Raw genomic sequence first — 62831 nt, 5'->3', positions numbered from 1 at the left:
GGAGTTCACCCACTTTTTTTAGAACAAGTCCATTTATTGGAGAACTAATCTAGTTTCTGAGAGAGACATCAATGCTATTCAAGTTCCACTCCTAACCTCACTACATTAGCAATCAAATTTCAACATGAATTTATTTTCTCCACCATACGAATACTTTCCATTGTAGTGCTGAGAACGGTAGAAGAAAAGCTTTTCTGTGGTGGCCATAAATGCCACATCGAATGATCCATCAAAACATGTTATGATACAAGTGTACAAATCACTGAGGCATACCACATGATCACCTCCAGTTGTTCTTTTCTGTATTATAGATGGAAAATAACAGACTTGATGGCTGATCATCCCTCTGACCTCTACCCACAGATGCTCTATCAGGTGCCTCGGATAAGGGAATAAACTACTTGTTAGGTGAGGAGAGCTGCATTCCAATAGTCAGTGTTCCTCTTTACAACTGGCCTGGCCTTTCTGAAGCACATGCCAGAGGGCTTGATCCCACGGCAATTGTATTTCAAGTGCTGGATGTCGGGAGCCTCCCCCCTAGGGATTTTGTAAATTGCCATAAAAGATTTTTGTGAATTGCCATTACAAGATAGTGAGGGTCACGATTCAGCTCCAACAAAGACTGGCTTTCATTGTTAGCAAATTGAAACACAGGGAATGTCACCATCAAACCTAAGGACAGATTTTCCCCTTTATTCTAGCACCTGTAGATGTTAATTTCCTTGAGTAAATTAGGAATCCTTGGTCATGGGCGGTAGCAATGACAGAGAGAATTGTGTTGAACCCTTTGGGTTCTGGTAAGGAAATCCAATAAGAGGACACTCTGATGGCAGTCTGAAAATTGATTAGCCCTCACTCTGTGTAAAGGAGCAGGGCTCTTCATACTAATTTCATCATTCTGCTGCTTCTTGATGAACACGAGGTTAATGAAGTATTATATCAGGGCAATTATTGTTGGAAAAGGACCAGCCTGACAGGGATGGGGGCGGGGGGATAGGGAGATGATGCCAACTTAAAACCAAAGGTTTGTTTGTGCACTATTTAAACTGTGCTGTCTAATTAAAGACTGCTTTTCTCAATTTGTAGGTAGACCCAGGAGTAGATTCTCCTCTGCTTTACTTCAAGGTCAAGCTCACAGTACAAGGGGGTATGTGGTGCACAAACAATCTTGATGCTAGCAAGGAAAGGATGAGGGGGTTTAGGTCTCACCAGCCCGAGGGACATACTGAGCATGCAAGGAGGTGGTAGGCATGACCTCAAAGCTTATGGACCCACCTAGAAGCAAGAAGCCTTGGTACCTCAAGTCTAGACAATGCCTTTCTTCAGAAACTTCAACTGAGAGTTCTCCTACTGAGAGAGCCATCAAGTTCTCCATATTTCTAGAATCACCTGTCTTTGAGAATGTCCTGGCACAAGACCCAACAAAACATAGGCTACATTTTCTCTCATTTGTAATAACTAGATTATGTCTATAAATCTACAAAGTTAACCCAATGGATGTTAAAAGACAAATAATTACACTTGAACATGATTAATTAAACAGCACTCTAAGCATCACACAGTGAGAACACAGGAGGATATTCTTAGGAGAGGATCACAATGGCTCAATAACTATGTGCATATGACCATATGAAATGATGCTTATTGAAATGAACTCCAAGAAATGGAAACAAGAGGGTTTTTTTTTAATTATACTATTTGCAGTTATTTCTTTTTTTCTTTCTTTTCTCCCCCTTTGGTTTATTCCCTATCATCACTGTTTTTGATTTCTGTACTTTTTGTCATATATAAGTTTATCTGATTTGGGGAATGGGAGGGGAATCACAGAAACAGTGGGACAAAAACTGAACTAATACAACAGTGATACTCACTAGACACTATGTTGCAAATGAACTTTACAACTTCAGGGAAAGGGGAGTCAGGAGTGAAGTGGGAGAAAAAGATGGGGGGTGGTAACACTGTTCAAAAAGAAATATATTCATTACCTTAAGTATGTAATTGTAACCCCTCTATACATAACCTTTACAATAAAATTTAAATTAAAAGAAGGAAAGAAATAAAGGGAAGAGAGAGAGAGGAGAAAGAGAGAGAAAATGTCTGGGCAAAAGCAATTCACCCATTTTTCAAAATACATTGTTACCTATTTAAAAGGCTCTTTAAGGTGGCAACTAGTGACTCATGCCTATAATCCAAGCTACTTCAGAGGCTGAGATCTGAAGATGGTAACGCAAAGCCAGACTGAGCAGAAAAGTCTGTGAGACTCTTATCTCCAATAAACTACACAGAAAAAGCTGAAAGTGGCACTGTGGTTTAAGTGGTAAAGCACTAGCTTTGAGCAAAAGAAGTTCTGAATCTAAGTCCCAGGAATCACACACACACACACACACACAAAACTCTTCAGGTTTAATGATGTATGTGCTCCTAAACTCAAAGCACTGTTCTAAATTAAATAGGATGGGCAAGCATTCCACTCTACGTCCCCTAGTGTCAGAGCTCAGAAGCATGTCTTATTACATGGTAAAATTATTGGAGAAAAATTTGCAGGATTTTTCTGCCAAAATATAACTGATATCCAAAGGTTCAGAATGAGTGTTAAGAATTATCCTGGAAAACTGGGAAGTTTCACATTCCATGAAGAGACCACATGAAGGCACACTTTTTCCCTAGCTTGTTTATTCTGTTTTACATTTTAGCTTTGTTTTAGTGCATCAAGGGCCTGGGGGCCTCAAGTTCTGGGGCAGGCACTCTTGAGTCACATCTCTGGGTCTTTTTCCTTTAGCTATTTTTTAAATAGTGTCTCACTTTTTCTTGCCTGGGCCTGGCATCAGACTGCCTTTCTCCCACTTTTGCCTCCAGCATAGCTAGAAATACAGATTAGCAATTTAGGGATTGAGATGAAATGTCTCTAACTTTTTGTTCCCATTTCAGCCATCCAAGTAGCTGGGATTATAGGAGTATAGCGCCTCAACTGTTGGTTCTTGAGTTCAATCTGTAAATGACCTGATGTATCTAAGCCTGAGCTACTTTAACTTAACAGCATATGGTCACCACTACCTGCTTAACCTATATTAATGTAGAGCCTTGCGCACTGTGGCATATGTCCATAGTGGATTGTTTTCTTGCGGAAACTGAAGGAGACAGCTAAAAACCCCGGGGACCATACATTCTTCTGCTGGCTTTAGATTTGTGTGATCTCAGGCAAGCTCCTTTAACTGTCTGGCCTGACTTTCCAGGCTGCTCAGTGGAAAGTGACAACTGGGTATTTTGAGACCCACCTCAGATGGGGGAGTAAGATGGAAGGGGTGACACTGATCGAGATGTATTTTACTAAAAAACTGTCATGTTGAATTAAAACCCCTTTGTACAACTACTTAAAGATAATTAAAAAATATTTTAAAAAGTAAAATATAAGCAAAAAAAAGAAGGAAGGAAGGAAGGAGGAAGAAAAGAGGGATGGAGGGAGGGAGGGAAGGAAGGAAGGAAGGAAGTGAGGGAGAGAGGGAGGGAAGGAGGGAGGGAGGGAAGGGAGGAAGGAAAAAATCCAACTCAGTTCTAAAACTGAGTTCAGTATTTCATTTTCAAATCCTATGTCTGGAAATAGACTTTCTGGAGACCTCTTCAAAAAGTTCAATCTGTATTTGTCTAGAACTTCTACAGTCACATTGTAGAGGGACACATACTCCAGATGTGCAGCTACAGCTGGTATGTGTCACAATACAAGCTGTCTCTTCTTCACTTGACTCCTAAACTGAAAAATACTATTAGTAATCATGCCAGGTCCAGTTTGGCTGCATGTGAAAGGATTAATGTCACCCTCCACCACAGTTGCTTTTACTATTTCTTATTACAACATTGGGATTTTACAACAAGATGGTAAGACATGAATTAGTAGTATAATGGAAAGTCAAAATGTATGCATGCACATACACATCACTACCCATAGCCACTGTGCTGATACATGTATGCATATAAAAGCTGTGCTCATTTCCATCCGAAGTTAAAGCAAGGGCAGGCAGGGGAGATGTGAGCTTAGCTCCAGTAATAGATTTGCCTAGCAAGTATGAAGTCCTGAGTTCAATCCCCAGCACTGCCTTCAGTAATTAATTAAATAGACGTTAAAGCAAATTGTCACACTGTATCTGAACAGTGCTCTAAAGCACAGTGGTAGACATTTCTACGAAGGAAACTTTGGTAGGAGAAAAGTTGAAAACAGAATGTTCAAGCCAAAACTGAACACGCTTTTTCCTAAATCTCTACTAGCTATTGTCAGATGCCACTAAAACCATCCTTCCTTGCAGGGCTTATAACCTTAAAGAAAAAGACGAAAAAGAAGATTTTCACTTCAGTGTCTGGGAGATTCTGTCCTGAGGAGCCCTGCCAGAGGCTCAAACGTTTTGTGACAATGCATGCTGCTCTACTCAAGTCTAGATGTGGAGAACTATGGTGTTCCTTCCCAAGCCAACCTCACACAAGTCCAGACAGCTTTCAGGTGTGTGTGTGGGGGGGGTAAGGGAGTTCCTTCCCCCCTTCTCATTTTTAGTTAAGCAAACAAAAGCAGCAATGCCAACAATTTATTTACAGTTTCAACAGAAACTAAATATGGTACCATAAAAATATTTTAACCTGTTTTATCACAATAGCTGTCATACTAGTCTTCAAGTCATATTCAGCATCTGCCATAGTCACATTTGTTCTAAACCGAAGTCAAATTTGAATACTCAAGGCCTACAATACAAAGCTACTATAATATTTTTGCAGTATCACTGATCCACTGTACAACTATTTAGATAGCTCCTTGTATGCTCTAGATACTATGCTGAAACCTGAGTATTTAAAAGCAAAAAAAAAGAAAAAGAAAAGGAAAAGAATGAAAAAAATCATAAAGATATTACACTAAACACTGTCACAATGCCTCTGATGGGTATTACCCCACCTAGATAAGTAGTTGATTTTTAATTCAGTGCCTCACATTTGCTTATTAGACTGTCACTGTACCAATTGAGGTAAGCTTCTAGCTAGGCTTTTGCTGGTTATTTTGAAGATAAGAGTCATACAGATTTGTGTGTGTGTACAGACTGGCTTTAAGCCATGATCCTCTGGATCTTAGCCTCCTGAGAAACTGTGATTACAGGCCTGAGTTGCTGGTGCTTGCAAGATACTGTTTTGTTCCCACTTTCTTCAGTAATAGATACTAAAATGAATAGAATCCATGCAACATGAAAGATTCTAGCCACATCTTCTTTCCTGATTGGCTGCTTAAAAAGATGCAAGCTGGCCTGGCACCAGTGGCTCACATCTGTAATCCTAGCTATTCAGGTGGCAGAGATCTGAAGATTTCCATTAGAAATCAAACCAGGCAATGAAGTCCATGAGACTCTTGTCTACATTAAACTACAAAAAAAGCTGGAAGTGGAGCTGTTGCTCAAGTTGTATAGCACTAACCTTGAGCAAAAAAGCTCAGGGACAGTGTGCTCAGACTCTGAGTTCAAGCTCCAGTGTGCCCAACCCTGGCCCTGAGTTCAAGCTCCAGGACTGACACAATGTGTGTGTGTGTGTGTGTGTGTGTGTGTGTGTGTGTGTGTGTGTGTGTGTTTATGTGTGTATATATGTGCATATGTGTCTATATGTATATAAATATATGTGTGTATGTGTATATGTATGTATATATGCACATATGCACACATATATATGTATTTATATGTGTGTATGTACAAACCGGGTTTATGTGTATAAGGTCAAAATTTAAAATGATAATTCAAATATGAAAAAAAAGGAAATCATGTCTTTAATTGATCTCATCTTGCTCATACATTCGAAAATGATTTATTTTTTGTCAGCTGAAAAGTGACAAATTCTTTTAACACTTCATGCAGACATGAGTTCACATGGCAGGGCCGAGACTGCTATCTTTAGAGAGCAGTTTGTTTCAAGGTTGGCCCATGGCCAGAGCATGGGGATTTGGAAGTGGGAAAGGTCTCCGGCATTCCTAGAGATGACTGACATAAAGGTCTCACTGGGCTTACATTGTTTATGAGAATCATAGGTCTTCTGTGGAGCACCCACTTTCCTCCTGGGGAGTGTGGGGTTTAGGAAGTGCCTGCAGCCATCCCTGGAAGATGAGCTTTTGGGCCCCAAGTCTGTGTCTGGTCTTCCTGGTCCTAGCTGCAGATATCCTGTGAATCTTGCTAGTGTAGCACAGATCTCAGAAGTCCTAGACCTGTGCGGAGTTACTCAGCATCTCCTGTGGGCCAAACACATTCTAAGATCTTTGGATATAGTAGTGAGCATAATTTCTATCACATGAATCTCACAATCTGTGGGGAAGAGTAAAGAGACAGGCAATACAACAAGCAGATTACATAACAGAGCCCAATGGAAAGAGGTGCATACAGGGAAAAGCCAAATAGAAAAGAGGGTATGGAATGTTGCATTTGGGGCTTGCAATATTAAATAGATAGAGCAACTGTTCAGGACTGTGCAAGCAGCTGAGGCCTTTGTGCAGACAACATTAGAGCCTTCTTTTTTTTTTTTTTTTTGCCGGTTGTAGGGCCTGAACTCTGGGCCTGGGCGCTGTCCCTGAGCTCTTTAGCTCAAGGCTAGCCTTCTACCACTTGAACCACAGCGCTACTTCTGGCTTTTTCTGCTTATGTGGTGCTGAGGAATTGAACCCAGGGCCTCATGCATGCAAGGCAAGCACTCTACCACTGAGCCATCTTCTCAGCCCCTTTCTTTCTTTCTTTTTTTTTTTAGAGCCTTTTTTCCCCTTCTTTAACCCAATCCTACTTACTTCCCTTGCATTTCACAGGAGTGTATCTTTAGTTGTTTTAATTATCCTTGATTGCTAATACCTGCATTGAAATGAGATACTAAAGGAACCCTGTTGCAAACATTTATATATGTATGTACATACACATACATGTGTGTATATATATGTATACGTGTGTATACACAAACACAGATGTCCACACTCTGCCTGTTGAAAAGGTCTAGAAGCAATGACAATCTATTAGCAATGAGTGCTTCTAGTCCCCAAATATTAATTTCCAAACATTAATTTCCACTAAAAGAAATAAGTCTCCTTGAAATGATTGATTCTAGAGTCCCAAACAAGAAAAGAATAGACAGGCTTGAAACATCTTCAACCAGTAAAATAAAGAAGTGTCTAAAGAAGGAAAAGGTGAAGTCATGTCAAAAATACATGGGAGATAACTTGAATGGCTCCCACTGGCCAGATCTGCTACCATTTGAGCATCAGAATAAATAAGGAAAGTAATAATGAAAACTCAGTAAATAAACCAATGGGTCTATATCTTTTAATAAGCGAATATAAAACTGAAAGCATGAGTGAGTAAAAAAGAGCAGAATACCAGGAAATACATGTAGTAGGAGCCAGGAAACTGGGCATTGGACTGACATCATAGTCATAAAGGACAAAGGCAAGGAAAAAAAAAAAAAACTACTGGGTGAGAGTTTGGTGAGAAAGAGGATAGCCATATATTCTCAAATTATCTCTCCACAAAGGGTTTATAATTTACAAAGGGGAAAACTAGTAGGTTTCTAGCAGGAAGGACAGGTAAATGCCACCTAAACAAATGACCAAAGTTACTATCATCTGTAGTGGAAGAAGTTGCCATCTTCTCTCTTGATACAATGTCCTGAGGATACAATGTGTTCCTGCCAAAAACGCATGCCCTCCATCTAAGATGAATGAACCATAGGCACACATTGAAAGACTACAAAATAGCTGTCCTATACTTGTCAAAAATATTAAGGTCACATAAGACAAGGGAATTGTTCCAAAAAAAGGAGACAAGCCATTTGGCCATATGTGACCCTGGAGTTGACCCTGGATCAGATTTATTTGTTCCTCCTTTTTATCTTATTTTTGGCAGAAAAGACATTATTGGGACAACTGGCAAAGCTTAAAAAGATCTGTAGATTAGATAATAGTATTTATCGGTGTCCATTTCCTGTTTTAATAAATTATATTGTGGTTATTTTTGAATGCCCTTGTTGCTAAAAAGAAAACAAAACTGAAACATTAAGAGATGAGAGTGAATCATATCTGCAAGTTACTCTTAAATGGTAAAGAAAAACCATACATACACACATAAAGTAGATACAAAGTAGATATAATAAAGTCTTAATTATTAGAGGATTGGAATGAAGAGCATACAAAATGACTTGCATGTAAAGAGTTGCATGGGCAACTTTCTGCATGTTGGAAATAACTAAGATATTAACCTACAAGAGCAACTTGTTTTATTGAGGTAAAAACTTAAATTTTTCCTTGCTATCTATTTTGTACTTCAGATGAGCATTGTTATGTATATTCATATTGTTGGGCAACAGGCTTTCAGAACTTTTTCATCTTGAAAAACTGAGACTCTGTACCTATAAAATGACTCCCCAAACATCCACAAGTCCCAGCTCCTGCAACCAGAGTTCTACTGAGTCTGAACATCAGATATTTCATATATGTGGAATTGTACTGTATTTCTCTTCTTGTCACTAGCTGATTTCATTAGCATAATGTCTCTAAGGTTTATCTGCATTGTACCATGTAACCAGATCCCCACCCCCTTTATTTGTGCTAGTACTGGGGACTCGAATTCAAGGCCTCAGGCTCTCACTTGGCTCTTTCATTCAAGGCTGATGCTCCACCATTTGAGCCACAGCTCCACTTCTGCTATTTTGTAAGTTAATTGGAGATGCAAATCTAATGGGCTTTTCTGCTTGAGCTAGCTTTGAACCTATCAAGATTCAAATCAGTCTCAGCCTCCTGAGTCTCTAAGATTAGAGATGGGAGCTGCCACAGGTTTTAGAGTTATCAATCCAGGGTTCCTAGGTTCTGTTACCTTTGGGCTAGTATAAGATAGTACCTTGTGGTAGAAGCAAGGGATGGAAGAAATTGCAAAGGAGAAAGCAGGAAGAAGGAGCCACAGTCCTAACTCTCCCTCAAGGACATGCCATGGAGACAAAAGATCTACTATTCCCCAATCATTAAAGGTTCTGCCAAATCTAGAAATTTCACAGGTGGGGCAGGCCTCCAGCACATTTGGAGGGAACTTACCCAAATCACAACAAAAGCTAAGCGTACTGTGGTGCTGTGAGGGATCCTTGAAGAGGAAAACTCTTGAACCCTGAACAATAGTGTATTTAGGGAATGAACACTACAGAGGTAAAATGACTTTCTCATTGGCAATTTCCACAAAATATCTATAGTTTCCTTAACAGTAACATTCCAGTGTCAGTTTTTCGGTTTTGACAGTGTTATGGATGTTAACAGAATAAAAATGGGCGGAAGGGTATATGTACACTGAACTAAATTTGTGAATGATTTTAAATAAGTTTAACAATGATTCCATTAATATAAATGTGTTCATAAAGTTACTAAAATATTAGTTACTTAAAAGTTGAACACTTATCAAAAATTATTTAGCATAAGCCAGATGTCAGTGACTCATGCCTATAATCCTAGCTACTCAGGAGGCTGAGATCTGAGGACTGTGGCTCAAAGCCAACCTGAGCAGAAAAGACAATCTCTCATCTCCAATTAACTATTGAAATAGGGATACTGGGTCTAACTGATGCCATCTTGGCATCCTGGTGGATGATGGGGACTTTAGAAAACTATTAAAGGTGATAATCACTTCCCCACCACCACTGTTAGGTGATATGTGTCTGAACTCCTAAAAGTAGGTGGGGTGGGGACTTGGACAATAGGTTACTAGACCTGCCAGACCTGTACTATGAACTCTCAAGATTCTGAATTCTCCAACTCCTATGACCCCACCCCCTAATCAGGACCCTATTTAGGTCCCATCACCTCTGCCACCATTGTACCATGCCTCGTGTTTCCTGATTCTCCTCAGATCACCATTGTGCCCCTCTTCAACTCTCCGTTAGAGTTGATCTGGTCTATTGAGATTGTGTTCTGCTCTTTCTTCACTCTACTATCCTCATGGCTCAGTTTCCTAACAGTATTAAGTGCACTAGAAGGTACACGTTTTTTGTGGATATGTGTCTGCTCACAATCACTGGCTTTCTAATAAAAACTCCTGATTCCACATCTTAGAATGTGGCTTCTCTGTATCTCATGATCAAATTCCCATATAACACTATCAAAAAGCCACTGGCTCAAGTGGTAGAATGCCAGTCTTGAGCAAAAAAGATAAGGCACGGCACTCAGGCCCTGAGTTCAAGCCCAAGTACCAGATATATATATATATATATATATATATACATATACACACACACACACACACACACACATACATATATATATATATATATATATATATTCTTTTATTTATTTACTTATTCAACAGGCTCCCACTAGCTGTCAGGATGACTCAGTGTGCATAATAGATTACTAAACAATGAAAACTCAGTCCAGATAGTCTATTTGCTCCTATTTGTACGTTCAAGATCAGAGGAGAAATTTCTGAAAGCTGTGGTTGAAAGTAGAAGGAACTGATAATGAAACTACAGACATAAAATAACAATCAGTGACTATTCTATTCAAATATGAATTTTGAAGAATATCAACTATTAATTAATTAAATTGATGATCTGAAAAACAAACTGATAAAGGTAAAAGGCCATGTGATTAGATTCTTTCTCATAACGATGGGGGGAAAGTTGGGTGGGTTTTTTTTTTGAACCACACAAAGATGAAATCTGTATGACTAGATCCCATGTCAATGTACCCCTTTCCAAGGCCAAATAGTGTGTAATTTTATCCACATCAGAAAAAGACTAAAATAGGAATTGATATCCTTTTGATATAATAAAAGAAAAATTACAGGATTGGCATAATTGTGGAATAGTATATAATTTAAAACTGTATTTAGTATTAAAATCAGAATTGCTAGGTCAAAGAAGTCATTTGGTAAAAGCCTGCCTTGCTAATACCTGAGGGTTCTTTGCAACTTTTTAAAGATAAAAGTCTAGTTAATCCAACAATAATGAAATAGCCAACACAGCAGTTCAGTGACATTTTAGTAGTTACATAGTAAAACCAAATATAATATGGAGAAAACTCTAATTTAGAGCAGTAGCCTACACTTGATTGACCATCCTCAGAACTCTAAAATTATTCATATTCTCTGTTCATGGTTTGGATGTGTTCTGCTGAGGTTCAGTTCCTATTGTAGTCTAACTATGAAATGTCCACAAAAGATCCTGTGTTGCATACTCGGTCCCTGGGGATACTATTTTTGGAGGTGATGGATGCTTCAGGAGCCCAGGGGGGTGAAGTGTGTCACTATCAGTGTGCCTGTGAGGTTATGCCTGATCTGCAGTCTCTTTCCTTTCCTCTGCTTCCTGTCTATCATGAGGTGAATAGATTCTTCTGCCACACATTCCTACCGCCATGCTGTTCTGTCAAATTGATGGGGCCCACGGCCTATAAATTGAAGTTTTTGAAACTAGTGAGTCCAAAACTCCTTTAAGTTGCCTCAATCAGGAATTATGTGACAGCTACAGAAGGTCCGACACACCCTCCATACCTCCTGCTTGGCTTAAATTAATAGCAATGACTGCTAAAAATGTGGCCACATAATGGCTAGTTCTGGCTGGCTATGGTCAAGGGCCCAGAGCTTATGTAGGACAGATGCATCATCTGATACAAAAGTAAATCAAGTTTGGCAACCTCAAAAATATGGCCCCGGCCCAAGATTTTTTTTTACATATTCAATACGAAATTGTGAGTTGGAAAAATACACATTGGAAACCAATAGAATTGAAATGAAAATGAGATTTAGTTAATAATTGTAGTCTTGATAAGAGTCTCAGAATATATATACTTGCCATAAATGATTTTGGTTATTTAGTAAGCACCACTCGAAATTCTCCTCTCTTCTCTCCTCTCCTCCCATCCCCTCTCCTCTCCTTCCTTCCCCTCCTCCAGGTTGGTCTTAAATCTATAACACTTCTGTCTCAGCTCCCCACATACTGGAATTAGAGATGTGCACGACAACGTGGGTGTGGCAGATTCTTTCTTAAATGAGTAAGAAATCTTGATATGATTTTGTAGACAATCTAACTTTTTACTATTTATAATCGAGGAAACTGAAGTCTGTGGAATTATAATCATAGTAGTATTTACTATAGGCTTTCTAGGTATCAAGGATTATGCCTAATTTCATTTCATCATCAATCACCAAACTCAAACAAGGAATTAGATGCCTCAAAGATTAGGAAACCCAGATTGAACTGAAAAAGTAATTTCCACTCATTCTCACAGCAGGTGTCAGGTTCAGAATTCAGGTTCTTTAAATCAGGGAACATGCTAATTTTTTGGTGGGGGGGTCCAGTTGTGGGGCCTGAACTCTGGGCCTGGGCGCTGTCCCTCAGCTCTTCAGCTCAAGGCTAGTGCTCTACTACTTGAGCCACAGTGCCACTTCCGGCTTTTTTCTTTTTTCTTTTTTTTTTTTTGGGGGGGGGGTCCAGTCGTGGGGCCTGAACTCTGGGCCTGGGCACTGTCCCTCAGCTCTGCAGCTCAAGGCTAGTGCTCTACCACTTAAGCCACAGCACCACTTCCGGCTTTTTTCTTTTTGCTTATGTGGTGCTGAGGAATCGAACCCAGGGCCTCAGGCATGCAAGGCAAGCGCTCTACCACTGAGCCACATTCCTAGCCCCAGGAACATGCTAATTTTTTTTTTAAACTATGCATCTGACCCGAGTTTACTTAAAAGTCTTATTTAGGCCTCGTCTCACATGTGTAAGATCCTGAGTTTGATCCTCAACACCTCTACTTCCACCAAAAGGAAAATTCTTCCTTTATTCCATTTAACTGGAATCGGGTTATAATCTAAAATCCTATTAATTCAAACTTAGGATTTCTCTAAACTCCAATTTGGAATTCAAGGAAGGGGACTTAAGGGTATGAAGAAAAATCTATGGCTTACCTACCCTCTATTAGGAAAAAGAGGAGCATCTACAGATCTGTAGTATGCTGGGGCAGCCATTTTGGAATGTTCTGGAAAGGAAATTGGTAGAGATACAGCCAGAGGCTGCTGTGGTAAACTGGTGAGACTTGGGATTTGAGCCTTGATTAGGAAAGAAATCAGTGTTCCACTGGGAGGAAACATTAACTCCAATCCCATACAAACTCTTCCAAAAGCCACCACTCCAAATCATTCCCTGAGATTAGTACTACCAACACCAAAGACATTGTGAAAAACGCTTACATAATGCTGGAAAATCAGTATAGCTACATAGACAAGGAAAGTGAGTTTTTAATTGTTCTACATTTTTTGTTCTAATTTTTTTTATTTTTAATGTCTATCATTTTGATAATCTTTGGAGGGCATCTAAACAAGTCTTTTCATGTCTTGTATAATGTACAAAATTCTCTCTTAATTTGTGCTTGCCAATAAGAAAGATGGCCACTCTTCCTTTAGTGGCCATTTACAAGTCCCTGGTAGTCACGTAGAGAGAAATGCCAGAGGAGCTCTCCATTTTCCGATGTGATTCTTAAAAGGACACACCTGGGATTTGTATATTGCACACTGAATTATTTTTACAACGTGATATTCATTTACTTCTGTTATGTTATATACTTTAATCCTCTGAACTTTAAGAACAAGGAAGTTTGCCAGTCACCAGTGGCTCATACGTTAAAACCTAGGGACTCAGGAGGCTGAGATCTGAGGATCATGATTCAAAACCAGTCTGGGCAGGAAAGTCCATAAGACTCTTACCTCCAATTAATCACAAAAGGCTGAAAGTAGAGCTGTGGTTCAAGTGGCACAAAATCCCAGGGACAGCACACAGGCCTGAATTTCAAGCCCTAGGACGGACCAAAAAAAAAAGAAAGAAAATAAAAAGAAAGAGAGAGAGAGAGAGAAAGAAAGAAAGAAAAGAAAGAAAGAAAGAAAGAAAGAAAGAGAAAGAAAGAAAGAAAAGAAAAGAAAGAAAGAAAGAAAGAAAGAAAGAAAGAAAGAAAGAAAGAAAGAAAGAAAGAAAGAAAGAAAGAAAGAAAGAACAAATGAACTGGGAAGTTAAACATGTCCTCCATTGTGCATTATAATGCATAGATGCATGTTAGTTCTATCTTTTGACTACCCAGTGTGTACAAGGGACAGCTATTCCTTCCTTTGCCAGTCGAGAAAACTGAGCCTTGTTTAGGACTTATCTAACAAGGTCAGCATTAAAATCGACCCACGCCCTTTTCTAATCTGTTGAGCTGAAGACTGGCAAATTTGGCTAAGCAAGTTTTTACTGGCCTTCTGGTAGAGGAGTGCGGATGCGTGGAGTCTGTCAGCAAATGACCTACTGTTGAATTTAGCTCATGTGCTTTTAGAGAACGCACTGTTTTATTTCTCTCTTGAAATATTTCAAACCCTGTCACAGTTAAAAATATACTTGATTTGTGTATATAGAACGACACATCCTTCTGGACGAACACATCTTTGGCATGATACAGCTTGTTCTAGTTAAATTTGTTCCTGCTGGGGTATCTGAAACAATGTGCCATGTTATGGTAAGAAGCTTATGGAAGGTTCTATCTTGATACTACCTGGGGCACTGAGATGGTATTATTATTATAATTAACAAAGTTCAAAGGCTTTTCAAGTAATTAGAACATATAGTGTCTTGAAAAATAAGAAACCTAAATTTAGTGGAACTTTAAAAGACAACCAGAATTTCTTGCCACGTTTCCAGTAATCTACTTGTCTAAATGAAAATACCTGCAAAACATTACTTGGGGAAATAAAGCCTGAATAGTTAATTAGCACCTTAAATTGATAAACTGGGTAGAATAATATTAATATTTAGCCTTTGAAGTGCAACTAATGGAATTTCAACCTTTTCATACTGGAATTCCATGTTGATGTTTAATTTCTTTGGTTAGTTTAAAATACCTCATTAGTATTTCAAGTTAATCTAAGGAACTGAAATACTTGAATTTTTTAACATTACTTTTAGGTAATAAAAGCAATGGTTACTCGTTAGAATAATTCCAAAATAAAATCAAGTGTTTTCTTTTTGGTTTGTCTTTATAGATGCTGAGAATTGAAGCCAGGGCTTCATGCTTGCTAGGCAATTGTTCCACTATTAAACTATATCTCCAGTCTGGTTATAATTTGCTTTTATAAATGCCTACCAATAAAACCAATCACAGTGGCTTGTATTTTGGTGTTATTTCTTCTGAGGTTATTTTCATATATAGATTTGGTGTGTCTATTATAGTCTTTTAATAATACTCTCCTAGTTGTTGAAATTTGAATCAGCTGGAGATGAGGAGATAAAGTATGATCTTAAAGGTGTAGCTGCCTGCCTCAATTCCTTGGGTAGCTTCTGTCAGGACTCTGTTCTCTCCTATTTGGATGAACATGAGGGATGTGAAGCTCCCTGCTGCTACTCTCCCTAGTGGTGGTCTACAGGAGCAGCTGGCTCTTTGGTAAAATAGGGTAGCAAAGGCTGAGTACTTTGAGTAAGAACCTACAAGCTAGACTGAGCTGAAGCGTTCAAAAACATCCAGACAGGCCTTGCCTACTTGATGCATACCTATTTTTCCTGTCATTTAGACAATATGACACTTCATTTCCCATGGTCACAGGTTGGAACAGGGGCTTCAAATTGGCCAACAACAGGTAGGCAGTGAGACATGGTCATTCACTGAGAAGATTCTTGTCATTAGAGAAGGCAGGGAGGTTATTCAAAGTAGGAAGAAGGCCAGAGGAATTGAAAACTCCCAGTGGAAGAGGTAGGTAGTGGAGAACAGGGGCTCCTTTCCTGGAGGATTTTTGTAGCTTTGAAAAATCTGCAAGGTGAAGATTAGGCCAGGAAGGAGTGGCCAACCTCTAACAAACCTACTTTCCACCATCAGATTGGAATTTAATGGGAAAGACAGCCAGAGCAATTCAATGCCTAAATCTCTAGCTCTTCCCCTTCTAACCTCTAAGCCTCTTATACGACCATTGATTTCAACTTTGTTAGAAAAGTGCAAAAGTGTTAAAGAGGTCTGAAAAAGAAGGTCCTGGCTTTTAATAAACCTTCTACTCTTCTTGTGAATGCATGTGATAATACATTGTGCTTAAGGGTGATTATTCTTTTCATTGAGAAAAATTTTTACAAGATCTGCCCTCTTCAAAATGCCAAGGTCATGAATGACAAGACTGATGTTCTGTTCCAGATTAAGGGAGTATAAAAAGACCTGAACACTGAAGGTGACATACAATCTATTTTTTTCTTTAAAATAAAAGATATTAATGGAATACTTGGTAAAATATGATTTAGTGGAGAGACGTTTTACATAAATTTTAATTTCCTGATTATAAGAATTACATATGATTCTGTAATGCTTATTTTTTACTATTTGGATTAATGTTAATCTTTGCACTATTTAGGGTGAAAGGTACCACATGTCTGTAATTTACTCTCACATAGATTAGAGAAACAATATACATAGAAAAAAAGGTAAAGTTTGTATGATGAAATTTGCACATGTGAAGACTCTGGTATGGAACTACATAAAAATTCCTGGCACTATTCTTTTTCTAAAATCTAAAAATCTATCATATAGAAAAATGTTAGGTAATTGAAAATAGCTTTTAAATTTAAATTATGACTAAAGGTTTTTGTTAACATCACAAGAGTATTATACACTTAGTTATTATGTGCTGAGTTATCCCTTAGTGATTTGCCTCATTTCTGCATAGAATAAAGTAAGAAAGGATTCAGAACCTTCAGAGTCTGAGTCTTAAGTAGAAATTCCCTGAAACCAGTTCCTAGGCAATAATAATCCTAAATATTTTGGATACTTTTAAGTATTGAGAATATATATTTTCCTTTTAGTGATATATCCTAAATTCGTATAGCAAAATAAAATTTTACATTTACAAGGAATGGTCTGACTAATCATACAATATGTATATCACATATAGCAACAAATTCTATCAGTCATCTTCCCATAAAAAATTTTCACAAAAAGTCAGGTGCTGGCGGCTCATGCCTATAATCCTAGCTATTCAGGAGGCTAAAATCTGAGGATCCTGATTTGGAGCCAGCCTGGGTAGAAAAGTCCATGAGACTCTTAACCAGCAAAAATGTACCAACAAAACGCCAGAAGTGGGGGTGTGGCTCAAGTAGTTGAGCCTTGAGTAGAAAAGGCCAAGTGAGAGCTTGAGACCTTGAGCTCAAGCTGTTGTACCAGCACACAGACAGACAGACAGACACACACACACACACACATACACACACACACACAGACACACACACACACACACGATTTTGAATGGTTCTCTCCTCAAGAGAGAATATCATTGGCCATTAAGAAAAGTGATTTAGCTGGGCGCCGGTGGCTCACGCCTGTAATCCTAGCTACCCAGGAGGCTGAGATCTGAGGATCGCGGTTCAAAGCCAGCCCGGGCAGGAGAGACCGTGAGACTCCTATCTCCAATAAACCACCAGAAAACCGGAAGTGGCGCTGTAGCTCAAGTGGTAGAGCGCTCACCTTGAGCTGAAGAGCTGAGGGACAGCGCCCAAGCCCAGAGTTCAAGCCCCATGACCGACAAAAAAAAAAAAAAAAAGAAAAGTGATTTACCCATCAAGACATCAAGACAGGTAAGCAACTTAAAGATCTAGAATTTTATTTTAAATAATTTGGTTATATTATCTTTCTAAAATACATGTAGTATTTTAAACTTTGGGGTTTTAAAGAAAGCATTGCACAGCTTGATAAGATTTTTTTAAACTATATTTGAAGCTTATGAAACAACAACTAGAATCTGAAAAAAATGCCTCTTATTCACTGAAGTAGAGCTAAAAAAAGGAGAGGAGGACTTTATTTTTCTCCAAGTATCTAGAACACACTGCTTATACTTCATCTTTACTCTTGAAACCTAAGGACTGCCTGATCAATATGTCTAAAAATCTTTTTGCCATAGCAAGAACAATATCAATCCAACTGCAATCTTCCCTTTCTTAATATGAGTTTGTCCTGCTGTATTATCATATAGCTCATTATAACTTTCTATCACAAATCCTTCCATCTAAATGGGTCCCCAAGATAAAGAGATTTGGTATTTGTTTTCCTTGCATGCGCCTGAGTCAGTAGATGAGCAATTAATCATCATTTGCTTGGGTCAACGTGAATAGGTATCTACTTGAACTTGTCCACTTTATATAAAATGGTAAGTTATGGAGTATATTTGAGAGCACACAAAATGACTGCCCTCTTCAAGGAGATTGACAACCAGATCTTCCCAGGTAGGAAAGGAAAGGAAATATTTCTGAGTTTGGGGAACTAGACTTCTCTCCTTTCTCTAGAATTACTCTCCTGGGATTGTTGTTGTTGCCTTAACACTGGCTTCAGACATTTCCCTATATTCTGGCCCAAATGAGGTCCTGGGGCTATTCTTAACCTAACTTACTCTATGCAAAGATAAGACAGGTCTGGGCTATTTGGCCAAGTTTTTGCCAGGAGATAGAAAGAGTGACACAAAAACTAGGTAGTTCAGAGCATGAACTAATTCCCTCTCTGGGTTCCCAGGTGCCCATCTGTTCTAACTCTTGGTGGATGCCAATTCCACACCAACCACCAAGGAACAATGCTTGAAGTCCTCCTGTTCCTCTGGAAGTATGAATCCAAGTAAGGGCAGAGTCTGCTGTTTTTGCCAGTATGGGAATTGCTCGCAACCCCCACCTAGTCAATGCTGTGCTCTTGGGCTTTAGCAACAGAATTTCTAGTTTGGAACAAAACATGGAAGAGAGGTCCAAACCTATCACTCAAGTGGAGATGGCCAGGATACTTTGCCTTCCTTTGGGATGCTGATGGCCCATGCAATCCCAACCAGGAATTCTGAAGCAGGTGAGAGAATAGGGGAGACTCAGAGAAGAAAGCCATTCATAAGAAGAGCTACTGAGAGGCTGCCAGGAGAAAGTAGACCATCATTTCCATCAAAGAGCTGCAATTTCAGCAATCACAGCAAGGACACCCTGAATAACAGTAGCCCTGTCTCCCTTGCATACCAAGTGATCCACACTATGCAAATGTCAGCAACAATAAGCAAGCTGGACAGAAATGGTACAATTGAAGTGTAATGCGAAGTTGCCTCTTTCCAAAGTCCTTGTGGTTTCTGTCTTCTTGGTTCCCCATCTTGCTGATTTAAAGCAGGGTATTTTTACAAGCATATACAGCTCAGCTGATGCCACATACTTAGGTATTTCTATGGCATTTCCAATAGTTTTAAGGTTCACCCCCTTCCCCGCCTCCCCCCCCCCCCCAGTAAGTTTGTTGTCCTTGATCTGCCAGGGATATGCTAACAGGCAATAAGCTGTATGTCGGTAGGTCCCTCTATTCTTTCACAAAAGACACGCTGAGGCATGAGGGGAAAGGGAGTGGTGTCACTACAGATCAGCTAGTCAAATCGCCTACCAGTTAGAATGCTTGTGAGCTTGAGCCTTGGGCAGAGTAGGTGTCTGTGCTCTATTCTATGAGTGTTCCCCTGCATTCCCAGCAACATCCATCAGTCCAATTTCATTCAAAACTAGAATAATTGGTTATATCTGCCGTGGTTGATCAATACCTACATAGTCTCAAACTCAAGGAACTGAAAAGAAAATACATATGCCCAAATATTTGATTATTTCCACAAGTAAAAAATAGGCTTCTGCTGTGATTTGGCCTCCAAAAGTTTCCTATATTGGAAATTTGGTCTCTGGAGTAGTGGTATTGAACTTCTGGAATCTTTTAAGTGTTAAGGCTTACTGGAAGGTGGTGAGGTCACCTTCTGAAGGGATTAATGTAGGTCTTGAGGGTCTGGATTCGTTTCCAGAAGAACAGGTTATTATAAAGCAAGTTCAGCTGTTTTTGCTTACTCACTTGCACAAGTAATTCCTTCAATATCCACAGGCTTTCCCTTTCATTTATCTGCCATGTTGTGCAACCAGGAAGCCATTACTAGGGCCCAGCTACCAGGCTGTTTGAACACTCCAACCGTCTTGCTCACAAGCCAAATAAATCTCTTTAAGTTATACAGTCTCAAATAGACAGTTACAACATAAACTAAGTATTAAAATATTGCTGGCCAACAAAATGTGCCAAGTTGGAAGTTATCTCCCTATTCTGAGCATCTCTCAACTAAATGATACATGCCAAATGAATGAGCGTGTCACAAACTGTGTCTCTGCAGAGCATCTCAGTAATGAGAAGGAAAATGAATGGAAGAAAAGTTAGTATTCCAAAAAAGAAAAGAATTGAGAAACAGTAATAACTAGCTAGAACTTCTTATGGTGGTTTTTCTATTTGGTTTTGTTTGGTTTTGTTGTTTGGTTTCATTTTAGCAGTACTGGAGCTTTTACTCAGGGTCTTAAACTTGCTAGGCAGGTGATCTGCCACTTGAGCCACATCCTGAGCCCATTTTTTTCTTTTCTGCTATTTTTCAGACAAGGTCCTGATTTTTTTCTCCCCAAGGGCCATCCTTGGACCACAATCCCTCTATTCATAACTCCCAGTGTAGCTAAGATTATAGACAAATACCGTGAAGCCAAACTTTTTAAAATTGAGATTGAGGTCTCCCTTACTTTTCGTCTGGGCTAGCCTTCAAGCGCAACCCTCTTGATCTCTTCCCCTCAAGTAGCCGGAATTACAGGTATGAGCCACCATGCTTGGCACTCATCTTTTTTTCTAGTTACAATTGTCCTAATATTTCAAATCCTAGATCCAAAACCCTGAAAAAAAAAGAAAATTCTGCAACTCAGTCTCTCTCACTATTACCATACGTTTCCAGAAATTAATGTGCAGTATTGTATTATGTTACAATCAATATTTAGAGCACAGTGCATGTAAACTAGAGCAGAAAGTCAATACTAAATAAAAAGGCCTGGATAACATGACAAGTAGTTCATGTTCTGTCCTTTCCTTTTACAAATAGTTTGACTATGAACAGTAGCTATTCTCATAGCTAGAGAAAGAAATCATTTAGACAGCCAGCCAATTAAAACAATGCCATCTTTGATATCCTAGTGTTTTTAATATGAGCATTGCCTTTTCTCTCTCTTTTCCCCCCTTAAACAGCCAGCTCTGGAATGAGACATTCTGCTTTGACGATAGACCAGGATCAAATTAAACAAGTCCTGAATTTCACGAGACTAATATTTCAAATTAGAAATTGCAGTTCCCTCAACACATTCTAATATGCTTGTGCTTGATGATGCGTTACTTATGTGAATAATTAGCTCGAATAACGTGTGAAAGCCAAAGGACAGTTTTTGCAGACAGTCATTAATTGCTCTTCCCTCCCATGCTGACGCTCTTCCAAATGAGCTTTGAGAGGTGAAGAAGAGGGCGTGGCAGGTGGTGGACACTCTTCCTTGAAGAGCTCGAAGGGGCACTGCATTTCTGCCCCAAGGCAACAGCATCAAGACTAGGATGAGCAAAAATAGGTACCCAGCCATCCAAAGCAGACTACGTGCTCAACCAGAAGAGTGTGCAGCTGGATGGTCACTGAATCACATCCTACAAATGTCATCCAGTGCTCAGCTGTGCCACCTAGGATATAAGAAGGAGGCGGTGCTTGGGTATATTTGAACAGCCAGGATTCCACTGAGCTAACCAATTCCACCACTTAATAATCATTTCTATTTCAAAATTCTCTGTTCAGCCAGGCATCACTGACGCATGCCTATAAATGCTAGCTACTCAGGAGGCTGAGAGCTGAGGTTTACAGTTTAATGACAACCCAGGCACGAAAGTCCATGGGACTCTCAGCTCCAATCAACCAGAAAAGAAAAGGAAAAAGAAAAAAGAAAAGCCAAAAGTGGGGCTATGACTCAAATGGTAGCCTTGAGTGAAAAGCTAAGGGACAGTGCCCAGCCCCTGGGTTCAAGCCTCGATTTAGCACACACATATACAAAAAAATCTATTCATACCACAACCTTTATCCTAGGCTAGTTAATTGTAGCTCTCTCTTTCAAAGGAGAGCATTCATTGAGTGGAAAACAGGCCCATAATATAGTTCACCTCTTGTGGCTTAAATCACAGCTCAAACCAATACACTTCCTACCTCCAGCCCCGGATGTTCAGAATCTCTTATTTTGGAGCTAGACCCAGCTGGGACTCGAAACTGGCTCCAGACATTCTGTAGCATTAGCAGATGGTGGCATCTTCTAGGAAGTAATTCTACTGTGGGTTTTCTATTCCCTAACTAAGTCTTTTAACATAATGTGCTATCTCACTATTTCCCTGTTCCTTAACTAACCAGTATCTCCCTTTCTTCTTGCAAGGAAGAAATTACAAGAGGGATATCAGAGACAGAGGAGAAAGGATCATATTACCTCTTATAACCTGGTCTCATATATCCAGTATTTCCCCCCCAAACACTGGGAATTATCTTTCCTTGCTAAATGTCCTTTACTTGTTTCTAGTTTTGTGTTGTCTTAAGAAATCCTCTTTCCTGTAGTTTTATCTGGAGATTCTCAATTTCAAAACAATTAGAATCTTTAGCAACCATTCCCTAACAGTAACAGGCTGGGTTCCGATTAGAAATATCTGTCAATCTTAACCCTCCAACTGTTTTGCAAGTGATGATTGTTAAAAATAAAAAGGTTTTGAAATACATTTTAAAAAATCTGCTAGACATTTCCTGTGCTTCTGTAAACTATTTTAGCTTCTTAAGAATTTTTAAAATAATAATAAATATAGAATTGGTCTTGCAAAAATTAAAAAAGTAAAAATCCCTGCCAAAACCAAAAATATGTTTATTTTAAGAAGTTGGTTCACAAAAATGGGAGTTTGGTTTGTGTTTTTGCTTGTTGTTTGCTTGTTTATTTTTGTTCCTTACCAAACAGCATTTCTATACCTGGTCCCACTGATTCTATGAGCTCCCAAAATATGTTCCCTAAATTCCCTTTTGCAGAAGATAGGTTTGGTTTCTGTCTTTCAAAGCAAATAGACAAACAAAACCACATATATTAACCAATATGACTGGCCTCCATATTGGTTATTCTCCTTGTTCTCAAAGTGCTAGAGATTAAGCACAGATTAGATAACAATGATACAAATATTATCTCCCAGATAAAAATTTCTAGATTAATAAACTGCAACTGGGGGAAAGAGGAATACACAGCAACTCTGATATGTATTCATAAGACACAAAACTATCAACAACAGTGAGAGTCAGAAGTTGGACAAAACAATTTTACCCTGAAGGCTGTGGTAGGATCCCTCCTTTGAGCTTTCTGCTCTGAAATCTTTCCAATTCAGTCAGAAATAAAGAGCATGCAACAACAGAACATGATGATCAGTATGCCTATAATTCCAGCACTTAGAAGGGCTACACAGCAAGATGCTCTCTCAAAAATAAATGTGTGTGTGTGCGCGCGCACACGCGGTTTTTGTGTTTTTTTTCAAGTAAAACAATGGGCTAGGAACCAGTGGCTCACACCTATAATCCTAGTTTCTCAGGAGGCTGAGATCTGAGGATCACAGTTTGAAGTCAGTCTAGGCAGCAAAGTCTGTGAGATGCTTAGCTGGAAGTTTCCACTCTCAGAAGGCTGAGACTTGAGGATTGCTGTTCGAAGCCAGCCCAGACAGGAAAGTCTATGAGACTCTTATCTTTAATTAACTACTAAAGAGCCAGAACTGGAGCTGTGGCTCAAGTGGTAGAGCACCAGCCTTCAGGGAAAAAGTTCAGGGACAGTGCCCAGGCTCAGAGTTCAAGCCCCAGTATCAACACACACACACACACACACACACACACACACACACACACACACACACACACACACACACACACACACACACACACACACACACACTTCAAAGAGGCACTGAAAAACAGATAAGTAGTGAGTGATGAGATTTAGGCCTTTACTTATCGATAGTTCCTATGCAGGCCCTCCCACTTGTTAGGTTCTGAGATGTGAGAAGGGACAGAGAGAGTACCAGGTGCTCAGTGAATACTGAGTGGATGAAGTAAGACATGAACTAGATGGGTCAACCTGAGACAGGACCTAGGGCCTTGGAAGGGGTTTTGATCCAGCAGATTCATGGCTAGAAATCCTTGGGCAGGGTTAAGGAAAATAGCAAAAACAAAAACAAACAAAAAGACTAGTCCAAGTCACTGCAAACACTCAAGAGGTGGTGTCAAGGGTGAAGCCGAAGAAAACAGGCAACACATCTTGCCTTGCAGCAACTAACCCACGGTGCCAAAATAGTTTTCCTTAGGTTCGGGGTTGCGCCTTCCCCTCTTTGCTTTCACCACCCAAACGCATTATTGAAGCCACCCGAGGCTGCAGGGGGACTGTGACAGCTCGGCAGCGCTTAATCACCGTCAGTTCTAGCCGGGACAGAAAGGCGTCCTGGCCCCAGCCCCGGGTGATCTTTGATCATTTGCTGAGAGCAGCGTCGCCCAGCGGGCAGAGGCGGCCGGGCGCGTTCCCGGCCTCTCTCCTTCCGCAGCTCGCGGCGCCCACAAGCTGCCACCTCCCCGGGCGGCCTGGGTAACTCAGCCGGCACTGGAAGGCCGGCCCGCGGTCCAGCGGACCCTCTTATTGGCTGACTGGACGAAGGAGGAGGGGCATGGAGGCCGTGATTGGCTGGGGCTCCAGTCGGAGAAGGCGGGGCCTCTATATCAGAAGAGCGCCGGCCGCGGCGCAGGCAGTTGAGCTGCGGGAGTGCGGCCCCGCGACGGAGCCCCGGGGAACCGAGCGGGCAGGAGGGCGGGTGGCCGGGGACAACCGAGCAGGAGCGGGGATCTTGCAAGGGCTTGCACCTTCCGAGGGCTGGGGCTGGGTTCGAGCAGCGGCCAGGCGACTGCCCCGCGTACGCCAAAGAGGAGGTGGCGGTGGCGCCAGCGGCCGCGGCGGCCCCAGCCATGCTGTGCTATGTGACGAGGCCGGACGCGGTGCTGATGGAGGTGGAGGTGGAGGCGAAAGCCAACGGCGAGGACTGTCTCAACCAGGTGAGGGCGACAGCCCGAAGTGGGGATGGGGGTGGGGGGCTCCCGGCCGGGCCTCGGGAGGCCGAGCCACGCCGCGGCGGCGGCGGCCCGGGAAGCGCGCTCCGGAGGCGCCGGGCTTGCACCCCCTCCTCCCCGCGGGCGGGCGGGGCGCACGCGGCGGCCCCCTCCCTCCCGGCGCGCCGGGCGGGCGTGCGCGGGGGGTCCCCCGGCGCGGGGAGGGGGTGCGGCTGGGGAGGGGCCGCAGGTACACTCAAGAAGTCACCGCGTTGTGTCCCCCCTCGTCTGGCACTTTCCCCGGGAAGGCTGCGCAGCACACCTGCCGCAGGTGTGTGTGTGCGGCACCTTGGCGGGGGGGGGGTCCCCACGAGTCCTGGCAGCGTCACCCCTGTCCCAAGATGGGGTGGCACGAGGCAGTGTCGGGTGGCGAAGCTCGTTGGCACAGCCGCTGGGCCCCTGATGGCCAACTGCTTCTCTGGGCTGATTTCTTCGGGGGGCCGACGAGGGTCTCGTCGTCGTCAGTCTGGGCCCGTCTGATGCCGTTTGGGGGCTTTTAAGCATGCGTTTTCTTAGGTGGGTTGGGGTTGGGGGTGAAGAAGGGCTGCAAAGAGGTCGTGGCTAGTTGATGTGGCGTGGCTGATGATGGCAGGAGGCTGCAGATCTGATGGATGGCAGTGAAACGCGGTGCCATCAGGTCCCCCCCCCCCCCACCTGAGAGGCTGGGAGAGAAAGAAGAGCCTGCTTCGCAGAGCTGAGCCCACACTTGTGGCGTGTACCCTCTCTCTCTGCGCGCCGGCGTTGGGAATGCAGGTGGTTAAAAAAAAAAAGTCCAGATAAACAAGCTGCCAGATCAGCTGTGCAGATGGTGCTGGTACACAGGGAATCCCAGAGATTGCACGGAGGAGGAGAATGCCCTGTTAGATTTACCCATCCTTAGCGTGTGCGTGTGCGTGTGCGTGCGTGTGTGTGTGTGTGTGTGTGTGTGTGTGTGTGTGTGTGTGTGTGTGTGTTTCTTTGTCCTGGATATTCAAGGAAAACCAGCCCCTTGGACTAGAGCGAGGTTTTAGCATCCCTAGAGCCTTAGAACTTTCTTTTCCCACTTTCCAGCGGGAATTTTTAACACCCATGGAACTTTATGAAAAGTAGGCTCAGCTGGAGCCCTTGGTTTGTTTGCTGTGACTGCCTAGACTATTTGCTCACCCCCCTGGGCCTTCTTTTTTGTTTTAGGTGTGCCGGAGATTGGGAATCATAGAAGTCGATTATTTTGGACTGCAGTTTACGGGTAGCAAGGGTGAAAGTTTATGGCTGAATCTGAGAAACCGGATCTCCCAGCAGATGGATGGGTTGGCACCTTACCGGCTTAAACTGAGAGTCAAGTTCTTTGTGGAGCCTCATCTCATCTTACAGGAGCAGACGAGGTAAAGTGAGGCCAAAAACAAAATCAATGTCAAATACACCTTTGATTCCATGTACTAGGGACATGGCACACTCGGAAAGATGTCCTCAAGTCAGTGCGCGCTCATGCATAGGAAGTTCCCTCAAAACTCAGATCTGCTTTTCATAGCACAAATCATTTGTTGAAGGAGCTACATAATTGGCCTGGGTGTGTTTTCCCACTGTACTTTTGGTTTTTCTTGTCTTTACAAACTTAGTGGGAGAGCAGGGTTGGAATTTTTTTACAAAAAAAAAAAGAAAGAAAGAAAACCAGAAACTGCTTTCTGATGGTAGCATCCAATGCCCGATAGTAACCTCGCCTGAGCAGTGTTACTACAGGTCACTGGAGACTGTTTTAACCGAATGCAGGAAACAGTTCCTCTTGGGTTACTTAAACTTGGTCAACTTCTTCTGCCTAGTGTCAGATTACAATATGTAGTCCAGAGCTCTGTCTGGCTTCCTGCAGAATTTTAAAATGTTTTTAAGTTTGGTGAAAACTTAATAAAAGGATTCTTTAAAGGCCACTGCAACTCAACTTCACCCCACAGACATATTATTACACATGATACTTGACTTTTAGATCTTTTTCTTTCCATTGTTAAAACAAAACAGAACACCAGGAGTGGTAGACACCTGAAGCATTTGGTTGCCTTTTACAAACAAACAAAAAAATGTGTTCCCCTCCTCCTAGACAGCTTATAATACATTTCTTAAGGACAAACACAATTTAGCAGTGTTTATTGCTGAAATGCTAAGACTTAAATCTCACAGTGGCATGTCAAAGATGAAAAAAAAAGAAAATGATTACTTTTTACAAACAGAGCAAACTTTGGATCTAAGCACTGATGTTTCTCATAATCCTTTGGCTTGGAAGTGTGCCATATATATAAAAATGTGACTCTGAAAGTTTTGGATAATGACCAGTGAGCAGTATTCTGTAAGAGCTTTTAACATGTCTGTTTACCAAGGAACAGATAGAAATGTATTTTTAGATGTACATTTGCCTTGCTGTGGACTTTAAAGGTTGAGGAAAATGTTTACTTTATGAAGGAAATTGACATCTTGGAAATATGCAAAATAATTCAAGTAAATCATACTTAGGGATGTTTCAGCTTTCTTTATTAATCGTAGTAAGCTTTTTTAATTTTTTTCCCCTTACAGCTGATTTGTAATAACTTCTTTGCACTCCACTGTCATAACTTGAATTCAAGTAAAAGGAAAAAAGAGTCACACAATATTGGGCTTTTCACTGTGTAGTCATATTATAATTTTATAGTTCAGAATTTCTAGATGCAGCCCAATTTGGATGACATAGTTCATTTGTTAAATCTGCAGAAACTTGGAAGGACAAGTACTTAATCTTAATGATGGAAGTGGTAATAGCATCATACATTCGTATCACCAGTGCATTCATACTTTATAATCAACTACAGCATGGAGTTTACCTGTGCTCTTCTGTAATTAGGACAATAATTATCAGTTCCATTTTATTCATGTAAGGAAGTGGCATTTTATGAATTAAAACTTTAATCATATTTCCCATTTTGGTTTTTTGTTTATTGATTCAATTGACTTTCACTCTTGAGATTCATAGCATTCAAAATTGTACCTGCCTAGTTTCAACTAAGTGTTTTTAATTCCATTTTGAAATCTTATTGAAAAGTTAGTGTGGCCTAAACCTTTGGAATACTTTTATCCTGTTGGTGAATTTTACTTGTGAGGTTGGTCGTAAAACACAATTTTAAGAAAATGCCATCTAAGATCAATACAGCATTTCTGCTGGATGTATTTTTATTGTTTGTGCTATTGGTGGTACTGAGGTTTGAACTCAGGGATTGGTGCTTTCTAAGTAAGTGCTCTACCATTTGAGCCATCTATCCAGTCCTTTTTGCTTTATTTTTCAGATAGGGTCTTACACTTTTTGTCCTGTGCCTGTCTTATCCCTCAATCCTCCAACCCACATTTCCCTATAACTGGGATTACAGGTCTGAACTACCATCCCAAGCCAACTTGCTTGTAGAGATGCAAGTTTCACTGTACCTGGGTTGGTCTTGAACTATAGTCCTCTTTGTCTCCAGGTGTGAGCTACCTTGTATTGCCATAATATCTTGATAGTGCAAATTGTAATTAAAGTCTGTACCTTTTAATTAAGATAACATAAGTTGTGTTTGGTACAGTTTACACTTAACATTGTTTTTATATGCATGATATCATGGCACAAAAACACTTTTTTTGCTTTAATGTGTTAATACAATAAAGCTTGTTCAGTAAACTTTTTGATGTTCCATTACTATAAAATGTTTATGTAACATGCTATGAATAGACAATAAATCTGTTTATATGTAGCAAGTCAGTGCATCTTTGATAATCTAGTTAGAGGAGGTGCTTTTTTGTTTTTTGCTTAGTCTAATCATGAGGGTGCATTTAGTGCATGTACCTGGACAGCTATTAAACAAGACTGAAGGGCTGGGAAGGTGGCTCAGTGGTAGAGTGCTTGCCTTGCATGCATGAGGCCCTGGGTTCGATTCCTCAGCACCACATTAGCAGAAAAAACTGGAAGTGGTGTTGTGGCTCAAGTGGTAGAGGGACAGTGCTAAGGCCCAGAATTCAGTCCCCACGATTGACAAAAAAATATACTGAAATGTCTGGGCAGACTTGTCTTCTGTGTACCATTAAGGATCCTGCTTACAGTAGAGCTAGGATAATGAGGGATCAGTTAACATCCTAGTCACATTAGATTAGGGAAGTCACTGAGAATGGCCAGAAGGAAGGCCTACTTACTTTTGGAGAGCCCTGAAATCCAGGCAGGAGCCCTGTATTCTAGGCATAGCTGTGCCACCAACTCCCAACCATCCCTGCTTTTTAGCCTGTGCCTAGCCCTGCATACTGACAGTTCAAGGTCTAGCACTAGCTTTCCTTACTTCTTTGTTTCTGCTTTGTCTCCATATGATTTTTCCTATGTATATTTCTCTGCAGACAGTGAAAATATATTGAACATCAGCTTACATTGTTAAGTGGGGTTCATCTGGTCTCTGATTTGGTCTGATTTTTAGATTTGCTTGCCCTAAACCCCAATTGTTAGTTTTGCTCTTGAGTGGAGACTTCCAGAAGGTACTTCTGGAGGATGTTTGCCACGCTGATATGTAAAGTGAAGCAAATCCATGCATTCCAGAAGTAGAGGTGAAATATCACCATCTTAGGAGTCCAGTTATTCACAGCCATCCCTGAGTCTTGCTAACATTTTCAAAAGCAGGCCTGAGAGAAGTGGATATATGGTTCATCTTCAGTGGTAATTATACCATCCGCTGCTAGGTAGGTCTATGTTTCTCTTGACTTGGCAACATTTTGCTAGAGCTCTGTGGTCTATGCTAAGGAGTCTGTTTATTTAAGATTCACCTATATTTTGAACTTTTTTTCCTATTTTTAATTTACTCTTTTTATCTATGAATGGTTGTGTGTATTCTTTTTAATCTACAAATAATTTTTATGTGTACAATGCATATTGATCAGTGTCAACCTTTCCATCATCCCCCTCTCCCCGCTTCCACCTACCCTTTCTTCAGGCCCATCTATTTCTTCTTTCCCCAGTCCCATCAAGTTTTCTTCTTCCCAGGAAACAACTCTTATACAAAGAGTCCATGAGTCCTGAACTGTGTTCAGAGAATGCTATAATCTTAGCATTAAATTTCATCCTTTCAGCCTTGCTGACAGCTCAGACACCACCCTTTCAAAAATCTTCCCTAGTCCCACCCAGGAGACTAAGCTCTTCCAAGACATTCAGTGCCTCTTTTCTCCTTTACAACATTAAAGAGCTTCTAACCGCACACTTCTGTGATGTCACCGTTGAATCTAAATTCCATTCAAATTGGTCGGCATGATATCTCCGGTCTAGCAATGGCCGATTGATTGCATAAAAAGTTACTGAGTCAATGAATTTAACAACTTAGAAATAAAAATGGGTTCATAGACACTGATATACATGTTCCTATAGAAACTGAAATCGTTTTTTTTCCAGTTTGCATCTGTAAACTGAAAAGAAAAAATTAAAGAATCTCTGTAGTAATTCTTTTCTGATTAAAATTTGTACAGGCTGGGTACTGGAGGCTCACACCTATAATCCTAGCTACTCAGGAAGCTGAGAGCTGAGGATCGTGGTTCAAAGCCAGCCCAGGCAGGAAAAGCCATGAAACCCTCCCCAATAAACCACCAGAAAACCGGAAGTGGCGCTGTGGCTCAAGTGGTAGAGCGCTAGCCTTGAGCTGAAGAGCTGAGGGATAGTGCTCAGACCCAGAGTTTAAGGCCCATGACCAACCGAAAATAAATAAATAAATAATAAAAATAAAACTTGTTCAGTCCTTGGCATTCTTTTAATCATTTCTTTGCCTTCCTCCATGCCTCCCACACCCTGTATTTATTATGACTGTTAGGTCTTACCTAAAATGAACTGCCATTCCCTGGAACTACTTACGATGTTCCCACAGTTTTTCAATGATAGTATCATTTTATCTAACTTTAACTAGATTATAGTTCTGAGTACTGATTAACTCAGTTTTTTTCCCCTGTCTTCCAATAAAAATCACATAGGCATGTAGAAATCTAGGAAAGATTTCATTGTTTACAACTCACAGAGCAAATGCCACCTGCAAACTCTAGCTAGGTATGATATGGTCATTTCAAGCTAATTCAAAGTTGAATTATAGGGGTGCTAGCCAGGCCCTGTAAGTCATATCTGAAATGTCTTAACTTGGTCAGTGTTGGTAATATACCCTTACATAATATACCCTTAAAGACTCTAGGTGATTAAGTTTTATAAGGTGCTTTTGTAGCAATATGTCAGTCATGAAGTTATCTTTTATGGTCTTCAGACCAACTGCAGGCCCATGCGTGAAATGACACTGTGTTGTTGTTTAGTTTGTGTGTTTGCACATACATACGTGTGCCAGTACTAGGGGTTGATTTTGTTTTTTGTTTTTTTCTTTGCATGCTCAAATGCAAAATAGACTCTGGGACAGTAAAAAGATAAATGTAAAGTAAAAAGGTAGATGTGTTGTTATTTCTAAATAAATTATTCATTGGATTTTTGAGTTCCAGTTTACTACATGTTCTTTTTTGCTAAGACTGTACAGTGTGTTACTACATGTGTGTCTGTTGTAGCCAGGGAACTCTCATCTGGACATCTTCAGTGTCTTTGAATTTCTACCATTTCTATATTTATCTGAAGTATTCAAACATTTTTTTAATGGCATGTTACATAAAATCTACTTGATGGGCAATGGTGGTTCACCTCTGTAATCTCATCTACTTAGGAGGTGGAGGCTGAGATCCGAACAATCTCAGTTTGAAGCCAGCCCAAAGAGAAAAGTCTTCAAGACTTTAATCAACGAAAAGCTGAACTTCTGGAAGGGTTACTCAAGTGGTAATGCAAACCTTGGTACCAACATAAATAAACAGAATGAGTGGATGGATGAGTGAATCTAATTGTTTAGCAAGTACTTAAAGTCAGATTCAGCAACTGTGGAGGAAATACACTAGATATATTTTTCCTTCTTGTACCTGCCCACAGCCTGGTCTTAGTCCTCCTCCATACCAGCAGCCAGACTTAGCACATAACTCTTGAGTTGAAGGCAACTAAAGAAATGAATCAGAAAGTGGATATGTTAAATTGGGACCTCTTTGTAAAACTACTTTAAGATAATTTTTTTAATGAAAATTGCTGAGTCAGCCCTGTGTTGTAGAAGAAATGCATCAGTAGCACTGCTGACTGCTATAGATTGTGGGGAAAGAGATAATGCATATAATCCCAGCACTGTCTGCCTTGTCAGATGCCTTGGCTGTAGATAACCACACTTTTTAGAAGAGCACGTTAGGCTTTCAAGTGATAGTGTTGCTCTTCTAGTATTGCTTATAATGACTTTGTTGAAGTTGGGGAGTTTCCCCTTTGGGCACCCTTCATATCTTCTGACTGCTCTAGGGCCCAAGAAGGAACACATTTTAACAGCAATTCCAATTTTGTATTCGGGGCTTTGAGAAGAATCTCCAAGAACCTGAATATAAGAACTGACTTGGTAGTTATTTGGCTATGATGGGTTTCTCAGTTGCACACTTATCCATTTAGTGTCCCTTTACCCAGTCATCATTCTCTATCGTGTTTATGCAGTTAAATGTCATGTGTCAGTATATTTCCTACTAAATAACTTCCCTGTGTCTATCACTAACTAGAACTCAGTGTTTGCACTGAGTTTTTTTCTTTGTTGTCACATTTACATGTAATGAAATGTATAAGGGGGCTGGGAAGGTGGCTCAGTGGTAGAGCACTTGCCTTGCATGCTGCAGGCCCTGGGTTCAATTCCTCAGCACCACATAAGAAAAAAAGCAAAAAGCTGGAAGTGGCGCTGTGGCTTAAGTGGTAGAGGGCTAGCCTTGAGCTGAAGAGCCCTGGAACAGTGCCCAGGCCCAGAGTTCAGGCCCTACGACCAGATCCCCCCTGCAAAAAATATATATATATAAGTGCTAATCATACCATTTAATGAGCTTTGACACATGAACGTGCTTGTTTAAACAAAATCTCAATCAATATTTAGGACAGTATACTATTATTCCAGAAAGTTCCCTTGTGTCCTTCTGTATCAGTCCCCACCCTTCTTGCCAACCTCTGCCTACCCAATCCAAGACTACCAGGTTCTGTTTTGTTACCATAGATTACTTATGTCTGCTCAACTTTATATGGATGACATCATGCAGTGGTAGGTATTCTTGGGTCAGTCTATCTTTTGTTCATTAGAGATTTGTTTCCCATCTCTCTCTCCTATATATATATATATATATATATATATATATATATATATATATATATATATATATATATACACACACATATTAATGGATTGTCCTTTTAGAGGAGAAGAAGAGTGAAGGTTGAACTCAGGGCCTTGCACATGCTAGGTAAACAAGCAATCTGGCTGAGCTGACATCACTAGTTAGATAGTGTTTCTCTGTGTGAATATACTACTGTTTGTTGATCCATAGGCCTATTGATGAACACCTGTTTCCCATGAATAAAGCTGCTATGAACATTCTAGTATAAGTTGTTGTGGGGTTTTTTTAGACATGTGTTTTCATTTCTCTTAGGGAAAAAAACATGCCCAAGAATAGAATTGCTGGGTCTTAAAGAGTAGGTAATTGTTTAGTTTTATAAGTAACTGCTAGAACTTTTCCCAAAGCAATTGTACTGTTGTATATTTGCACAGAACATAGGGAAATCCAGGCCTCCACATCCCGGCCAGGCTTCTGGGAAATAATACAGCGGTAGGGTGCTGTGGTTTTAATTTATGTTTCTCTGATGATTAATAATGATAATCACTTTTCATGTTCTTACTGGCCTTGCATAGGCCTTTTTGTGAGGTATTTTTTTCAAGTCATTTTCCCATTTTCATTGTTTGCCTTGTTCAAAAATACTAAGCTGCACACATTCTTTATGTCTCCTAGATACCAGTCCTTTGTGAGACATAAGTTTTATAAATATATATCCTTCCATGTTTCCTTGTTTTCCTGGTTCCTTTTGGTGAGGAGGAGGGGTTTTGTGTGTGTGTGTGTGTGTGTGTGTGTGTGTGTGTGTGTGTGTGTGTGTGAAGTCTAATTTTTCTATCTTGGTGGGTTTTGCTGTGTCCTGAGAAACCTTTGTTGGCACACTCTTCCCCTCCCCCCAGTGAAGAAGACAGCCTCATGTTTTGTTCCTAAGCCCTATGGTTTCAGCTGTAGCGTGCAGGCCTGAGCTCCATCTTGAACGGATTTTCTGATTTATTGGAATGTTAAGGTATAAAGCTAAACCTCTCATGGCAATTCTGTTTTGATTTGATCGTTTTAAAATATAACTTGGCAGTCTATGTTTGGATTAAAATAAACTGATGTGGTGAAGTGACTCACTGAATGGAGGCGTGTGAGGCTCCATCAAAGTGGGACCTGACTGAGTGAAGAGACAGGCCAGGCATTACTCCCCTGGGCTGAGGCTGTGGCTCTAGCAGGGGTCAGTCTTGCCTTTCAGGGAGAAAGGCACTTTAGCTATTAGCAATTGAGAGCTTTTGAGAATAACTACTTAACCATTTTAGAGATGTTAGCTTAGTCACTTAAGTTTTGAGTGTAATGGTGAATCTGGCTACAGTCACTGTACTGTGTCGTGAGAAGCTCTTCGCTCATAAGCCAAGTGGAGGGAGCTAACCTAGAGTCACCTCCATAGAGCACATGAGCAGTTCCCAGGGTTTGTGGGAAGTTCTGCTGTGGGTTTGAATGCCTACTTTCTGAGAGAAGCCAGTGTTGAAAAGTGAGATTTCCCATCACAACTCTTTTAACAGTAAATAATTGAACATCGTGTCTTAACACTATAAAAAGTGATTCATTTGATTTAAAAAGAAGTTTGAAGTCCTTTGAAACGAAAAACATGTTTTAAACATGTGATTCTTCTGTTAGTTAAAGGCCAAGTGCCAGTGGCTCATGCCTACAATCCTCACTACTCAGGAGGCTGAGATCTGAGGATCGCAGTTCAAAGCCAGGAAAGTCTGTGAGTCTCTTATCTCCAGTTAACCATCCGAAAACCAGAAGTGGAGCTGTGGCTCATGTGGTAGAGCTCTAGCCTTGAGCCGAAGAGCTCAGGGACAGTGCCCAAGCCCAGAGTTCAAGCTCCATGACTGACCAAAACAAAACAAAACAAAACCCAAAGCCTATATTCACCTCATGTTTTCAGTCTTCCATATAGCTATGGTAAATATGAGTTCATGTATACTCATGATAACAGGCCATGAGTTAGCTAAAAGATTCTACCTTGAGCCTCAAAGTATGTTCTATATATTGAAAATACTCATTTCCTTAATAACTGGATAAAATACAACCTCATAAATGTCTAGAAGATAGTTTGAGCTGATATCCGTAAGACATACTCAGAGACATTTGCTTAAGACAAAGAAAACAGTTGTTTTCAAAGCTTTTCTTTCTGTTGGTGATTTCAGGATGTATTATATACTGAACTAGACAGGTCATCCACCTCTGATCTCTAGTTAAAAATTCACTCCAGGCACCATTTTGACCACATCTGCTTGTTTTAATATTACTAGTAACCTTTTGCCCATTTCACAAAAGTGAAAAAGGTAAGGGCAACAGGAAGAGAGATGGTTACAGGCCAGACGGTTAGAAGAGAAAACAACAGCAGCAAACTGCAAACTCCTTCCAAATCGGAGCCCTCATTGGAGTCTTTCTGGGGCATACTTCTCCCAGTTCTGCTATGTCCCTACTGGGAATGAAGTCCACTGATAACTTCCTGGCTGGTGACCTTGGCTGTCACTGTTCCCCTGTGCCCCCCCCCACTCCCTCCCCCTCTCTTTCACCTTCTCCTTCTCCCTCAGGAGTAGAGTACTCCTGACACCTAGGAGCCAATTAGTGGCTGGAGTTATTTTGACAGGATATGTTCCTTAAAGTGTTGACGTGAAATGAAAAGGTGACATTATAGACTTGAAACTGCAAGCCACAGGAAGGGCCATCGGAAAGTTTATGTCAACAGTAAGAAGGAAAGCTCACATGTATATCCAGCTCTGTTTGCTGTGTGTAGAGGGGACCACTCACCAGCAGCCCCAGCACCACCACCATTCTTCCAGTTCTGACCCACACACATTGCTGCAGCCGCCTGACACCTGCTTGTATTCCATTACTGCTTCTTTGCTTTTGACTGTGGCAGCTGTGTCTCCACAAGTAGGCATGGAGAGTTTGGAGAAAGGAATGGAATTGATTTTGAAACTTTGGCAGGCTGTACTTAGTATTTAGTAAAGCAGGAAATTGTTTCTAGCTTTATACTAGGGAGAAAAAGTCAAAAGAGACCTTTACATGTTAACAGTAATTAAATTGAGAAGACTTGGTTTATGGCAGTAATCCTAAACTCTTTTGGCACATAATTTCTTATTGAACAGAAGCATAGATTCAGAATTTAGTTTCCTGAAAACATACCACTTCACCCATCCTACCCTATCCTGATTACATAAGCAGAGACACAGTACCAAGATATAAAGTTAACTGAATACACCCTTTAGGCCTAAAGGCATGTTTTTTTTGTTTTTTTGTTTTTTGGGTCCGGTCATGGGGCCTGAACTCTGGGCCTGGGCGCTGTCCCTCAGCTCTTCAGCTCAAGGCTAGCACTCTACCACTTGAGCCACAGCGCCACTTCCGGCTTTTTTCTTTTTGCTTATGTGGTGCTGAGGAATTGAACCCAGGGCCTTGAGCATGCAAGACGAGTGCTCTACCACTGAGCCACCTTCCCAGCCCTAAAGGCATGTTTTTTGAAGAGAATGTTAGACCTGTATCCTAAGTTAGCTGTTTTAAACACTCATTATTTTTGTGGCAATTTCTTTGCCCACTCCCTCCCCCCCCCCCACACACACACCCAGACTCCTTTCTCAGTTTAGCAATGTGACAGAAATACTTCACAGAGTAGCAAATGCTTGGATTAATAAAAAACAAAAACACATAGCTATCCTCTTTATGCTATTCTGTGATTTCTATAGAGGGTTTGAATAAGGAAAAAACTGCAGTATTTGGGAGAATTGAATAATTTTATTATGATTTGAAATATTCCTCATTATTGAAGGCACAAAAGATGGCATTTGAATGTGTCTTAGCTAAGGAAGAAGAAATGAATGTCTGTTAGCCTCACATTTTGCAGCACTCAGGGGAGCTTTCCTTGTGTTTATAAACTCATTTTCTCTGCATTTCTTCTTACACTTCCTTTACCTGACATGTCACCAGGTATAGTGTGTAAGTGAAGGCAGTGCTGAGGGCTGGAGTTACAGCACCACTCTTGGTCTGAGCAGGGCGCTTAGCATTATCTAACAATAGGAGCATTAACATTTATTAATAGGAGGAAGATTGTGGCATTTAAGCACATGTCATAAGCTATTCCAGATCATCAATAGAAGGCTGAAGCTTCACATTTTCCAGAAACAAATTTTATTTTCATTTTTTGGGAAGCATTATTTTTTTCTCTTTCTTGAGGATTTTTTTACATTTTAGTATCAGTTAATTGTACAAGGGTATTTTAACATGTTCATATATGCATATACTTTCATTAGATTCACTCACTAACACTCTGCTTCATTTCCCTGCCAATAAATCTTATAACCCAGACAACCTTTCTATTGAGGTATGTAGGTACAGTCTTCACAATTTTGAGCAATTTTGGACAATGTCTGAATTTCCCCAGGTGTTTCTAAGTATGCTACTCTTTCTTAGTAAATACAGAATGTAACTTTGTACATAATTAGGACAGGCTGAAACTAAGGTTGGAATCTAGAAAACTCCAGCTACCTGGACTTTGATGCACATTTTTGGGAGTTCTCAGATATTAGAAGCAGCTACAGGTCAGCTCATGTGCAATAACTAAACAGAACCAGCAGAGGAAATAATGCATCAGATACTGTAATACAGGAACAGAGGGTTTATATGTAACATAGGCTCAAAGGAGAAGACGGGAGGAAAGGCCACCAGGACAGAGGGAGTAGCAAGGCCAGATTTTCTAAGGAGAAGACTGTCCTTTTCTGGGGCATTGGCTAGATGGCTTGCAGGAGGTGTAGCTGAAGAGCTGGATGGAGCCAGCGGGTGGAGGGCTTCACACTGCCATCCCCCCCTCCTCAGCAGGCACTGGGGATCCTTTGAAGAGTTTAAGACGAGCAGAACAAAAATAGAACATGCATATATATACATATATATATATATATATATATGTAGAGAGAGACACTTAAAATTCATTTCTTAAAGGATAGTATTCAATTGTGAAATTGCTATGCAAATTTGTTTTGTTAATATGTTTGTTGCAGTGGACCCCAGATTACACACTAGGCAAGCTCTCTACCGCTGAGCCATTCCCAGCCCAGCAGGCTGAGTTTGATACCCAGTTCCCTGACTAACCTCATTCTCACCTTGCTTTGCAGGCATATCTTTTTCTTGCACATCAAGGAGTCCCTTTTGGCAGGCCACCTCCAATGTTCTCCAGAGCAGGCAGTGGAGCTCAGTGCCCTCCTGGCCCAGACCAAATTTGGAGACTACAATCAGAACACAGCCAAGTACAACTATGAGGAGCTGTGTGCAAAGGAGCTCTCCAATGCTGCCTTGAACAGGTGAGGCTGCTTAAGGCTTCTCAGTGTGTGTGTGTGTGTGTGTGTGTGTGTGTGTGTGTGTGTGTGTGTGTGTGTGTGTGTGTGTGTGTGTGTAGAACTATCAACTTGATAAGAATCTTTGGAACAGGGCTGGGAAGGTGGCTCAGTGGTAGAGTGCTTGCCTTGCATGCATGAGGCCCTGGGTTCGATTCCTCAGCACCACATAAGCAAAAAGAAAAAAGCCGGAAGTGGCGCTGTGGCTCAAGTGGTATAGCACTAGCCTTGAGCTGAAGAGCTGAGGGACAGCGCCTAGGCCCAGAGTTCAAGCCCCACGACCAGACCCAAAAAAAAAAAAAAAAAAAGAATCTTTGGAACAAAATGAACCTTTGGTACATACAGATAATTTATAAATTATAATTTATAATTACCCAATTTAACCAGTTGTTTTCAAAAGTCCTGTTATCTTTTGAGAAACTCACAGTCCATACAAATATTTGTCCTTATATGAAATGCTATATATGACGAGAACATTTTTAAATCTCTGACATTTAAAAATGCAAATCTCCTTCATCTTTTTCTTCATTTCAGCAAGAGTTAGATCAAGAGACCTAACACAGGCCTCTTACTGATTCTAGCATAACAAGTGACCTCCCCCCCCCCAAAAAAAAAAACTCTGCAGCTTCAAACAACAGGAATTACCTCTGTGGCTGAGATTATGTGGGTTGAGAGTATCAGGGCTTTGCTAGTCTACCTATTCAAGACCTCTCAGGAGGCTGCAGTCAAACTGCTGAAATTAAGTCTCTTCTGGAAGCCTGACTGAGGGAGGATCCTACTTCTAAGAAGACTCCTATGGTTTGTCAGCTGGCCTTCTCCCTTGCCACTAGTCTTAGGGCTATTCCATGATGTGGTAGCATGAGTGATCCAGCTGAGCAAGAGACAACAGCCAGGAGGGAAACCAGAGTCTTTGGGAATTTAACCTCAACAGTGAGTCATTTCTCATGACTTGTACTGTGTTTTCTTCATTAGAAGCGAACTAGATGCTCACACTTAAGGAATAGAACATACACAAGGATGTAATTACCAGGAGGTACGACTGTCAAGGATCACACCAGAGATGCTCTACCACAGTAGAGGAAGTCCTTCCTTTATTTTCTTTACTTGGAAATGATCTGATCAATCCTTTCCATGCTGGACGATGAAGCATAAGATAGATGAATGTGTTTGGAATTCCAACATTTTTGTTGTGATTATATTTAAATTTTTTCCCATAATTATTTCATCACCAAGTATCTAGCATCCCCCCAAGGGTTCTCTGCTGAATCTTTGAGAGTCAAGATCTTGAACAGTGTCTTATAAATATTTTATAGTAAGTTTGCTAAGTAAAAGAAACAGCAAAACTATGTTTTATGATTCATGTGACAGTTTCACTGTAATTGACTAGTGATTATTCTTTCAAGAGTGTATGAATTGATCTCTCTATCACTTCCTACTCTTTGGGTGTCCCGCAGCATTATTGCAAAGCATAAGGAGTTGGAGGGGACCAGCCAGGCTTCGGCAGAATACCAGGTCCTGCAGATTGTGTCAGCAATGGAAAACTATGGCATCGAGTGGCACGCCGTGAGGGACAGCGAAGGGCAGAGGCTCCTCATTGGAGTTGGACCTGAAGGAATCTCAATTTGTAAAGACGACTTTAGCCCAATTAATAGGTAACCCAAACCTTAAGTATTCTTTTTTTTTTTTAGTATATATTTTTTGTTGTACAGATACTATAGAGAGGGGTTACAGTTACATGAGTAAAGTAAAAAGTACATTTCCTATCAAGCATTGTTACCCCCTCCTTTGTTTTTCCCCTACCATCCCTTCCCTCCCCACCTCCTCAACTCATCCCTCCCCCCTACCACCAAGTTGTAAAGTTCATTTTCAACTTAGTGTCTTGTACATATCATTGTTACAATGGGTCAGCCTGTATCCTTGTTACAGAATACCTTAAGTATTCTTAAACCTGAGCATATGTGTACATGTATAACTCTCGTCATGAAAATAGGAAATGGGCCATGCCTATAATCTTAGCTACTTAGGAGGCTGAGATCTGAGGATTGTAGTTCAAAGCCAGCCCAGGCAGGAAAGTATACAAGACTCTTATTCCCAATTAACCACTAGAAAATTGGAAGTGGTGCTATGTCTCAAGGTGGAAAAGTGCTAGCTTTGTGGGAAAAAGCTCAGGGACAGTATCCAGGCCCTAAGTTCAAGCCCACAATCAACCAAAGCAAAAAAAAGAAAAGAAAAGAAGGAAAGAAAAAGGTACAGGAATTTACTAAACAGACATTTCTTGGGAATGAAATGTTCCATTTTGGTAGTCACATTAACTTCAATTAGACCTTAATCACCATTCAATTATTTTAAAATTAAAATTATTCTTTTATTTGCCACTAATTCTATGGAAGAATTAGTATTTTTCAAATAAATGTTCACTTCATAAAAATCTCATTTTTAGTGAGCTGGTGGCTCAGACCTATAAAACACTTCTCTTACTTGTGGAGGAGATGGGGAAAAACCAGTTGTTTAAGGATACAGGTGGACCTGTTGCAACAATGAGAAGTACAAGTTGTCATGTCCAAAACGAGCTTTACAACGTCGGTGCAGGGGAGGGGGGGGGAAGGGGGGAAGGAGAAGGATTGGGGTTGGGGGGGAGGGGGGAGGCTGGGAAGGGATGTGAAGGGTAAACAGGAGGAGGCTGCAATGCTTGGTAAGAAATGTACGCATTATCCTGCCCATGTAATTGTAACTCCTCTGTACAGTATGTTCACAAATAAAATTAAATTAAATTAAAAAAAAAAAAAGATGTACAAAAAAAAAAAAAACCACTTAAATTGGGCGGAGCACTGGTGGCTCATGCCTGTAATCCTAACTACTCAGGAGGCTGAGATCTGAGGATCACAGTTCAAAGCCAGCCAGAACAGGAAAGTCAGTGAAACTTTTATCTCCAATTAACCACCAGAAAACCAGAAGTGGCGCTGTGGCTCAAGTGGTAAAGTGTCAGCCTTGAGCTGAAGAGCTCAGGGACAGCGCCCAGGCCCAGAGTTCAAGCCCCACAACCGACAAAAAAAAAAAAAGAAAAAACCCTTAAGTTGCTTCCTGGCACTGGTGGCTCACATCTGTAATCCTAGCTACTCAGGAGGCTGAGACCTGACAATCAGAGTTTAAAGTCAGCTCATCAGCAAAAAGTTGGAAGTGGCTCAGGTGGTAGAGTGCCATCCATGTCAAAACAAAAATGAGAGTATGAGACTCAGAGTCCAAGTCTCCATATTGGTACACACATACACAAAATCTCATGTTTATTACTAATATTCACACACACACACACCATTTCTCTTCACCACCACTTCTTTAGTGTGCTTGAGTAACTAGTGGGGAGGGATTTAAGATAGCCCCAGAGGAAGTGTTTGGTTTTACTTCCAAGTCGTGGAGGAGGGGGGAATGGTGTCTGCAAAGAAATGAACATGTGATGATGCACCTTCTGAGCTTGTTCACCATTCTCCTGTCTTGTAGAATAGCTTATCCTGTGGTACAGATGGCCACCCAGTCAGGAAAGAACGTGTACTTGACCGTCACCAAGGAGTCTGGGAACAGCATCGTGCTTCTGTTTAAAATGATCAGCACCAGAGCGGCCAGTGGGCTGTACCGAGCGATCACCGAGACCCACGCTTTCTACAGGCATGTAGTGCTGGTGACCTGAGTGTCACAGCTGAGATTTCTAGGTGACCAGCAGATTTCTACTGGGTTTCTTCTATCACGATGTCAGAGATAGAAGTATAGACTGAGAAATTGGCTGCTTTTGAACATCTTGTCTCTTCCATAGCAAAGGAGTACTTATCAATGCAATCCTGTTTTCCTGTGGAAAGTTACCTGTACTGGAGTCATGCTCACATTCTCCTAGTTCTCGTTATCTCTCATCTCGTTTAGTTACACCTCAGCAGTCTTCCAGGATAGCCCCAGGGGCTAAGCCTGCTGTGCTACAGCTCTTCCCCTTCCCAGCAGAAGGGTAACACAGATCACTTTCCCTTGGGGAAAGAGCTTGGTCTTAAGTACTTAGTGCATACATAACTAAGATTTCCTAAAATCAATGCTCATACTCTCCTTCCAGAGAGTGCTTCTAATCTGAGTTGTTATTAGTCAGTATTTGGAAAATGAAAGCCAAGGAATGCAATTGATAGACATTCTTCAAGTATTTTATACCAAAATACATTGTGGAGAAGAATGGAGAATTTGTAGGTATTTTTAACAGAGAAGCCAAAAACCCCCAAGAAGGTTGTCCTTTTTCTTCCACAAGTTGCTTTCTACAGCAAGCTCACAGCCTGGAAAAGGAGCTAGATGTTTCTTATCTCCATATTTACCACTGCCTTATCAAAGGAGCTTTAGAGATCCTTGAGAAATGCAGAGGTGGAGTCCATAAGCTATCTGGCACACACAAAATGGAAAGACCTTACTCTCAGCCTGGGCATAGTATGCACACCTGTAATCTCAGCACTCAGGAGTTTGAGGCAGGAGGATCTCAGGTACCAGGCCAGCCTAGGGTATACAGCCAGACCTGTCTTATATATATAGCTTGCTGACTCTATTCTTTTTTATTAACAGTAAGTATCTCTGAAGGAGGTCTGAATTTCAGAGCTGCCCTGAAACTAGAATTAAAGCAGATACTGGATCTTTCCTTGCAGGTGTGACACAGTGACCAGTGCCGTCATGATGCAGTATAGTCGTGACTTGAAGGGCCACTTGGCATCTCTGTTTCTGAATGAAAACATTAACCTCGGCAAGAAGTACGTCTTTGATATTAGAAGAACGTCGAAGGAAGTTTATGACCATGCCAGGAGGGCTCTGTACAATGCCGGCGTTGTGGACCTCGTTTCAAGAAGCGACCAGAGCCCTCCCAACTCTCCTCTGAAGTCATCGGACAGCAGCATGAACTGCAGCAGCTGTGCCGGCCTCAGCTGCCAGCAGACCCGGGCGCTGCAGGAGAAGCTGCGCAAGCTGAAGGAAGCCATGCTGTGCATGGCGTGCTGTGAGGAAGAGATCAACTCCACCTTCTGCCCATGTGGCCACACTGTGTGCTGTGAAAGCTGTGCTGCCCAGCTGCAGGTGAGAATGTCCACTGCCCATCAGGAAGGTCTTTGTATCTACTCACTTAAAGGACATTGTCCTTTGGAAGTATTTCGGATTAGTATACTATTTTCATGGGCACAGATACTCTGAGTCATAGTCTTGTTTTTCTCAAGTTCTGCTTCATAGGGTGAAGTACAAATGGCTGAGCCCAGGGCTAGAATCCAGTCCAACCTCTTCCATGTCATGTTGCCTCTGGTTTTTTGGCACCTAGAGGGAAGGTTTTTATTACCTGCCCCTGGATGATTATTTACCTCATTTTGATATTAGTGCATAAAAGTAATTCATAGCTAGCATTCCTGTGCTCTCTTGTGTCTTACATTTTCTTTTGACAATCAATTTTTTTAATTTCATTTCTCGGAAGTGTCCGTTAAATGTCATTACAGTTAGAGTAAAATTAGCCCTAAATGTCACCTAGTCCATCAGAAGCTTCTAGTGTCATGCTACCTCGGGAGCTGGATAATGAGCTCCCAGATCTATGCTGAGTGTAAACCGTGCTTGCCTGTGCAAGACTTTTCCTGCCCATGTATTCTGATTCTTGTGCCAAATTTCTCTTCATGGTTGACAAAGGACACGTGTTCACTGAGAGGCCCCAGGAAAGTAGCTGTTGCCTGTGAGTAAGAGCAGAGTTGAACACTCCTATCATGTGTGTGTGTTTGCCCTCTAGCTAATGCTGGCTCAAATCAGTCAGCTGAGCCAGGGCCACAGTCTGGAGGGGTCTCCAGCATGTTGGCCTGTGGCATAATGATCTACTGTAGTAGTGGCAGGACCACAGTCAACACAGAAGAGTTCTGTAACTTTTTATTCACTGTGTTTTATTTAGAGTTTAACAAAAAACCTAGTCAATTTCAAGTATTCATGGTGAAGCCCTTTAAAATATAGTAAGTGTTCAAACCTGATATAAACCAAAGATCTCTACCTATTGAAAGCGTAGAATAAGCAATGCAGCCGAAGTCTAGGGTGAACACTGAGACCTGGGGTCTGTGAATGCACTCTAACTAAAGCTGCTGGTGCCTCTCTTGCAGTCCTGTCCAGTCTGCCGGTCTCCCGTTGAGCATGTCCAGCATGTCTACCTGCCAACCCACACCAGTCTTCTCAACCTGACTCTGATCTAACTGGTCCCGTGTGCACACTGGACATGCCATGCTTCCACGGATTACACTCTGAACAAACTTGGGGAGAAAAGCTCACTCCCACACCATCTGCCATGCAGCATTCAAAAATAAAGAAAAACAAGAATATACCACTCCACAGCAAAAAAACACCAACACCACCTCCCCCTCATCCCACCCTTCCCAGGGACCAGGAAGAGTTCTGGGACATAAACACATTCCTTGGACTTTGGGTTTTTTTGTGATCAAGTGAAGGAATAGGTAAAATGTTTGTCAGTTAAGTGGCAAAGTAGCCAAAAAGTGGGGTACCTCTTAGGAAGTGATATTAAGTCTCCTTAATATATCCCGAGGTAAGTTTCCTACCTGCAGCAGATTTTGTAAGAATTAATTTTAAGAACTTAACTTGGGATTTTTGTTGTTGTTTCTGGTTGTGGTTCTTGTTGTTTTATATGATCATGGAATGCCAAACGTTTAACAGGACTTTTTTTTTTTCTCTTGAATAGTCATTGTTACAATGTCTTTTCTGCTTTTCTGACTTGTTCAAGAATGATTGGAACATAAGCAGATTTTTACCAAGCAAGCCTGTGACACTTAAAAGGTTACAACAGCTTTGCTAGATTGAAACCAGCCTGGCCAGGGGAGAGCAGGTAGCTCAGCGTGGGTGCTTTCCTCCTCCTGTATTCTGTCCTGCACCCTCTGCCCCATGCCTTTGTATTATAAAGTGCTAGTCATTTGGTTAAAAAGATTTCTGTGAGATAGTCAAGCACTCCGTGGGCTTTTGAGCTGATAGGATTCTTGAAGACTGAAGACAGAGAGTCTTTTCTGCAAGAAGGGAAAATTCAGCCCACTGAGAGATGGAGCCTTCTGCAATACACAAGGGAATCCACTCCTCCAGGCACTGACCCCAACTTCATCCCTGGGTGTCGCGTTGCTTGAACAAACCTTTTACAGCCTTACAGGTTTCTAGATACTGTCTCCTTTTGTGTGTATGTGCTTTTTGTTTTGTTTTTAAGTAAATGCTTAAGTATTCTTTTGGTTGCCTCCTCTATATCTTTCAGAGAGGCTTCATTCTTTTTGTTTCAGTATTCTTAAATATGTTTTTCCACTCCCACTTGGGCATTTTGGAAACTGGTCAGCAAGTGGGTTTTCTAGGATTTGGGAAACCTAGATGACCTTTATTGGGTGCAATACTAGCTACGTTAATGCTAGAAACCTACACTGTCACTTTACTGAGAATTCTGAGTATACTTTTCATATTGCCTTAATGTAGCAGTAATGTGTTTATGCATTTGTTTCTTTGCACAGACATTTTGTCAGATATTAAAACTCTACTTTTTTATGGCACATATTAGCATATAAGCCTTTATTCCAAGAGGTATTTATTTTTTCACCTGTAAAAAAATAATGTTTCCACATAAAGAACTCTGTTATATCCTAGAGGACTTCTGTCTTTTATATTCAGAATAATAAAGACTTTAAAGCAAACGTGGGTGTTTGTATTGTCAAAGTTATTGTCACTTAAGCAAGTTTTGTTCAGTTGAGTGAGCAATAATATCAAGGCTGAATCTAATTTGGTCCTATGTGGAGATTTTTGAAATGTGTAGGTTAATTTATATCACTGAGATGCTTCACACTCCTGTGTGTTTAGGGCTATTGGATTAGAATGTAGATAAAGGTATGAGAGACAAGATGGAAAGTAAACATTAGGAGAATGAGTAGAAGAGCTGGAAGGGAGTGATGGATTAGAAGTGCAACATTGGAAAGCCCAGCTGTTGCTATCCGTGTGATGCCTGTCCCAGCAGTCTCAAGCCATGGAATACAGGATAAGGTTTGTCCTCTTACAAATCTTCCAGCCTCCTATTACCAGGCCCTACCTACCTGCCCTCCATGTGCCTATCTGTTTTAGAAAACGCTTCATAGAAATGAAATAGAATATGTTGTATGGAATTGATGACTCTTTAAAAAAATGGAGGAGAGCCTATATCTGTCCATCTTCCATCAATTTCTAAAAATCAACCTACTTGTTCATTTGATGCATTTTTGTGGCACAAATACATTATTAAGCCCTGGAATTGTTTTTAAAATAGGAAAGAAAATGTAGAACTTTATTATATACCTAAGACACAGGGGTATTAGATGCCAGCCCTTGAAATGTAAGTCATTAGAGCAGGAATGACTCAGATCCACATATTATATACTTGCCTTTGTATGTTTATTGCCTTGACGATATACTTACAGTCACCATCCAAGTTGAATAGTCACAGTTCTAGAATATTAGCACCATAGGGGATTTTAAGCATCATAATCTCGACATGCTAGCCAGGCTCATGGAAAGAGAGATGGATAGGTAGGTAAGTGGGGCAATGGACTCTTCAATTTGCCACCAAACAGGTGGAAGTGAAAGTGTGGCTTAAATGGTAAAACCGTCCAGTAGCCACACACACACACAAATGAGTTATTAAAAATTGGCCAGGTGGTACAGAGTAAGAACATGACATAAGGATATGGAATTGGAGGATAGACAAGGTGGAGGAAGCAGGACCAGAAGTGCTTTCAGTGGGAGGCATGGATTGGCAAGAAGAGAGGGTAAACGAGAGATGAATAAATGGAGAACCTGAGCCACTGAAACTGGAGAAGCTAAAACCTCAAGAGTCTGATCTGCCCATGAGAGAGTTGACACAGCTGGAACAAAAGCCTTTCATCCTTTATTGAGAATTACAGGAAACAGTGAAGTCAGCTACCCATTTGACCCATTCTAGCATGCCTATTTGGTGTTTAACCTACCACAATATGGGAACATGGAGACAACACTGCTCATTCACAGAGTTGCCCCTTTAGCTGTCATTGGACCTGAAGATCGGGTAACTCATAGACACACATGGATAAAGTATGAACACTGCCAAGAAAACGTTGGAAAAAAATATATATCCTGTAGATTAGCATGCTGGAGGAATCTCTAAACACAGACATTGGGGAAAGTACATGGACACAAGTCACTGCCCCTGTGCCTGAGGAAAGCACACTAGGAAATCCAGTGGGGTAGGGTTGTTTTTTTTTCAATAATCATTAGTGTATATTAATTATAGAAAATAATGGGTCCTTCCCAAATAGTCCCTTTTTACTCTCATATGTTTGTTGGTTTGTTTAAAGCTAGCTTCTACACATGAGAGAAATCATGTAATATTTGTCTTTCTAAGTCTAGCCTATTTCACTTAACATGATGATCTCCAGTTTTTAACAATTTTTTCACACAATCAAAAAAAAAGACTTTGATAGAGTTTGAGCACAATCATAAATTAAGGTAAAATACAATCATTTCTGTCTTACTCTCAGAAAAATCCCAAAGCATTTAACAATTATTTTCACATACATTTAGATAAAAAAAATTTTAAATTACAAGACAGAGAGCTAACCCTATGCCTTTTAAAAACAAAACTATGCCAGAATCATCAAATTCCATCTATTTAACCCATATGCCAGTTGCTAAAGGAAAACATGCCACTTGAAGCAAAAGCTAAACATCTGTTATTCATAAAGCTCACATTAGTGCAAAGGGGAATAAAAAAATTTCAAGGGGGTGTGGTGAGCTTCTACCAAAGAAAAGAAAATGAGAAGACAGTGCCTGTGTGTGCTTGTAGAACAAACAAAAAGAATCAGTATGAAGACCAAAAATAATATACAAGTGTCTATATTACTTCCCAAATGATCTTCCTTCTGGGTCTGGTTTGCATATTTATGTAGAAATGAATACTAGGGAAATGGCAAAGGCTTTGGGAAGGAGATAAGTTCTTACTGAAGTAAGCACAGAATTTGGATGACGGTAAGGAAAACAAAGAACAAGAAGGTCAAAGATCCCACAGGTCAAGTGCAAAAAGAATGAGACAAAGATAGGAAAAAGAACAGTTCATAAAGAGACTTGACCACTCTAATAAATATTTCCTGTTTGTTTTGTTAGCATGTAAAAGCTATAATAAGATGTTTGTTTTGTTAGCATGCAAAAGCTGCAATAAACTATAAGAGGGAGGGTTATTTATTTAATCAGCTTAATCAGTCCAGCCTTTTTGTTAATTTATTCAGTGATTTGTTAAGTCAGGAAACATTCATTAAACATCTTGTGTCTACAAGACTCTGTTAGAAGGACAAGGGCTCTCAATCTAGGGCCAGTTTACTCCCCAGGAGGCACTTAGGAGGCCTGGAGGCAGTTTTTAAATTGTTCCATTGGAGTTGTGGTTGTTACAACTTGGTGGGTAGACAGAGGCCAGGGATGCTAATAGCATTCTATGATATTTAGGATAGCCCCTAACAGAAAAGAATCTTCTAGTCTGATGTCATTTCCTCAGTTAAGAAACCTTGGTTATAGGAGGTGATATGTGTGTGTTGAAGTCCTCTCTGAAACACAAATTGGTGTTAGAGTTGAAATTGTAAACCAAATTAACTAAATGTGTCCTTGGGTACTATTGAGCAGCAAGAGGTCAATATATGCTATGCTTTAGCAAAGTGTCGCCAGAGGCCCATTTATCATAGGCTTAGTCTCCAACCTGAGGTACTTCGGAAGTGGTAGAACATTTAAAGGGTAGGACCAAACAGTAGGAACTTAAGCCACTGGGGATTTGCCCTAAAAGAGCATACTTCCTGACCACCATGAGAACAGACTGCTCAGCCACACAATCCCACCACAATGTGCAACAAGGCCAAGTGACCATGGACTGAAACCATAAGCCCAGATAAATATTTTCTCTTTTTCAGTGGATCCATTTCTGGTATTTTGGAGGTTATGGGGCAATGGAAAGTTCACTAACAGTGTCCTGAAAGTTTGTGAAAAGGAATTAGGAAATAGCTAAGTTCTATCATTCCATTCATCCCATCTTACCCCAGAGATCTGAAGTTTTTGTGAGCTCTGGTAAGTGTATAGCCTCTGAGACTTTAGTAAAAGCAATGGAAATAGGCTGGGAATGGAAAGATTGCAGTTCTAGGTAGCCTAGGTAGAAAAGTCTAAGAGAATTGTTTCTCAGTAGAAGAAACTGAACATGGTTGCAGGGGCCAGTCATCTGGGCTGTGATGGGAAACTTAACATAGGTGGACTGTGGTCTAGGCAATACCCAGGCAAGAAGCAATACTTTTTTTTTAAGCGGGGGGCGGGGGCACCTAGGAATATGGCTTAGTGGTAGAGTGCTTGCCTAGCATGCATGAAGCCCTGGGTTTGAGTCTTCATGTATCTCATAAGCAGAAAAGGCCAGAAGTGGTGCTATGCTTCAAGTGGTAGAGCTCTAGCCTTGAGTACAGAGAGGCTCAGGGACAGTGCCCAGGCCCTGAGTTCAAGCCCCAGGACTGGCAAAAAAAAAAGTTATAGACAGGGTTTGGTGTGGCTCAGTGCTAGAGTGCCTTCCTAGCAAGCACAAGGCCTTGAGTTCAGACTCTAGTGCTACCAAAGAGAAAGGAAAATAGCTCCTTACTAATAATTTTCCCTAGCGATAGAAACTGTCAGGTAATCACCCAGAACTTAAAGCTCATCTCCATATTCCTTCAGATGAAGAAAATGGTGAGATAAAAATATAGCACAGCTTATTAGTAACATCTTACTGATTTTCCCCCTAAATGGTTAGAACATACTGCCTTTCCCTGTTCTTTAAATCTGCGTGTTTCCCTTATTAAAGCTGTCTAATTTTTTTCAGTTCTAAATCCTAGGAGGATTTTTTTTCACCATGAATTTAACATGACTGAGAAAAGTTGCCCCAGGGCAAAACTTGGCTGCAAATTATCTGAGATAGGCTTCTCAATAAAAAGACCAAAAATGAATCATAGCCTTTTAGAGTAGTTTCAAATGTAAAATTGTCAGTCTCCTTCACCCCCAGGATCATGGTTATTCATAATGGAAATTGCTAGCTTTATAAAATGATTATATGCAACAAATGTCCTTTGTGTTCAACACTGGAAGCTACTACTGCTGCAGACCAGGAAGGCCTGCCTAAGAAAGGATGGAGGGGAGAGAGAAAAGAGTAGTACATCCATTTCTAAGCTTCTTAAAAGGCCATTCCTCCAGGAGGGATGATGCTTAGAGGGGGGTGGGTATATTGGATTCCCCTAGTGTAGACCAATAATGTCTGAAACAGCACTCAGGTTACATGTGCATGCCCCATTCCTTATAAATGTGCAACCATATCTTTTTGAGTCTGTAGTTATTATATAAGTTCTACCTAAAGAAAACATAGGTTGAGAAAATGAATGGATTATTCCAGGAACACTATCCAAGCAGTGGTATAAATGTTTCCCAGTATCCTCTCTGTCTAGGCAGAAGGGGGAAGTATACCCTATATTCCTGTCTGTGAGGATCACAAACCTCATTCCTACTCTGTACATTCACCCCTTGGTATTCAGGGAGAAATTGGTTACAGGATTCTGATATAAAATCTTTGCTAAGTAACATAGGATTTGTACATAATCTACATGCATCTTCCCATAGTCTTTAAGTCACCTCTTCACTATGTAAATAGTTATTACATTGTATTGTTTAGGGAGTAATGACAAGAAAATGTCTCTAATTGTTCAGTGGGGGTATAATTGCTTTCCTTGAAAGTTTTCAGCTATCTGTAGTTGGTTGAATCAGCCACTGGTTGAATCACTAGATGCATATCCCTGAGATATTGTTCTTTCTAAGACGCTTTTCCCTCCGCATTATTATTCTATGCTTGAACTTTTGTTTGCCTTTTATGAATCAAGCCACTCCTCTTCATTCTAGTATTTCACCTAAATTAACACATAGTCCTTAAGAATCAGAACCCTCTGCACTGGGCTTTGCAGGAATCAGTTCATTTCATGATGTCACAGAATGTCTATGAAGTAGAGACTCATCTAGGCCTCAAGGGATTTGTTCAAGGTTTTCACTGTCAACTTGATTACATTGAGAAGGTCCTAAGTGATTAGCAACATACATTTTGAGGTTATTTTCAGAGAGGATTTATTAAGGGAGGAAGACCTGCATCATTCCATAGGCTAAGGGTGGTGGTACAGGGTTTGATGAAATAAAAGGGGAAAAAGAAGAAAGCCAACTCCCCTCCCCTCCCCTCCTTTCTCCTTACCTCCTTCCCCTTTCCTTGCCCTTTTCCCTCCATTCATTTCCCCTCCTCTCCCTTCCCCTCCTCTCTTCTCCTCTCCTCTCCTTTCCCCCTTCCTGGCTGCCATGAGATGGGCAGCTCTACTATACTCTTTCCACCATGATATTCTGTCTTGCATCAAAAATAAGGAAGCCAGGGCTGGGTGCTGGTGGCTCATGCCTGTAATCCTAGCTATTCAGGAGGCTGAGATCTGAGGATCACGGTTCAAAGCCAGCCCTGGCAAGAAAGTCCGTGAAATACTTATCTCCAATAAACCACCAGAAAACCAGAAGTGGACTGTAGCTCAAGCGGTAGAGCGCTCACCTTAAACTGAAGAGCTGAAGGACAGCACTCAGGCCCAGAGTTCAAGCCCCACGACTGACAAATAAATAAATAAATAAATAAATAAAATAAGAAAGCCAGCTAACCAAACTTTGAAAACAGACCTTTCCATCTTTTAAGCTCTTTCTCTCAGGTATTTGTGCCCATGATGAAACGCTAACATAGTCACAGAACTAGACAACAGAAGAGCTAAGAGTCAAATGCAGGCCAAGGAGCTCATTCCCAACACACACTGCCTTTAAAAGTTAAAAGGACACCTAAAGGGACCTAATGGCCAAAAGACCTTTTTTTGTTTTATTCTTTTTCTTTTTGTGATCAGTTGTGGTTCTTAAACTCAGGGCCTGGGAATTGTTCTTGAGTTTCCCCTCAAAGCAAAGACTCTAACATTTTGAGCCACAGTACCACTTCCTGTTTTGTTTTATTTATAAGGAGTATGACTCAGGCCAAACTTCAATGCCCTGAAGTTTGAGGATGTAGCTTCTGAGTACGAAATCCTTGTGGATAAGATTCTTCAGCCATTCTTTGAGGCATCCCAATTCTGCCCAATGAAGCAGTTTCACATTATGTATGTTTTGAACTGGCATATGTGTTCTAGGTCTACAGGTAGAGAGGTAAATAGGATGGCCCAGCACTGGGGATAAAAAAAAAAAAAGCTGTAGGAATCAGCTGAGGGACTTAAACTCTTCCCAAGATTTTGGACTTTCAAAGAATCGATGTTAATGCGCATTTCTTTGTTGGCCCTACTCACTGGCTTTCAAATTTCCTTCACAAAGTTCTGGGAAGAGAGCAAGGATGCAGGGGGTGGGGTGGCTAGGCCTTTGAGCTGGGGTCAGAGAAACCATGCAGATCCTCATTCTGTGGCAGACGCTTTGGACTGTGAGCAGCATGGTAGATACTGATGAGCAGCCCATAGTCACCGGCCCAAATACTTAGAACCAACTCCACAAAGCAATTCTTGGGACTGGTTATTTCGCTCAAGATTTTCAGGAAAGGTGGAGGGAAATCTGAAATATACAAGTGGAAAAATCTGTACTTAAGAGGTTCTCCTGTAGGGGTTCACCAACAAAGAGAGGGACAGGAAATGAACCTAATGACTTCAGAAGTAAAATATGGGAGAAGAGAAAGAGCAGTGGGAAATATTTTTCTATAAGTGCAAGTATATCAGCTATCTTTGTTGGTTAAGTTGGTGAAAAGTAGCTGACGGTAAAATAAACTTGTAAAATAAAATTTTTACTGCTTCTCTTCTTTTTAGGGTTCTGTATTCCTCATAAACTATGAGGGTCAACTGCAATGTCAAGAGAATGAAGGTGATGGAATTCATTTCTTTCCAAAACCCTATCTACCTCCCAACCTGTCAAAGAACATGAGTCATGTCTCTAAATGTAAGCCTTGGTATCACTTAGGGTAAGAAATCCATCGTTGTTATTATCTTAGTCTTTTTTCCTCTTGCTTTCAAAAAACACTTGAGCCTAGGCCACTTATAAAGAATCTAAGTTTATTTGACTCCCACTTCTGGAGCCATAGTAGTTCAAATGCATACTGCCAACATCTGTTCAGCATCTGTTGAGGGCTTCATGTGCTGCATCAAATATGGCAAAGCAACAAGGTGTCTGCTCAGTCCTCTCTTCTTGTTCTTCCAAAGCTACTAATATCATTCTAATGCCTTCTTAAAGATCCCCATCTCCAAATACCATCCACATGTCACTCTCCTACCAATAAAGTTGAGGGAGTCTCATTTATCCTACAATAATTGTCCATAGAGATCAAGTGTGTGGCTCCCATGTGGATCAGCTGCAGCCATAAAAGGAAGGCCTTGTGAATCTGTCAGGGCCTCCATTTATTGCCCTTGAACTTGAATAGCAGTGGCTTGAGAATAAAGGAAAGATCCTGCTTGAATGCAAATGTTAGGTAAAACAGGTGCAACTTGTTATCCTGAGTAATCAGTGTAGTAAGACAATGCCACCTGTTCCTAACAAAAGCCAAAGACTTCTTGCTTCAGGGCCACTAGGTACCAGCCACAAGGGCCAGCATCACTGCAGGTATCTCTCTGCACCTGGCATAGGCATCAGTCTGCCAGCATTACCATCTGTAAACACATCTGCTTTGTTTAGGGCTCAATAAAACACTCTTTCCTTCTTCTTTGGTTCCTTTACACTTAGAAAGGGGATTCTTAATCTTACTGATTTTCTTCCTACTTAGATTTAACAATAAGTGTTGCCCATGAGTGGAGCATTTTCCTGTAAGACTCTATGCTCCATCGCATCTGTCTGATGATGCAGAACCACAGCTGTAACTACCATAAAGAGTTAACTCTCCCACAACATGTGGAGTCCAATCCACAGTCCTCAGTCTGACAGTCAAAACCCTCTACCCCTACCACAGTGTCAAGCTGATCATAAGTATCCGATCAACAATTGTTCGATGAATACATGAACATGGACATCTTGATTTACCTCATCACCCAGAGTGGCTGGCAAGACGCTTGGTCCATGCTTCCTAAATCCAACCACACTGAAGAATCAGCCACCTGGTTTGGACTCCATCCTCTCTGCTCTGAATTGGTGCTTACAGCGCAGTTGTGATGCTATAATCCAGGCAGCCATGATGCAGTACAGGGGAAAACTCTAGGTTAATAGGCAACCCTAATTGCTAAATCTAATTAAGAAGGAAATCAGCTAAATTAAGAATCCTTCATGGAAGAGAACCAAACAAGAAGCAGTTGGGCAAAGTTTCTTGTTCTCTGTTCATTTTAATCTACTTCCACAAAGAAGGAAGCAAAGGAGCAGGACTTCAGCAAGAGTGTTTCACTGGGCAAAAGCTCTGCTCCCATGACTACAGGAACCCAAAAGAAAGAAAAATGTGGGTTTGGGCCAGTCGGTCCTTCTTTGGCTTGGAAGGAAGTCACTGTGTCGCCTTTCCAGAGATCTTAAGGATGATCACAGTGGAAGCTGAGGCTGTCAAGCTTGGAGCTTTGCCAGAATGGCTGATCCTCCCAAATGAGCAAAAAGGCACACCCATGCCCAGCTGATGCAAGCGACACAGAGGCACCATACAGTTTGCCGCTGCTACTGAGACTATTACTTGTATGCTCCTCTGTCATTGGGTCTGAAGCAATAGATTTTTTTTTCTCTACATATTCACAGTCCTCAATATATTTACATTGTCTTCTCCAACACCTTGAGTACCCAGGATTGCTTTTTGTTCCTCCTGAAGATTCATTCTGTTTTATTATTTTTCCATGCTTTTGCTTTTTTTTTTTACTTTTTATTTTCTTTAGGTATAAAAGGAAATGCCATTTACCAAAACTGTTTATGAATGCAATATATCAAACTGCTTGTTTTTCCTGAGAAACCCAAGTAACAAATTAAAGTAGATACAATATATGGGTATCTATGACATTCCAACAGAATTGGCATATATATCATATATGTGAATGACAGATAGATGATAGATAGATAGATTAGATAGATAGATAGATAGATTCAGAGCTTGTATACAGGAGGAAGTGTAGTGAGATTAGCATCAACTCTGTTGGACTTCTAAGAAGGTAATGCCATAAAATATGTGAATCAGGACAAAGTCACATAAGTTTTCTAGGATCTGACTTTTTTGCCCATAAAATAGGACTAAAGCAATATTTGTCACTGTTGTTTTGTGAAGATTAAATGAGATGATTCTCAGAAATTATTCAGTACTATCCTCTAAATAGAGAATCACCCTGAAGTATACACTACATAAATCAATAAACTGCTAGGTAACCTCAAAATCATTGACCAAGACATGCTATATTCCTGAAACAAAGGGACTTCTTCTCACCGCCAGAACATCTGGATCCTGAGGTCACTGGAATGGCTGTGCTGGTTACACAGGCATATTCACAGTTGACTCCTCAAGGATCTGTGCCTTGACTATTACAATTTTACAGCATATTACAGCAATATCCTGGTAGATGGAAACAAAGCATCCTAATTAGGAGGGTTTAGTCCATTCTACTCAAAGGGACTCTATGGGCAAGTGCTGGCCCTGGGCACTAGAGACAAGCTTTGGCGCCAGAGCCCTGGAATAAAGCAACCCAGCTTAGATGACTGCTGTTTAGCCACAGTCAGGCTCATTCATGGCACTCTAAACACTGCAGTATTGTTGAACAGGCTGAAAAGAGGCTCTTGCTGGAGAAGCCTGTTACTTTGTAAATGTTAGCTTCTGTGTTTGCTGCCTTTCTTGTCATCATTATTTTATTTTTACCACATCCTTTATTGTCTTCAAAGAGTTTGTTGTGTCCAAACACAGAGGCCATGTTGGTTTCTCAAATAGTCCATCAGCATCATCTACCTGCCCTAAGAAAGATGAAAGGCAAGCCTGGCAGTCATACTGAATCCAGCTGGGCCTGTCTGGGCCTAGGTCCTCAGTAGACGCAGCCTCCTTCTCTGGAATGGAAACCTGTCCTGCATCTGGACAGAGGACCAGAATGTCCCAGACCAGCCAACTGAGGGACAGGAAGGAAGGGCAGAATCCAGCAAGGGTAGTGAGCCCCTGGGCAACCCAACAAACCACTAGGTCAACCATAGTGCAGCAACTGGAGTTGGGTATTTGGTTACCCACGCCAGACATCCTAGAAACCATGAATACTTAAGAGACAAGGGAAGTCTTGGCCTCAGATTGGGAGTCTTTCCTCTGTTCTAACATTTGCAGTGTTCTGCCTCTGCCTCCTGGTGTCAGACTTGCAAATTGCCTAACGGTCACAAAGGGCAAAAGGGTATAAAGAACAACTGACCACCACTATTTGTATCACAATATTAAATCCATAATGGCTGGTTATAAACCTGTCTACCCACTTTGATACTATGCTTCTCTCTAGCTTCATTGTAGTGATGGTCATAGAACTCTGCAAAACTTTACCAAAGCCCATAAGATTGCCCACCACAAAGAATGAATATTAGGCTAGTTGCTGGTGCTCATGCCTGTTAATCCTAGCTACCCAAGAGGCAAAGATCTAGAGGATCATAGTTCAAAGGCTGCCTGAGCAGAAAAATCTATAAGACCCTATCTCCAAAATAACCAGAAAAGGGCAGGACTTGGAGGTGTGTCTCAAGCGACAGGGTGACAGCTGAGCAAACTCAAGGCTCTGAGTTCAAACTCCAGCAGATACATCTTGATTCATCCAAACTTGATCCTTCATAGCACTGTTTGGTCAAAAAAGACATTTGATAGCATTCTTGCAAACCTGAAAAGCAAGGTTCTTAAAAACTCTAGCTCAAGTTTATTCTTTACTTCAAGAACAGTCTCATACAGGATCTGATTTCCTGATGTGGGGTATGGAGTAAAGACATGATGCCTGGAACAGTTACCAATCTTGTGAAGATGAGGAAATCTAGTACTCTTGTAAGACAATGCAAATCAGATAAGTGGAAAGATCTGTGTCACCCTGATAAAACGGAGCAGAAACTCACTCAACCTGTAAATCTCTGCCCATAAGTGGTGAGGTGTTAGAGGTGACGTATAGGTGGCTTTACTTTTATTGCCACTCCTGGGGCTTGAACTCTGGATCAGGGTGTTGTTCCTAAGCTTCTGTTTTTGCTCAAGGCAAGCACTCTACCACTTGAGTAACAGTGCTACTTCTGTCTGTTTTTTTTTCTTGAGTAGTTTATTGGAGATAAGAGTCTCATAGATTTTCCTGCCCAGGCTGGCTTCAAACCACGGTCCTCAGATCTCTGCCTCCTAAGTAGCTAGGATTACAGACATAATCCACTGGCACCTGGCTTGCTTTTTTTTGGTTGTTTTTAATGGTAATGTTGCCTTTTCCCATTGTTGATCCAGCTTCTTTTCATTTTCATATTACCTCCAGCCCAAAGCATCATGATTACGACCCTGGTCCCCTGCAGAAGGAAGTCTAACACTTCCTTCTGCAGGATTGACTCTAACAAAAAACACGCAGCAGGTGTCTGCTATACCATGAGCTAAATATAGTGTTCGTTTGATTGTAAAAATTATCTCTTGATTGCTGTTAGATTTTGCGACTGGTAGAGCTACCTGCATTTAATTTAACAAATACAAAATATTAGACATTTAAGCCAATAATATCTTTAACTGTCAAGATTTGTCTTAGTTTTTATTTAGACAACTTACTGAGATCCTGTGATGAATTCCTCCTTTTTTCCTCTTTTTAGATTATTTCCTGCTGGATGCTAACCAATTTTTAGCTCATCATCTGTGGTGTTTCTTGCTGAGTCTGGTCTCAGTGGGATTTTCTGAGTATGTTTTTACTCTTCCCTGTCCAAAGGTTCATCTCTCTTCAGTATTTATCTTTATCTGGAAACTATATTTTTCCTTTCCTTCTCTTCTTGATCTTATATAAAATAGAAGCTTTCCACTGAACGTTGGAATCTCTACCAGTCTTAACAATCTTTACATCCTTTGTGACTTTTAAAAATCACTTTGTTGGTCAGGTACTGGTGGCTTATGCCTATAATCCTAACAACTCAAGAGGCTGAGATCCAAGGATTACAATTCAAAGACAGACCAGGCAGGAAAGTCTATAAGACTCTTATCTCCAATAAAGCTACCAAAAAGCTGAAAGTGGAGGTGTGGCTCAAATGGTAGAATACTAGCTTTGAGCAAAAAAGCTCAGGGGACAGTGCCCAGGCCCTGAGTTCAAGCTTCAGGACTAGCGCACGCACACACACACACACACACACACACACACATCATTTTGTTCATTGTTTGTTGTATTGTTTTCATTGTGGTATGGGGGTGGGGTGGGGTGTGTGTGTGTGTGTGTGTGTGTGTGTGTGTGTGTGTGTGTGTACTTCTCTCTTGATTGCTATAGGATAAATCCTTTTCCTCTGGCATCTTGCAGTCAATGTGTCCAGCAGGCTGTATATCATGCGGCCATAGCAATCGGAACTCAACTCTCTACATTTAGCCACCTAGAAGAATAATTTGTTGAGTAGACACTTAATAAATTGTTTCAAACTAAATCAAATCAAACTTGTATAGTCACTATCAGAAGGAGAACAGGTCACGTGCATGAATTTCACTGTTTCTGGTACATGTGGAAAAGGGTATCAGTTCTATTTTGAGATCCCCAAATAGTCCAATCAGAACCGTCAAAGATAAATACACCAATCCATTGTTTCACCTTCTGATACCTTTTGTATGTTTTCTTAACATCAAAACTATTGTTATAAATATCTTGTACATGTACATTCATGAATTTGACCTGAATGGTTAATGGTCTGGAGGGGGTGTGTATTGGGAGATTGCAGTCTATGGCTTCTCCATAGCCCTCTTTACCAGGGCAAAATATAGAATGTTTATGAAGATTCTCAAAATACCTGTTCAGATTACTTATTATGGTAAGATAACATACAGCTTTCTCAGATCTCATTTCTTTCCCCTTCTGTTCTTAGTCTTGAGTTTTCACTTCCACTGACAATATGATTCCATTTCTTTCACAACAGTCACGAGTCACTTAGGGGCCAAACAGTGTTCTGGGAATTCAGGAAGTATCTGTGAACAAAACATTCAGAACTTCCCTTCATGCTCCTGGAACTTCCATTCCGGTGCCCAAGACGCTGGAATGCAATAAATTCATAAACTCAGGAAGAGCTTGGTTCTTTTTAGTAAATAAAGCCGGGTAGGATGTTGAGAAGTCATTTGAGCTGAGGCCTTATTTTTAAAGGAGTGTTTTTTTAAATTCTGTATGCATTTACTTCCCTTGTTCCCTCATGCAAGTATCCTGCAGTAAGAAATAAAAGACTGTTGTTTAGGGATACAATACTGTGAAAGACTTTGTAGTTGTCTGAGCTGCACTTTCCAGGTAGTGAAGTAAAGAGGTCAGAGAATCAATGAGGCGCTTTGAAATTCTGAACTAACACAGAGTTTCTAGAGAATGTATGTAAGAAAACCCCTGTAGCTTCTATTTGATTTTTCTAACATCTTTGTTTTACTATCAGAAATCAGTGGCTACTCCTCTTTTGATGAAGACATCTATTGGATCGTTTTATTTTTATAAATTCCTTCAAGTTGCTACAATCCTCATATTCCCACAAATTAAGGAACAGGATTCAGATTTGTTGATGAACTTCATAAACACTTGAGAGATATCATTTATGGGCTTAGCTCATAAGCAAAAGAAACCAAGGAGATGTCTAAAATGGTGCTGATCTGGTCTGTTAAGAAAAGTTCAGGAAACAAAAAGAAGAAAGAAATATGGATATAAATATTGAAATATCTGGAGGCAGCAGTATCAGATCAGAACTGAAAGGTAAGGAGGAAACATTCGTGTAGTTACACACGTAAGGAGCTCATTTTAACCTGGGGATGGTATAGATATGTTTGTCAGCCTTCCATCACCTTTCCCGAGCTACTAGTTAAGGGTGGGATCTCATTACAAATTCACAGGTTAAAATGGAAGACCTAGACCGAAATGTAATCTATCTGCAGGCTGAATGGAAGTAAAAAAGCTATTTTTATCTAGTACATAAGTAAAAGTAGGAAAATCCTCTCTAGAGAATAGAAGCTGTTCAGGACTCTATTGTACTTCCTGCCTATAAAGGTTTTAAAGAAATTTCCAGGGGGAAAATGCTCCCCAAAGTAGCCTTTTAAATGTTAAACCATTGCACTTTGGAAACTAAGATAAAGAGCTTTGTCCCCTAAGCTATTTCTCTGTTCCTTTTTCCTAAGCTAAACCTCCTGTGTAATAATTTCTTTGTTCTGCCGAGATGTTTTGAGTCTCTGCTGCCTAGTCTCAGAATCAAAGGCGTACTGAGTCACATTTTGCCTTTGGAAAACAAGCTGGATAATGATTGCCTGTAATTATATAAATGTTTAGATAATAACTGGTTTTTAATTGAATTGAAGCAAAATGTAGCACACATCCTTGCCCAGTGCCCTAAGTGACTGGTCTGCCTGCCTTCCTTCCTCAAACCTGGCAGCAATCTCTGGAATATGGTAGGAGCTTAAAGAATTTTTAGTAGATGAATAAATACATGAGTGAGTGACTGTCTAATAAATATGTTTGATCTGATCCTGATACACCTTTTTTTCTCTTTAGAAATCTGGCCTTCATCATTATTTTTGCAGTGTATTTCAACAGTATGTATATGAAAGAGTAACTGACATGAAAACAGCACCCAACATTTTGCCTTCTCTAATACTGTCCCCCACCCACACTGCAAATAAATCCATGGCATGTGGCTTTCTAGAGATGGATGAAACTAAAGACAGCTGGAATGAAAGTGTTTGATGGGTCTTGGGGGAGGGTTGGGTTTTGTTGTTGTTTGAATTCAGAAAAAAAAAATGGCCTTATGGTCCACCTTCCAGTCTTAGTGCAAAAGCTCTTCCTGTTGACTCCTGGCTTGTTTTTGGTAAGGTATGGAGCCCCAGCTCAGCCTGCCAACCTGCTAGCCCTCAGGTTAGTTACTCGTCCCTCCACCCTTCCATTGTCCCAAAGGCCTGAATTCTGGGCATCAAAAATGTTTGTTAACCATTTGCCTTGGATTTCCTCCAGAACTACACAGTTGCCCTTCACTTTCCAGGTGCTTGTTGGAGTAACACAGACACATGGAAAAGGTCTTAGTAAGCCATCTGAAACCATTGGCCAGTGAGAGATTGGGATGGTTCTAACTGGTCCTAGAATTTGACCCCCCGAGAGAGAGGAGGCTGGAGTAAGACAAGGAGGTTGTGCCAAGTAGGTTTCCTTAGCATCGACTAAGTGAAGACTAGTGAAAGAAGCAAGAAGAAACTTAGTCCAGGAGGCATCTCTTCCTCCCATTCATCTGCTTATCACAACTTGGAAGGGTCAGTTTTCCTCTTAGTTTTCCAGGGAGGCTGCAGAATAGGGAAATCACATAGGCTTGGGAGCCAGTGTGGCCTTCACCTCCATGCCCACTTTTTCTAGCCATTTCTTGATACTATACAATCTCCACCCACAAAATCTGTTGGCAGCCGCTGTGTCCAGCCACAACAGTTTCCCCACAGCTCAAATGTGACCTTCACAGCCTGACTGTGACCTTCACATCCTGACTGTGGCCTTCCCATCCTACTTACACAAACATAAATAAACAAATAACAGCTGGTATGTATATTATGAAGCAGTTTAGGCAAACACAAGGTACAGAAGAGAATAAGCAGAACTTAGATACCTACCACTGCAGTAAACAGACTTCCATGTTCTGCTTATCCAAATTAGATCTATTTTTCTTTTGTCTTTGGGGCTTAAACTCAGGACCTGGACAATATACCTGAGGGTTTTTTTTTTTTGTGCTTTTGTTGTTGTTGTTTACTTTCCTCCAGGCTAGCACTCTACCACTTAAGCTACAGCTCCACTTCCAGTGGTTAGGAAAAAGAGCTTTTTGGGCATGCCTGCTTAGGTTGTCTTTGAACTGTGTGATCCTCAGATTTCAGCCTCCTGTGTAGCTATAATTATGACATGAGCCCCACGGTCATGGGGCTTGAACTCTGGGCCTGAACGCTGACCCTGAGCTCTTTAGCTAAAGGCGAGCACTCTACCACTTGAGCCACAGCGCCACTTCCAGTTTTCTGGTGGTTAATTAGAGATCAGAATCTCACAGAGTTTCCTGCCCGGGCTGGCTTTGAACCACGATCCTCAGATCTCCGCCTCCTGAGTAGCTGGGATTATAGGCATAAGCCACT

General features: G+C 40.9%; 1 protein-coding gene and 1 long non-coding RNA gene across 5 annotated transcripts; both read left to right on the top strand.

Moving 5' to 3' along the window:
* Window positions 1-24630: 24630 nt before the first annotated feature.
* Window positions 24631-46211, top strand: Mylip (myosin regulatory light chain interacting protein). Of its 2 annotated transcripts, none has more exons than XM_070024526.1 (7): window positions 24631-24917; window positions 26142-26332; window positions 38312-38497; window positions 39985-40182; window positions 42026-42190; window positions 43192-43612; window positions 44659-46211. In XM_070024526.1, exons 1-7 carry the CDS (start codon window positions 24831-24833, stop codon window positions 44746-44748), a joined length of 1338 nt encoding a protein of 445 aa, XP_069880627.1. In that variant the 5' UTR covers window positions 24631-24830; the 3' UTR covers window positions 44749-46211. The 2 variants fall into 2 exon arrangements, with proteins under 2 accessions (XP_069880627.1, XP_069880628.1); XM_070024527.1 differs by lacking the exon at window positions 24631-24917 and adding an exon at window positions 25388-25487 and having other exon boundaries at window positions 44659-46210.
* Window positions 46212-47049: 838 nt separating this feature from the next.
* Window positions 47050-61416, top strand: LOC138827867 (uncharacterized). 3 transcript variants are annotated; one of them, XR_011372187.1, is made up of 4 exons: window positions 47050-47092; window positions 53431-53582; window positions 60131-60441; window positions 61231-61416. It is a non-coding gene; the product is annotated as an uncharacterized lncRNA (long non-coding RNA). The 3 variants fall into 3 exon arrangements; XR_011372186.1 differs by having other exon boundaries at window positions 47072-47096; window positions 53431-53560; XR_011372185.1 differs by having other exon boundaries at window positions 47072-47096.
* The last annotated feature ends 1415 nt before the right edge of the window (window positions 61417-62831 follow it).

This window comes from Dipodomys merriami, unplaced genomic scaffold, assembly GCF_024711535.1.
Source record: "Dipodomys merriami isolate MVZ:Mamm:240054 unplaced genomic scaffold, mDipMer1.0.p SCAF_16, whole genome shotgun sequence".
In the NCBI taxonomy this organism is placed as follows: Eukaryota; Metazoa; Chordata; class Mammalia; order Rodentia; family Heteromyidae; genus Dipodomys; species Dipodomys merriami.
This window is presented reverse-complemented; position numbering and strand designations above follow the sequence as displayed.

Coding starts and splice junctions, on each gene's coding strand:
- Mylip (XM_070024526.1), top strand. CDS start 24,831: ATGCTGTGCTATGTGACGAGGCCGGACGCGGTGCTGATGGAGGTGGAG. Junction 24,918..26,141: donor GCGAGGACTGTCTCAACCAG/GTGAGGGCGACA, acceptor TTTTTGTTTTAG/GTGTGCCGGAGATTGGGAAT. Junction 40,183..42,025: donor GACTTTAGCCCAATTAATAG/GTAACCCAAACC, acceptor CCTGTCTTGTAG/AATAGCTTATCCTGTGGTAC.